The sequence below is a fragment of the Lissotriton vulgaris genome, chromosome 3_1 (genome assembly GCF_964263255.1).
Source record: "Lissotriton vulgaris chromosome 3_1, aLisVul1.2, whole genome shotgun sequence".
Classification (NCBI taxonomy): domain Eukaryota; kingdom Metazoa; phylum Chordata; class Amphibia; order Caudata; family Salamandridae; genus Lissotriton; species Lissotriton vulgaris.
This window is the reverse complement of record NC_141689.1, coordinates 344,019,444-344,091,532: the sequence shown is the minus strand read 5'-3', so window position 1 is coordinate 344,091,532 and position 72,089 is coordinate 344,019,444.

Sequence of the window (72,089 nt, the reverse complement as noted above, 5' to 3'; positions counted from 1 at the left end):
TTATGGTTGTGTAGCTCACCGTAGTTGCAGAATTCCACTGTCATTTAGGTTTTGCATTGTATTCACCACTCACCTTCAATTGAAGTAGAGGTAATTTGTATAGTGTTTTTAACATATTCATTCAAACTGCATTTTCACAGCTATGGACAATGACAATGCATGCTTCTTAGTCTTGCTTATGTGCTAGCTTCATTTTATTCTATTGATATCACCACTTTTGAACATCTCATCGATCAGAATGAGGATTAGAGGGACAAGTGCTGAAATGTGTTTCATCCTTTCTTTAGCAAGATTCCAGGGGCAGATTCACAAGTCCCTTGCAACACTTTTACGCTGCTGTTGCATCACTTTTGTGAAGTAGTGGCATCGTAAACAATGCACCACGTTGCAACACATTTACAATGTGACGCATCTAAGGAAATGCGTCACGCTTTAAAACCCTGCTTCACATTATACCTGCGTCAGGTATAATGTATGTAGGGAGCGCGTTCCGACGAAAGAAAGTTTTTCAAAACTGACGCAGTGAAATCGACAAGATTTCACTGCGTCACTTCTACGACACCACTGCGTCAAAACCTTACTCCTGCTTGAAGCAGGCATATGGACTGACGCAGTACATTAGGAATAGGTATTCCTGAGCTTTGCTGGAGTTGCGTCGCACTTGCGACACGACTCCAGCAATGCGTTACCTTTACGATAATAGGTGCGTGACGCATTAGTCAATCCGTGCGCCATGGTGCGCCGCATTGCAAATGCGACCCATCCATGGTGGCGCGAGGGATTTTTTGTTTGACGCAATAGAACTGACGCATCTCTATTAATATGCAGAGATGCGTCAGTTCTTGTACATCTGCCTCTAAGTTCCTCAAAATGATCATGTATGTTGGGGCTGATATATGGAGTTTCTGAAGCATCATTTGTATCTCCATATCTGTTCAGTCGGTAGACATGGAGCCACTTGTTATATTAATGTTCCAGAAAGTGAACCATCATACATCAGTGCACTGATGCTACCGAGCTGTACCGGAGTATTTCCGACCCAGTGGACAAACCACTGAAAGACTTCCTCAACAAACTTTCAACCTGGGTAATATCTTCTCCGTATCCTGTCTCGATCGACTCAAGTTCCAAATGCACACTCATGACATTGAGAGAAACTGTCTGATCCTCGCCAACTGCCTCAAAGGAATTTATGAATTGGTGAAGTAGAGCCACCTCTGCGTGAATGGATCAAAAACATAAATATTCACAGCGGGAAACCCCGTGGGTGAAAGCCTCCCCTTCTGCTGCCCAGATGACCGTGTCCCGACAGAGCAATGACAAGCCTAGGATCAGGATCTAATTGGATCTTTGCTTTGTCTTCCACCACAGCAGAGATCAAGAGAGAAGCGTCCCCATCAGGTTGCTGAGAAGGATCCAACAGCTGCTTCATCTTCCTCTCTGCACTGAACTGACCAGCGCCTACAGCTGATCACAGCGCGTTAAGATGAGCCAGACAGGAGGATAATATCCGATGCAGACGTCTATTAATGAACGAGGCAGGAGCAGCCCGCCCTTTCTCGGTATTCCATAGAAAGAACAAGCGTAGAGCGTCCTGTCTCGACTGCACATTCTCTTCCCAAACCCTTCTGGAGTCTAGTTTCATCAAGAATGTCGCGTGCACAACAGCCGGGTTCGAGATCCGGAAGCAAACACAATGTTTTCTACAAAGGCTTCGCCGCTGACTACCGCGAGGCTTGCACCGTATTAAAAGCCCACAATAACACGGTAACACCAATACTATTAGAGAATAGGACATCCTGTGATATATAATACAATTTGTGTATGCTTCAGTGGATTCGGTTATTTATCATAAAAATGTGTATAGGAAAATAATCTCTGAGCGATATGCTTCACATATTTTAACTGGGCAATAACAGTGCCTAAAACATTGCTCCTGTTCTTGTGCAAGAGCGAACATTACGGCATTTGGTGCCTGGTGAGTCGAAAAGCCAAATACATCAACAATAACACAAAATGGTGGAGTGAGGAAGCAATGAGTTGTCCAAATAACGCACGGGGGCACAATTTGTTGCTTACTAAATAAAATAAGCCCCTCCATAGAACTTGTTAGAGGACGCGTGAACACGTCAGCTGGTGCCCCGTACAGTATACTCATCCACAGGAACATTGCTAATTAAGGAAAATACCATCCTTCGGCAAAACAATACATAATTATGTGCACGTTTCCTGAAGAAAGATAAATACAAAAAGTTCACCGCTCAGTTCTCTGCCCGAGACATGAAAACACAGAATCCTACTCCTTCAAAGCTTACCAGATTTGTTTTTGTTTTGATAAATTCAAAACCTTCCCCTAAAATGACATTGTGCTGGAAAGCTTTTAATATGATACTTTCAAAATGAATTGATAAAGCGCCTTGCATTTTACATGTTTTCTCCAAAATGCGTTTTGGGTAGAAAGGCCTGAATCCAGACTCTGAGTGGGCTTCACTCAAAGCGCAGCGAAGAGAGAGTGGGCAACCTACTCAGGTCTTCCACTTCTGTCCCCACTGGAAGCACCACAAATGGGGGGATGTCCCGTCCACCATCTGGGTATCTCTACCTTGTCTAACATCTACCAGCTCCATTATCAGGATCACCTTCACAGCACCACCCTCCTAGACTATCATCAATCCTGTCATATTTATCATAAGGTTTCCAGCTAAGTTTTACATCCCAGACCTAGTCCCTAGCATGAAAATGTATCCACACAATATTTCACACTGGTGAAAACTAACAACTCATCAGAGATACTGAATTAAACATTTTCAGAAATGATCCTATTATTTTCCACACAGCGCTAAACATTAGGGGCCAGATGTAAGAACATTGGAAATTGTGACTCACAAATTGCGTCAAATTGTGAGTCGCAATTTCCAATGTACAACAGTTTCCGAGAAACTGTTAGTAATTTCCAGTGGGGTCGCATAATTTTATGAGGCACTCGCAATTTGTGACCCCATTGGGAATGGCTGGTCCTCCCAGGGATGGTGGCCTGCTGTGCTCAGCAGACCTCCATGTCTGGGACTGCTTTAAAATAGAGCAGGTTTTTTTTCAATGCAGCCCGTTTTCCTTAAATGAAAAAGGGATGCATTTAAAAAAGGAAAAATGAAACGCTTTGGTTTCATTTAAGGGCAGGTAGTTGTCCTTGAGACCACTGTCTGCCCTTTAAAAATATTGTTAGAGTCAGTCACAAAGGGGAAAGGGTCCCCTGAGGACCCTTTCCCGTTTGTGGGTGGTAAACTGTGACTGGTTAGTGACCGGAGTTTGGAATTTGGGATCGCTCTTCCTAATAACGAGTCACAAATCCTAATTAGCGAGTCGCATTAAATTGTGACTCGCTAAATAGGGTTTGTACATGGACCTTTAGGTTTCTGCATGCGCAAACTGTTCGCAAACCTGTTTGCGCATGCAGAAACGGGTCGTACATCTGGCCCTAAATATGGTGGGTGGTTGCTGCTGGCAGTGCCTCCTTTGCCCAAGCGGCTTGGTGGTCAACCCACCAAACCATTAATGAAATGCACCCCAACCTAGTCTTTGTCAGCATATTTTAATTTAAAACTTTGTTCTACGAAACAACTTCAGTCATAAGATTTTGAGCATGCCTAGACATTAGAGTAATTCTTCTCCAGAACCCTCCTCAGTTGATCTCCTTCTCTCCTTTAGATAATGGATTGTTACATGAGGTGGATTGTCTTGATACACACCTACAATTACTCATACTTGTCACTGTTTGAAGATAGCATGGAAAACATCCTTGGAAAATGATGCTGAAGCTGGCAGACTCCCTATACTCCAAACCATTTCTTCATGAGGGTTGAGACAACATATATCCTTCAAACACTCAATTGCTAAATTAAGTAAGGATCATAATGTGGTAGGCTGATACACTGGCTTTGCCTAAATCCCAGGTGATGCATTTAAAAAGTAATTTCAAGAACATGTAAATATTTTTTTTATTTGATGATATCAACATCTCTGAACGTTCTTGGAACACAATTACTCTACACCAGTTTATGTATTTGTATGTTCTCAGTTCTATGACTGCGAACACAAGGAGCACTGAGCCTTATCAGACACTCACCCCCAGTCACAGATATGGGTTGAATCCATCATCGTCCTTTAGCTCACTTTATCACCCTATTGAGGATGTGAAAAGAGGATGGACGTCTTTCAGACGTCTTCAGATGAGGTAATGTCAGTGTAGAGTAATACCAAACCAAGGGGAAGATTTACAAGCCCCTTGCGCCTCTTTTACGCTGCCGTTGCGTCCCTTTTGTGATGCAGCAGCGGCGCAAATCCTGCGCCATGGTGCGGGGTACTTACAACATGACGCATCTGGGAGATGCGCCACGTTGTAAAGCCCTATGCCACATGTAGGCGTTCCTGCGCAGAGGGGGGGGCGTTACGGCGCAGGAACGCCTCCTAAAAGTGGCTGAGTGAAATCTACAAGATTTCACTCAGTCACTTTTAGGCCCATGCTGCGTCAAAACCCTGCGCCTGCCTGAAGTAGGCGTAAGGATTGACGCAGCATTAACTAGATAGGGCCCCCAGAGCAATGCTGGAGCTGCATCCCGCTTGCGATGCAACTCCAGCAATGCGCCACTTTTACGGCACAGATGCGTGACGCATCTGTGCCGTTTTTGACCCATGGTGCGCCGTATTGTAAATGCGTTTTTCACACAAAATGCCGCCCCACTCTTTTTGTTAGCTCTTAGTTATAAGCAACACATCAATCTTAGTTTGATATGTTAGGTATATTTATTTTTACCTTTTCTTTCAAATCTTTTTTTGAAAAAATCTTAAATTCTATGTCAGAGAATGAGCACAACAAATATAACATATATGGACATCAACTTAAACACAACATTTACCAAGAAAAGAAAACATCATTACATCAAAGTGCATTCACTATACAGAACATGGCATATATATCTATTTCAGACTGTTCCAAAAGGCAAGTCACAATTTTCTCGCCTCATTAACCATCAGTGATTCGAAATATGAGGAACAGTAGTAGACAAAGTCACAGTTAAAAGGAGATATCACGACACATTATTCTACGAGTCAGTGGTTATTGGTATTTCTAAGTTTTTATCTCCTTTCTGCCGACGCGTTTCGAACTCCATACAGCAGTTATGGGTTCTCCTCAGGGCCTTGTCACTTCTATCTGCATGTGTGTAAGGAAAAAAGAACACTGTTTCAGTGTCGATTCCCATAGCCTCATTTTATCAATCCGCTTTTATTAGCCTACGTTTAAGGTCCATGTTACCTTAACTGTAGCCGTGGTTATCCTATGTCTGGTTCTGGGTCTTTTGAGCTGCAGCCTAAGGGACATTAAGAAACCCATTTAGAGCCGGACTCAATACTCGCCCTACGGTCACTTTTAGCAAAAACACTGCAAGACATACCTTAAACTGTTTTTTGGGTCTGTGTAAGGGCGTCTCCCTATGGCACGGTGATGTTTTTAACCTAGGGGGAAGGCAAAGTTTGGTTTACTACTAGTGGGCTCATGTAATATCTCAACCGTGTTTGATAGCTTATTGTCACCTCCATACCTTGTTCGGTACACCGCGGGCTTCAGGAGCGGCTCACTCCATGATCAACTTGTTTTGTGTCTGCGAGTAACCTTGTTAGACACGGTCCTCCGGACTCTCGTTATGTGCACCGCATATTGTTCTCCGGTTCATGCACTGTTTAAAAGATAAACCGGAGTACATTTTAGTTCCCCATTACGTGTCTCAGTCTCTACGTGCACAATTCAAACCCTCTCAAGGCTCACCTTATTTTGTCCAGCTTGCTATCGCTAATCCTTCGTTCACTGTGGAGGGCGGCAGCCAGGTTGCCTGGTTACTTAAGACGGTCACATGACCGTTGGAATTCTGGGATTTGTAGTTTTGGAGTCGCGTGAATACGCGACTACCCGTGGACTAGCCCTACACGTTTCGGGGACATCGATGTTCCGCATGGCCTCACCAATGCTGTGCCCTTCAATCAAGGGGGATTACCAAACCCCCGTGGAGCCCCACACAATTCTTCCATTACAATCTAGACACCTCAGAAAGAGTGTTCAATCCATTTTGCGTACTGTTAAATTTCAGAATTAGGTATGCCTCTTTCCTAAGGAGTGTGTCTTCAATGTCAATCGGACCTTTGCTACCTGATGGCACTATTGTGCATAGCACAGTCCATTTGAAGTCCATTTCACTGTGGTTTGAATCCAAAAAGTGTTCAACCATTGGAGCGCTCACGACCTTCTTTTTAATTCTTGACCTATGTTGGGTGATCCGGCTGTTGACCTGTTGTGTCGTTTTACCTATATACATCTTTTGACAGGCACAGACTACTGCATAGACCACGTTTCGTGTCTTGCAGTTCGAGAAACTGTTGTTTTTACATTTTACTCCCCTGTGTTCAAACTCTGACCCTTCAATTGTGGACTCGCACGATATGCAGTTTCCACACTTGCGGTGCCCTTCGATTGGTTTCAGGCCCCATCTTGATAGTAAATCACTTTTTGGCTTGGGGGTTAGTACATCCGCTCTGATTACACATTGGCCAATGCTCTTGTTTTTCTTATAAGCGAACAACGGTCGCGGGAATGAGCATTCAAGTTCCTCTAACAAGTGGCAGTTTTTGAGGACCATTTGCCGTACTCTGTGTGTATCTGGTCCAAAAGTTGTCACACATACCAACCTGTCCATGTCTTGTTTCACCTTTCTCTCAAGTAAGCAGTCACGAGGGGTGTAGTTTGCCCTCTTCTTAGAATTACTTAACAGTTTTTTAGGGTACCCTCGATTCTTCATCTCTTCGCAAAACCTGGTTGCATGTTTCTCATATTCAGTCACCTCAGAGCAGTTTCTTCGGATCCTAAGCAATTTCCCATAAGGCAGCTTATCCTTCAAGCTTCTGTGGTGTGCACTTTAATGGTGAATGATCGTATTTTTATCCGTCTTCTTTCGAAAAAGGGACGACTTCAAATACCCATCCGTGCAGTTTATTTCAAGGTCTAGAAATGTCATCTTCTCATTACTGGACTCCAATGAGAACTTGATGTCACGGTGCCTTCTATTGATCCACAAATGGAAGTCCACCAACTCCGCGTGGCTCCCCTGCCACAGGAGCCACACGTTGTCGATGTATCTCAACCATTGTTTAATGTGTTTGCTGAAGGGATTGTTGGAATAGATGAATCTGTTCTCATACTCCGCCATGTAAAGTATGGCCATCTCCGGCGCATACGGACAGCCCATGGCCGTGCCTTTGATCTGCATGTAAAATCGGTCATTAAACCTGAAGTAGTTTTTCTTTAGCGTTATTTCGGCTAGTTGCAGGATAAACGAGGTCGGGACTTGATGCGGCCTATCCCTCTTCTCAAGGTATAGTTCTAGCACTTCTAGTGCCTCATCTTGAGGAATTTGGGTTTACAAGGACGTGACGTCCATTGTCACCATCAATTCCGTCATTGGGTCAAATTGCATTCCCTCAATTTTTAGCAGAAAGTCAGTGGTGTCCTTCAGATATGATTTTACACCACCAACAAAGGGCTTCAGAAAGAAGTCTATATATTTCGAAAGTGACTCCAAACAAGACTCACACCCGGAGACGATTGGTCGTCCTGGGGGCTCCTCCGGGTTCTTGTGGATCTTGGGTAGAAAATATAAAATGGGCGTTCTTGGAAATTTCTTTATCAAGAATTCACTTTCTTTCTGCCCCACAAATCCATCCTCCACACCACTCTTTATTATTTCAAAAATTTGTCCCTGAATGGCCCGGACTGGGTCCTCGGGAAGTTCTCTGTACCACTCAGCATTGTTCACCTGTGTTGCCCCTTCTTTGAGGTATTTGTCTTTAGACCAGATGACCACTGCTCCGCCTTTATCCGCGGGTTTGATGACGACCGACGGGTCATCTTTCAAATTTTTAATGGCTATACGTTGGCCTTTAGTAATGTTTTGTTTGACATATTTCTTGCTCTTCTCTAGTTTATTAATTGATGATAGCATGATCTGTTCAAACGCCACAACCTGCTTGGGGATATTTTGGTAGGGAATGAAGGTGGATTTATTCCTCAGGCCTGTTACTTCCGCGTCAAGAACAGGTGGTTTGTTTGCAAAAAAGGCTCGTAGGCGAATTTTTCTACAAAAGGCAATGGTATCCAATTTGAGTCTAGTAAAATCAGTTTGCTGGCTGTGAACAAATTTCAAACCTAGGTTGAGGACAGATTCCTCGTCCCTGGTTAGTACTTTCGTGGAAAGATTCATTATTGTCGATGATGTGGGTTCTATGATTTGTAAAAATTTCTGCGAGTGCGCATTTCCCACTGGGGTTTGAACCGGGTTTTGGCCTGTTGGCCTTTCTCTAAAAAAGGCCCCTTCTTGTTTGGATTATTCCCTCTTTCCTCTGGACCTGATGAGTTTGAGGAGGAGGATGTGTCAGAGAAGGTTTTAAATCGGTTTCTTGATCGTCCCTGAAAATTGTATAGGACTCCACGTGACTCTGTCTGAGTGTAATAATCCTCCTTGAGGAATGAGTAGGCCCTTTCTAGTGTGAAAGCTTTTGAGTCCCTCTCGTATTGTGCAGATTTAGAATTAATGGTAATGTCTCTAAACGTTTGGATGTCTTTTTCAATTTTTTCAAGCAGTGTCTTTGCATCAGTAATCGCTGGGCTTTCCTGAAGACTCTTTGTGAGAACCTCAATTTCTTCTAGTTCCTTTACACAAAGTCTCTGGGCTGTTTCAATGGTATGGACCATCAGATCCCGGCTACATTTGGTGTTTATACAACTAAAACCTTTTTTGTATTCGCTATCCTCCGTGAATATGACAGGGACGTTTTTAACCTGAAGACCCCATGGGATGGTCCCACCCCTGAGGTGTTTCAGGAGAAAGTGTCCGTGGAGCACTGTCCGAATATGTTTTTTCTTAAGTCTAATGAGTTTATCGGATTCGTTCTGTTGTTGTGCGGAGGTGCTCAGAGTGATATTGTCAAAAGCGGTTGAGGCTATTAGGTTCTGAATGTGTGATTCTGAGAAGGACAATGTGTCTTTCTCCGACATTACCTCGGAAGGACCAGAGGGTCCCCCCGCGTTTCTTATGATAAGTAGTTAGGGCACAGCTTACAATGCCCGTGTTCTACTCTCGCGAGTGTGCACCCGCCCTCAACTTTTTATTGTGAAGGAGTTAGGCCCTTGAAATGTGGGAAAATCTATTTCAGACTGTTCCAAAAGGCAAGTCACAATTTTCTGGCTTGGGGGTTAGTACATCCGCTCTGATTACACATTGGCCAATGCTCTTGTTTTTCTTATAAGCGAACAACGGTCGCGGGAATGAGCATTCAAGTTCCTCTAACAAGTGCCAGTTTTTGAGGACCATTTGCCGTACGTTAAACGTAGGGTAATAAAAGCGGATTGATAAAATGAGGCTATGGGAATCGACACTGAAACAGTGTTCTTTTTTCCTTACACACATGCAGATAGAAGTGACAAGGCCCTGAGGAGAACCCATAACTGCTGTATGGAGTTCGAAACGCGTCGGCAGAAAGGAGATAAAAACTTAGAAATACCAATAACCACTGACTCGTAGAATTAATGTGTTGTGATATCTCCTTTTAACTGTGACTTTGTCTACTACTGTTCCTCATATTTCGAATCACTGATGGTTAATGAGGCGAGAAAATTGTGACTTGCCTTTTGGAACAGTCTGAAATAGATATATATGCCATGTTGTGTATAGTGAATGCACTTTGATGTGATGATGTTTTCTTTTCTTGGTAAATGTTGTGTTTAAGTTGATGTCCATATATGTTATATTTGTTGTGTTCATTCTCTGACATAGAATTTAAGATTTTTTCAAAAAAAGATTTGAAAGAAAAGGTAAAAATAAATATACCTAACATATCAAACTAAGATTGATGTGTTGCTTATAACTAAGAGCTAACAAAAAGAGTGGGGCGGCATTTTCTGTGAAAAACGTATATATAAGGTCCAGCCTTTCCCACATTTCAAGGGCCTAACTCCTTCACAATAAAAAGTATTGTAAATGCGGCGCTTCCATGATGGCGTAGCTGCGGCGCACAATAACTGGCACATCCCTGCTGATTTGCAAGGATGCGCCAGTTATTGTAAATTTGCTCCTAAGTATCTTAGAATAGATGCAAGTCATGTATCATCAGGAAATATATTCAACAATAACATGCAAAGCCTGTCAAAACAGGAAATTAGCAAACCACTAACAGCAACGCAAACACTTCCTACTAGTGACAGGGGGCTCCTCCCACTCGAGAGAGGCTGACCAGATTTGATATTAATATTAGTGTGTTAACTCATGTTTTACACAAAAAAAAAATAACCTTTCAGAGAATCAAACTTAGGTATTATGACCTGATCTCCAAGTGGTGTCGAAATCTCATACCAATCACAAACGGATTAGCAAAACCCCTGAAAATCAAGTTCACAAACATAACAGAAAACTAACTGGTTTGCAAATTTTCAAAATAGATTCTGAGAATAATGATTACAAAAAAGACATTCAGAAATCAAGAAATGTAAGTACTAAACATTTGAAAATTATGAATAGTCGCTAAAACAGAAAACTACTATCATGTGGAAGCAGGCTGTCAGAAGGTGCAAACTATAAAAGGGGGCTCGGAATGGGGGAAGTGAAAAGGGAGGTCCAAGTTAAGTGGGCAGGTAATCCTAGAAATCAGTTAGGAACATCAGCCTTATCTAGGCAGACACACATGAAGCTCCTAGTCCATACCCACATGTTCATGTATTGTGCTCACTGCACCTACTAGCATAAGGAAACTTTAAAAGCATTGTATCATTGTATCTGTGGCAGGTGGGCTCTCGCACAGTTCTTTGCTCAGGGTTTTTCTGAATTTTCCTAATACCTCAGATGAACTAGAGCACACCAAGTTGCAATTTTAAGGGCATGCATAATTCCCAGAAGTCATTATCTGCATGTGTGTGACAGGTATATTTATTTGCCCACCCTGAGGGAGTATACTCATGACGCTTCCATGTTTCGCTATTGTTGGGCATCACAATCACCTTGATAGAAAAGAATGCTGCTTATTAACTAAGTCCACTAAAACAATAGAAGTAGCATACACTGCAAATCAAATACATCCGTTATTCCAACTCCTCCACCATGCCATACTCTTTCGACTCTCTTCCGGATAACAGTTCCAGGTAGCGCTGCTCATACATATTTCATGACTCTTTGCCTCAATCCACAGACAGAGAGAGAATGAAGATATCTGCAAACCATGATTACTAAAAGACACATTACTGTGCCGAAATAAAAGTGTGGGTGCACAGCAGCATTCCCCAGATACATATTCAAGAAAGTAGCCTATTGTACCATGTTGCACAAGATTTCATACAGGAAACCTCTGACAACTGAGCCAACTCTCACAATGAAGACCTTCTCCTACCTCAGCAACAACCTCTTAGACAGGATGCAGCAAGGGCTGCTGAAGGCTAAGCATGCGGGTGGATATGACTAACAACTACCCAGGGCTCGAGTCAGGGGTACACACGGGTAGACGGCGTCCCCCCACTCTTTTCACAGGGTGGGCGCCGCCACTCTTTTCACAGGGTGGGCGCCGCCTAGAAGCTGGCCCCACAGAAATAAGCAGAACGTGTTCCGGTGTAATTTTCAGACCCTGGGACACGTTGAGCACGTGACGTCATGGGGTCATTTGCATATTGTCAGTCCCCCCACTTCTTTTTCTAGGACTTGTGTCCTGCAACTACGCCTACAGCATGTTGATTTACATGACAAATAAAACATGTATATGGTTTAAATCTCTAAGATTTTCTCTAAAAAATATCTGAGAGGGGGCCAAGATGGGGGTGCAAAAGAATGGAAAATGCACAACTCTGACCCACGGCAATCCTATCACCACAACAGCACAACAATGAATGGCTCCAAAGTCTGAGAGTAACGGACAAGATCGTGCCCAAGGCCCGCACCTGCACGCACTCTGAACACAGAGACAGGCCAGCGACACCTGTTGAGGTGGATGCTGCCAGGGAGGGGCTGAGTGCACAGCAACTAAGAAAGAGCCCCTGCAGAGAATGGGATGCCGGACCCAGGAAACAGAAAAGGGAAAGTCAGTGTTCGAAGACTCAAGCCGCGGACGGAGCCCGCTCAACCCAGTGCAGCCCAGAAGCCCGGTGGAAAGACAGGGTGGTAGTACTCCACATCAGCACAGTCCCTATGACATTTGAAAGAGACTGTACTGCACCCCAGAACCCCCAATATACCCCGAACGCAGATGGAGTGAAAGACCGCAAGATTGCCCGGAGCACTCCCGACCCGGGAGGTAATGAATATTGATCTGGCTGTGAATGGAACAGAGTGCTGCGACTGCACCCCACATGAAATGTCCTCGGTGGGCAGCTACATCATGTAGCTGGGACTTGCACAGCAGCAGCTCACCCCTGCTGCTCGGATGACAATATCATCCAAGGTAGAGCCCCAGACAACCATTGTGAGTACTGGGGTGCAAAATTTAGCCTGTAAAGGTCTGAGACAGAAGAAGAGAAAAGAACCCCTAAATATCTTTTCGGTTTATTATTAATACAAAGTCTTAGATCAGGATGGAGTTCAGGATCGGAACCACCACAAACCAGGATTTCAGTTTTCTTTTTATTGATACGATATCCGCCAAAAGCTTCAAACTCTTCAAATATTTGCAGAGCATAAGTTTGGCATTGCAATTCAGGTTTATTTAACAAAATTATATCGTCTGCGTATAATTTAATTTTAGGCATCGAGGTAATAGGGGGTAGAATATAAGCAGATTTCCTAATTGCAGTTGCTAAGGGTTCAATAAAAAATGCAAATAAAACGGGAGAGAGCGGGCATCCTTGTCTGGTACCGCGTTTAACCGGCGCCAGGCCCACAGACTCTGCATTAATATTAATATTGGCTTGCGCCTTTGAGTAAAGGTTCTGAATCAAATTTATAATAGCTACTGGAATCCCAAAGTGATCTAAAATGATAAAAAGTGTTTCCCAAACCACCAAATCAAAAGCTTTTTCAGCGTCAAACAGTAAAACTAACGCAGGTACCCGTCGTGTTTCAAAATAATCTAAAGCCTCAATTAAAAAGTGAGTGTTAGATAATAATTGTCGGCCGGCAATAAAGCCGTTTTGATCTGTATGAATCAAATCTGAAGAAAAGGAATTGAAACGAATAGATAATAATTTAGTGATGATTTTATAATCCATGTTCAATAACGTAATAGGTCTACATGAATTTGGATCATTAGGCGGCTTGCCCTTTTTTAGAAAGCTAACTACGGTTCCTTCCCGGAATGAATCAGGGACTGAGCCACCATCCAACCTAAAGTTTACTAACTGTACAAAGAGTTCAGCAAAGGAGCTGAAAAAAATCTTGTAAATGGATTAACCATAGTAAATTGTTCTAAAGGAGAAAGAACAGCCAGGGAAATTTTAGCCAGATAATTTAATAACTTTTGCCGATCTATAGTGGATTGAGTATTATAGATCTTCCTATAGTGTGCAACCATTATCTCTCCGATTTCTACAGGAACAGATGTATCTATTAGAGTACCCGGAGACTTTAAGGAATGAATGAGATTAGAAGCGGCTTGCTCTCTGGCCTGCCACGCCAGGAATTTGCCGGTAAAATTACTCTCCTCGTATATCTTTTGCGAACTCTTAAAAAATATCTCTTCACTAAGGGTATAGAAATGTTGACAAAGTTCTCTTTTTGCCTTGTTTAATTGTTCCTGAATAATACTAGCTGAGTTTTGTTGCCTAAGAACAGTCACGGCCTGAATTTTTTGCTGCGGAGATTTATTCTTATTTTTGGCTGCTAAAGAGTCTGCAGCGTCTCTCCCAATCACTAACCCCCGAATATAGGCCTTAAGAGAATCCCACACACAGTTAAGAGGAGCAGTTCCCATATTACGAATGATGAACTCCGAGATCACATTTTTAATACCTACCACCCATGTATCGTCACTCAAGTATTTTTTGTTAAACATCCAGTGTTTTGAAGGTCTAACCTTATCAACTAATGTCAGTTCCAAAATTATCATTGCGTGGTCCGAGAAACCATTATGGAGCATCGTTTGCCTAAGGAACTTTATTTGACGTGAGATGAGAAAAAAATCGATCCGAGAAGAGGATTTATACCTGCCAGACAAGCAGGTGAATTCTTTTTTAGAAGGATTCTGAGTACGCCAGGGGTCAACGAGATCAAATAAAGACATATTATTATTAATTGATCTCAAGGATTTAGGTTTGAATTGTTTCTTCAAGTGACTAGAGGAGTCCAATTTTGCATTCATGGTTATGTTGAAATCCCCACCTATAATGATCTCACCTTTAACCATTAAAAGAGATTGAAACAATTCCTCGTAGATGTCTGGTCTATCCTCTACTGGGGCATAAAAACTAACCAAAGTCACAGGGCTTACTCTATTTGGAATAACACATGTAGCCCAACACCAACGACCTAATCCCCCTTGTTCTGTGTGGACAATCTGGACTTTTAACTTCTTACTAAAAAAGAGCGCCACGCCCCTCTTTGACTCCGAAAATGAGGAGAATCCTTGATAAGACGACCAGGCTTTGAGCATGGAAAACTCCTCCATTTTTTGACATTTGGATATGGGTCTCTTGTAGCAGAATCACGTCTGGTTGTTCAGATTTGGCCCATAATTCTATTGCGCGCATTTTTTTCCTTTTATTTAATCCATTTACATTGAAGGAGATAATTTTCAGACCCATACTAAAAAAGCATATAGAGCTGCAAACGAAACATTACAGGGCCCTTAGGGGTCCGCCTTCTAAACAATATTCTAAACTTTTTTATAAACAACATATACTTTCCAATGCATCAGTTCAAAATTCCTAGCGTTCATAGTATTGCGCATATCATTGACTAAAAACATCCAAGACTTCGTTTTTTGTGCACCAAACCCCCACCCCACCTGTGGCACTACTCCCACCTCACTACCCCACGCTAGCCACAGCTCCATACCCACTACCCTAGGGTGTTATGTTGCACACCCCCTAGCCCATCTGTGAACCTATATCCCCACTCCATCCCACCTCCCCTCCCAGGGCAAAGAAGAATTTCAAAAAATAAAAATTATAAGCAATAATGGCATTAGCTCTTGTGGCACTTTTCGGTCGGCGATATTCCCTTTAGCAACTCCTGTGCCTCTTCAACATCGGAGAGCATGTAGAATTTTCCTTTGACTAAAACTTTTAGCTTTGATTGTTGTGCTATATGCGCTTGTGCCCCCTTAGCCTTAAAAAGTTGTAGTAGTTTCACAAACTCTTTTCGCCTCCGGGCAGCTGCAGCGGACATGTCCGAAAATATCCTGCATTTATTAGTTCCATCGAGTAAGAACTGTCTTTGTTGAATAGCTTTGGACAAGATTGTTTCCTTAACTCTAACATCAGAAAAATTTAGGAGAATAGTGCGGGGGAGCGTAGAACTAGGAAACGGCTGCGCAGGGACCCTGTGAGCACGAGTAATCGTTAAATCGTCTTTAAACTCAGGTACCACCCTCTGTTGCAGGAAGGTAGTGACCCAGTTTATCATATTGGATCCCTCCACCCCCTCTGGAACCCCCACTATTCTAAGGTTAGACCTTCGATTATAATTCTCTAACTCGTCCAATTTCATCTCCAGTGCTTTGGAAGTTTTAAAAGCAATTTGAACATTTTTTGTGACCCCAGTCATGTTGTCTTCCAAAGAGGATATTCTGCTCTCTGCCTCTTGAAGACGAGTAGGAAAAGAAGACACAGAATCCTCGATCTTATCCAATCGCTGATGTATAGCACTCAGTTCCTCCCTTTGAAACCTTTTCATTTCACGTATTTCATCAAGAATCAGATTGAGCATATCCTTGACTGTCATCTGGTGCTCACCCAAAGTCTCAGTGTCCATACTCAGAGCTGGGCTAAGAAGGTCTGAAGGACCCGGAGGGCAGGTGTTACTCAAACCATCCAAAGAAGGTACAGTATTGCCCGGAACGTCTTGATGGCAGCGCAGGGGAAGACTTTTTACCTCATGTATAGAGGGAGAGCCCAGATCAGCCTCTAATATTATATTGGTAGTCTTATTAATAGTCTTATTTGTAGCCAAGCCCGTAACGGCGTCAGCAACAGTAGACATTTCCAGAGACTGGCTTGATATCTCTGATACTCGAGGCCCAATGGTCGAAGACTTGGATGGAACCTCTAGCGGAGCTGATTTAGACACTGAGGTCAATGCAAGTCTTTTCTCAAACAAGGGGAATTGCCTTGGAGTCTTTGAGACTAATAATTGCTCTGCTGGGGCAACTGCCAAACTATAGAGCTTCCTTTCTACACCCCCATCTGCAGACTCGACTGATATCGTATGGTCGTTTGGACTGGTTAAATTAGACAAGTTTATAGGTAAATCTTCCTCATCATCGCCAGAGCTCACAAGGGAGGACCCCTCCTTATCGTTCTCTTGATCGACAGCTTTTGCTGCAGCTTCTTTCGCTTGTCTTCGTGCTTTGGCTTTATTCCTAGCGTTAGTGAGTTTACCCATCTTATGAGCTTTCCCCTTCTTCCTCCTCCCTAAATATACAGTGGGAGAGTGGAGAATTGTACTGTAGTCCAAATAGCTCCCTCTGGAATTATCAGCTACCAGTGTAAGTCTGAAGGCACCTGACTAAAAAACAAAGCCAGGGATTTCTGGGTACTGTAGTTCAAAAGTACACTTCGAAGCCTCACTTACCGCCTTTGTAATTTTGCAGCTTGAAGCTCTAAAATTCATCACAGAAAACGTTATTTCGTTTAGTGTAGGGTGATTTACTCTCGAAGTTTTGCTGACTCCTAACACTCGAAAATCAGTGTTACAGGCTAAATGTTGTGCCCCTTCTTCATAGAGTACGTCCAATGTTGGAAAGATGGAACCCTCTACCATTATCTCTTTTAGGACGGGTAGCACTAATTAAAATGTCAGTTCTTCCTTTATTTAATTTTCTGCTCGCAACCATTTCCTGCTTTTTACCCGGATCGTTTTTCGCTAAAACAGAATCTTTGTTCTCATCTTTTATTTGGGCCAAAAAGACCCCACGAATAGCTTTAAATACATTATATGAGGATAAGGAGCAAGGAGGGCTTGCTCTTCGAAATCTGAAAGATTATTACAATGCGTACTTAGCCCAATTCCTAGCGAGATTTAAAGACAGTAACCAGAAACTCTTTATCAACTTTTTTTTAAATTTAATTAGCCGAGAGACCCAGATTCCCTCTCCTCTTCAAATATTTAAATCACCCAAACTGGTTCGTTACAAGGTCTTAAACTGGTTTTTTAAGAAGCGTTCTGCAATGCTTAAAAGATATTCCCTCCCTTTTCTTAATCTAACTTCCTCTTTATATAGCGCATTTTCTTTTTTAGGGACGGATATAAGTTTGGAAATAGTAGAAAATTGGCATAGGACAGGGTTTACAATGTTAAAAAACTTTATGAAAGACGGAGCCTGGATTACCCTTTCAGATATGGCTCCTCTGGTCCAAGGCAACTTTTTAATGTCGGGCTCATATAAACTGATTACCAGTGTATTGCGTCAACTGGATCCTACACTTCTTTCTCCTCCTGTCCAGCTATTTAGTGAACTGTTTATTTCTATACATGAGAAGAAACCAGGGGAGTGGAAACGCTCTTTAACACAGAATAAGGCCCCGGATCTTTATCTTAAAGCAGTTCATAAATGGCAAGGGCAGGAAAATTTAGCATTAACTTCTACTGTGTGGCAGAAAATTAATAGACTGAACTTCTCTGTACTAAGAGGCGCTAATTGGCGCAGAATGCTGTTTTTTTGTAAGTGGCTCCTGTATTATACACCGGCGATTGTATCTAAAATGTATTCCAATAGCTCATCTAACTGCTTCCGGTGTTTGAATTATAATCCTGCCAATTGGTCTCATGTTATTGCTTTCTGTCCCAAAATAGCCTCCTTTTGGGAGGATATCTTTGCATTTCTTCAAAATCAACAGAAAATTATGATTTCACAGAATGTTAAATTGATTTTGTTTGGCTTTGATTTAGAGCTGATGTTAACTGGGCAACTAGTCAAACTATTGTATATAGGTAGCTATGGCTGTGGCTAGATCATTATTACTTCAGAACTGGCGTTCACACTATTGCCCTACGGTACAAGAATGGCGCCATAAAATGGAGAGAGTTAGAAAATATGAACAAAGTTATGCTCAAAGAATTGGGGTGGTTCGGAAATTTGAGAAAATCTGGGAATCGTATTTTGTTTAACGAATATTGGGAATGTTATGGAATGTATTTTTATTTATATTCTCTATCGAATTTGTCTGGTTCCGAACTAATTCGGCATATGTTAGTATATTTCTGTGTTGTGGTGCATCCAAGACATCAATAAAAGAAAAGTAAAAAAAAAAAAAGTGAGTACTGGAGCGCCCCAAGGACAACAAGCCCCAAGAGGTAACAAGTGTGACGGTGCTGGGAACATCGATAAAGGCCAAAGACACAGCATTTACCAGCGTTTGGCCCCTACTCACAACTAAGAGAGGTAAAGATTAGATGCAGACTCAGCAGGCCCCGGCAATAAAATATGGAAACAGTCCTTAGCCACTAGGATGCACTACACGCACCAGCAATAGGGAAATAATGAACTAAAACACTCAATGCCGTAGGAAGCAGTATCCCAGATTAATAAGATTATAGAAAGGGTTCTGCAAAATACGGAAGGATATGGGCCTTATTAATGGTTAATCTGGGCTCTGAATGACCACATAAGAGTTATGACCTCAATAAAAAGAACTAACCCTCTTGTTGATTCTAATCTCTGGCGGCACCACAAGTATACTTTGACTACAAGCCTAGACCCTCCATTGAGTAAACGCAATATGGCAGCGGCAAGAAGCTGCTAAGATTCCTCTATGAAAGAAATGCTATCACACACAGGAATGGCCAAACAAGACAAGACAGTGCAACTGGAGCACATGGTAACTCTCCTCTTAGAGGCTCAGCATTGCAGGATGAAGCTAATTTACAAGAGGTGCATTTATGAAGGAGCTCAAAGGCTCAAGGAATGACCTACAAACATTGGAAATGAGGTAGAAATTGATGTGTGTTCCTGCTCGCTTTTTGGTTCCTGTGGCTGCTCCCCTTGTCAGCTCTGACTCGTCCCTGATGGGAAGAGGGTCCCAGGGGTCACGCTGTCTTACTGCAGCTGCTGCCATCAGCTTTCTCCCAAAGCCTTTACTCTCTGGGGCGCACTCCAAGCCTCAGAGTGCAACGCTGCTTCCTACACCTGCTCCACACCTGCCGCGAGTGAGGGGGAGGTGGGGCCAACGCGCTCATAGCGCAGCCTCTCCCCCATGACGTGGGACGCGTGCGGGACGTAGCCCAGATGAAGCACAGACCAAGGGCGGGCCCGTCTGTGCCCGTCAGGGACCGGCAGAGACTGGACTGGGCCACCCCTCTGATATTTGGACATTGGTAGCCTATGTGGTAAGCTCAAATATTAGTACCAAAGCGTACTTATAGAATGGGTCTCATGAACTTTTGAGAAGGTTCGCCCCTATTTTAAAGTTGTGTTGAGGGTTGCAGATAAAAATGAGCAAACGCAAGGGCCCTGCCGCTTCGCTGGATGCTTTTATCATCAGGGCAGAGTCTTTGCTAAATCATGAGATACAAATTGCGGAGAGGCGCTTATCTCTTGATCCCGCCAACCTCCCCACACATACGCAATTGTGTTCTCCAAAATTGAAAGATACCCCACAACCATCATCGTTAAGACCCCCAACACCGGTCCTAAATGAGACATCCCCATCTAATATTTCTATTGCTTCTTCATCCGTGGGGCAAGATGAAACAAACAATATATCTAGTCTGGGAATGGCACCCAGACTACGGAAACAAAGACTGACAACGGGGAATAAGGGGGATGATCAACGGGCAAAAAATAAAGTTAATCCTGTCACACGGAAAACCAAGGCTAGGAAAGTAGGGGGGGGCAGTTCAAGGTGCAAGAATAAACTGTAACACAGATGCACAAATGGTAACCAAAAAAACGGTATGTACACAGACCGAGGGCAATTACGAACCAAGCAACTTAGAAATACCGAAAAATATTAGGGACATGAAACAAACTTTAAAAATGTCCCTTGATTCAGCGTAGGAGGCCATGCTAACCCAGATTGAGGAGAGTATAAACAACAAATTTAAGTCCTTGGAAGGGAAAATAGAGCAGTTGAACACTGCCATAGGGCATTTGCAGGACAGTAGTAATTCTATCTGTCCTACTGATCAAGAGGGAGGGCCTCAACTAACACAACATTTTCTACTCACACAATCACTACCACAAGCGGAGGGTCAGGCTCCAACCGACAACGGCAATGCATGCTTTAGGTGTAATGTGTCCAGGGACATCCCTACGCCAAAATTTAATTCCAGAGATAACAACAGGGTGGATAAAAATTAGGGCGGGTCACGGGTCATTGTTGGGAATCGAGGGAGCCGAGTTGGTAACCAACATGCTCAAATAGCCCCTGATAGACCTGGTACCCACTCTGGAAGGGAAGTGACACACAGCCCAAAAGGCACAGATCTAATACCGAATAGTGAAGTTTTACAATTACCCCGCCTCATGACCCTATGTGATACTTTTATCCGGAGTTCCTGTTTTATGGAACGACCAGAAAGAGACATGGAATAACCTAAGGAACAAAACAGTTGATTGGTTAACAAAATTTAAACAATTTAATCCCTTAAAAACTGAAGATAGCCTTATGGTTCATAGGGTAGAGTGGGTGGGAGAATCCAGAAAGAATATGAATGGTGACTGTGTTGTGATAAATGTTAGACTCCTCCAGATGGCTCAGGATATACTACATACTAAAGAGGAGACCTCACTTAGGAATACATGTGTTTGTGCCCTTCCACTGGGTTACTATAGACCGTCTCCCAGAAATAATGCCAATGATATAGATATGCCGGTTTCACTCTCAAATAGATCTACGGGACTATCATCCCTAGACGATCTAGATTGACAACCAAGGTTTTTCCAACATAGAGTGAACGTTTTGGCAACCCCCTAGATGGATGACTGTATGGCTCAGCCATTGGTCTCAGAAGTAAATAGAGTAGAAGCCTCTCAGAGTGTTCTATTGACGGCATGGACTAAAAAACCTTCACACAGGAGGGAGTAGGGACCACCCAGAGCTCACAAGCCTCTTGCATCGAGGTGCACTTAGACACGCCAGTAGAAAGTTACATGTCTAGCTTGCCCAATGGAAACACGGGGAAAGGGTCGTCGTCGACTATAGAGTTGAGTAGGCACTTGGAAGTACGCCTCATCTCCTGGAATATAGCGGGATTAAAAAGGAATTTAATTGACATGGCATGGAACGAATATATATACAGGAGTGACATTTTACTTTTACAGGAGACTTGGTCACTGTAATCACCCCACAGAGTGGGCTTCAAGACGTTTAGTATGGACGCCAGCCCGCCAGTAAAAGGTAGGCCTTCTGGGGGCTTGGTTATATGGATAAGGATCACCTTGGAAATTTACATTGTCCCACTAAATATACCATCTCAGGATATGGTGGGCCTAAAATTGGTTTCGCGGGATGGTAACGCCTTATATGTAATTAACATCTACAACAGGCAAAGTCCCTCTAATAAAGAATCATTAGTAATGGAACAGCTTGACTCTTTCTTAGATACACTAGGGCATAATCCGAGGGTAATAGTTGGTGATGACTTCAATTGCAATTTTGAACCTGTCCTGGCGTTTGGTAATCTCCTTGAGGATGAAGATATGGCAAACAATATTCCTGCCATAGAAAGGGATAAGGAAGTAAGGTGTACTGTTGCAGTGGCCCAAATCTTGAAACTCATAATGGGCCACAGTCTGAAAGCATGCAATGGTTGTCTGCCTTCGATAGACCAAATGCATACAGATTTTGTAGAGGCAGCTCCCGGAGCAAAATGGATTATATATTGGCGACAATAGAGATTTGGCCACACGTTCTTGACTTAAAAATTGATCCCAGAATGGAGAGCGATCACTGTCCTCTATGGCTAATATTAATATCAAAGTTTTTTTTCAAGGGAGACATTGGTATTAGTGGGGACGATATTATAATAAGTAACAACCGTCGAGCTGTAAAGAGGCCATACATATTAGAGAATCTCTAATCTATGACAAGCATTTATACAATGTTTGCAGACACTATTACACCTTTCTTAAACCAACCAGTAGATACAATTCCAATGTTAGATCTACACACCATCATGGTGGATGCTCTAGCTCCAGTTCTAAGCAAAATACCCAAAGAAGGAAATGCAGGAGCCAACTATGGAAATGACCTTGGAAATCCCTGGTATAATAAAGATTGTCGGGTAGCTAAGAAAGAGCTTATCCAGGCAATTAAAAGTAACAGTCCAGCTGTAATAAGGGAAAAAAGGTATAATCATAAGCGAGCCCTGGAAAAAGCAAAGAGATCATGGGATGAGGATTTCTGGTCAGACCTAATTAGTGCGGCCAAATCTAAGGATCAGGCTGGCTTTTGGAGCTTGATAGCGAAAGGGAATTAAACAGGAAGGACCCTAAAAGAGCTATTCCTTGATGAAAATACCTGGGTTGCACATTTTTCCCGCCTTTATTCAGAAACTATTGGTGTGAAATTTGTGATAACTAAAGACATGGAGATTACTGCAAAGGCTGCTAATCTGCACTTTAGTCTAAAAGAAACAATACAGGCCATCAAGGCAGTTAAATCAGGGAAAGCTCCTGGGCCTGACAAAATTCCTGGAGACCTATTAAAACATGATATCGGAGTCTGGGGACCATATATAAATAATCTTTGTAACACAATAGCCGGATTTGCACCAATACCAGAAACATGGAAAGGGGTAGAAATTGTTACAATTTTTAAAAAAGGCAATCGGTATGATCCAGCAAATTATCGCCCCATTAGTTTGATTGATATCATACAAAAAAGTTTTGGTAGGCATTTTATAAGCAGACTAACGGAGTGGATTGAAAAGGTCAAAATACTTTCAAGATATCAAGCTGGGTTTAGGGAAAAACCAGCACAATTGACTACGTTTTTAGATTTACTTATATATGCTGGAAATATATAAACTTAAGGAAGGGCAGCTTGTACATTGCCTTTGTGGATCTAAAGGCAGCATTCGATCTGGTACCCCAGAACTTGTTGTGGAATTCATTGAAATCCTTAGGGGTGCATGTCGAATTGCTTGTACAAATAATAAGGCTCCATGATGAAAACCTTGCCAAAGTAAGATGGGGGCTGAGGGGAGAACTTACTAAGGCAATACCAGTGAGAAGGGGTGTACGCCAGGGGTGCGTACTGGCACCAACCCTCTCTCACTTTATGTAAATGATATCCCCCAATACCTGGAAGGCTGTAATACTGACTCACTTAAGTTGGGAGGCGAAGTGGTACCTGCATTATAATTTGCTGATGATAACAATTGAAACTTGCAAACCCCTAGGGGATTGCAATGTTTAATGGATTCTTTATATACGTACTGCACTAAGAAAGGCCTCAACATTAATTCCAGCAAAACTAAATACATGTCAATAAACCCTCATAGATCCTTTAAAAGGAATTTAGTGCTAAATAACCACAAATTAGAATATGTGCAAAGTTTTAATTATCTAGGCATCTAATTAGATACAAAACTGACCTGGAAGCCACAACTGGAAAAAATAGGATAATTTTGCTTCAAAATTCAACTCCCATTCTGAAGAAACATAGGGCGAGTATTTCAAAAGCAGTATCCCCGCTCTAGAGGTTTTTAAATATACAGCCCAATCAACTGCTCTATATGGAGCAGAAAGATTGCGGCCATACTGCAGAAAGAATTTTGAATTGGGAGAAAATAACTTCTTTCGGAAACTATTGAGTCTCCCAAATAGGACACCATTGATTCCAGTTGTTATGGATCTTAACATCAAACGAACAGACCACCATGCTTTACTAAGTCCCCTCTTATTTTGGGTGAGGATTTGGTCAATGCCAGAGTTACCACACCATAAAGAAGGTCTGGAGGAGATCATGAAAACTGACAAAAGTAAGGATATCCCGTGGCTGAAACATGTGGCACTGTGGATGAAGAAGATAGGCCTATCCCACTTCTGGGATGAATCATCTCAGTTGACCGGGGCGGGCAGGAAATTGTTAAAATTAACCTTTTGGGCCTACATTAATAATAATGTGTTACATAGTTCTAGTATGGGATCTTTAACAACAAGATTCCTTCTTTTCAAAGATGCAGCACACTTTGAACCATTTCTAGATGAGGTACGACCCCAACTAGCAAAATCCCTGTTTTTGATATTTAAATACAGAGTGCTACAGGCACATGTTAATAAATCTAGAAGGTGTAACATCCACGGCGATAGGAGCAGTGAATGGTGTACATTATGTTCAAAAGAGACCAAGGAAGATGATATACATATATTATTTTTCTGTCCCTCATATGATATCCCCAGAAAAAGATGGATTAAACCAGTCTGTATAAATTTGAATGTTAGGCACTGTAGAGAGGCAGAACGTAATCTGAAGACAGATATGGCACAGTTGGTTGTCTTCAGTGTTAGCAGATTGTGTAAAGTTCCACTCTTAGGGATGTTACCAATCAAACTCTGATAAATGCTGTACAAAATGCATTTATGGTTTGTTGATTTATGGTTTTTAAATAATGTGGTATTTTAAAAGCCTAGCCTGTATATGATTCTTAAATGTTTTATCGTATTTATTTAATTGTTCAATTTTTTTTTTAATGACATAGCCAGAACGGATCGTGCAGACGCACCCAAATGCCCTACCATGTTGTATCAAAAGTAACTGATTAGCAAGCTTATATTTAATGGAGAAGTTTTAATATGCATCTTTTATGGTTGAAATTGACCGAAATAAACGTTTTGAACTGAACTAATGGGATAAACCTTAAACAAGATCTATGTGAGACAGAGAATCCTTGTTGGAAAACACAGGCAACTCGTGTGAAGAGGAAGTGGAGGTCCTACAACACTCTCCATAAAAGACCAGGAGGTAATCTCTTTAAAATACCAGGTGACAAATGTTCAGGCTCTATTGGAAGATTTTGAAAACCTTTTGTGATGACAGAATATCCAGATAAAACAGGTCCCAGGAAACACAGAGGTTGGAAACATTGTGACATTTGCCAAAAGACCATTCAGCATCTCCTACCAGTTCTTAAGGAGGAAAAAGATAATTTTGGACTGAACCCACTGCCTAGGATCAGGCAGAGGAAAGAGGGGTCAATCACGGGTCACACCGGGTCTAACCCCAACAAAGTCCCAAACCAAGAAGATGGAAAAGGGCACAACACATCAAAGATCCCAAAGCCAACCAAGGAAGTTTCTGAGGCTGATAGAAAGGCCCAATTACTGCAACTAGGTAGCAATGACAAGAATCAAGAAAGTTCGCAAACATTGCAAGTGGAAACAGAGTTCAACTAAAGATGCACTGAAATGAAGCTGCGGAGATGTGGATACCATGACCAGCTTAATAGAGAAGTAGAGGTATAGGGTTGGAATGGAGGTTTTGCAGGATGTAAGTAACTGCTAATGAGTTATACATTGATTCCACTTAATCGTAGAACAGAGACAGGCCTACCGAAGATCAGACTGGGGTTCGGGTCCATTTCTCAAGTTCTTCATGTCTGAAAGTTCATTGCAATCCAAGGACACAGGGGACGATGGGAGGTAAATGTTACTACACACTTGACACAAGCATACAAAGTTCAAATAGTAGATACCTTACAAATGGAAAGGTGAAGATGACACAATATACGTTAATAAATGCGATCTACTTTTTGCAGATATACCTGGGTATCTACTGTTACTATGTTGTAGGAAAGCACTGTATCAAAATGTAAAGTTTCATGATGGTGCTGGTCAAGCCCTGTACTGTGATGTGATGTTTTAATAAATACAACAATAAAAAATAGTAGGCTAAAGCATCAGACTTTTAACTAGCCCCAGGAATTAATAAACTCAAGATACTGAGCCTCAATGTCAGAGGCCTTAACACACCAATTAAAAGAGGAGCGACCCTTTCACTGCTAAGGAACTTAGGATGAAAATATGTCTCCTACAGGAGACTCACTTACTTAGAAAAGACTTCCATACGATGCGCTCTCGGTGGTTCCTCTGATACGAACAAGTAAGTTAGTGTGGTAGCCTTATTTTTGAGTCCTTATAAGGGGAAATTCTGAAAAATAATAGCAGAAATACTGGGCAGACTACTAGCTATTAAAATCACACTGGGTGAATACAGTTTTACTGTCGCCTCTATGCATGCACCTAATACCGGTCGTTACAGACAAAATCAAACTCATACTACAAACTCTAGACATAAACTTGCTTAATGAGGTAGATCTGCAGATGTAGATTACTGATGTAGGCAATTATAGCGAAAGATCAGCATACGGTGTCGGTCAAATAGGGGCCTTCTCACCACCTCGGATGGAATAGAAAAAGGACATAAAAGTAATAGACACATGGCAACACCTACACCCAAACACCAGAAGCTAATCTTATTACTCTGCAGCACATCACACAAATGATGGATGAGTTTGGTTCCAATCACTGCTTCCTCCTCACTCTGCCCACCGCAACCCTGAGAGAACGTTTATCCACTTGAGACTTGTTTTCCTCTACATCAAAGCTTTTGTTGCACCACACACTAAAACTGCACCTGCACTGGAAGTTGTAATTACTATCTGCAACTCATCAAGTGCTGTGGACACTTGTGCAAGAACTAAATCCACTAAATCCACATGCCCACTGTGATAGGCCATGTTCACTTGCAGATTCACAGTGCGCCTTCACAGCAATTCACTAGCAGTGGCCAGCCTGTTGACAGACCTCCACAGACACTGTATCTTGTCTGCTAGGTGTTGTTGTCTGTGCCTTTGTGTGATTGATTCATCAGACTGGGCTTCACTCAGTTGAATCACTGCCTATGCCATGGTCTCTAAACTACATGATATGATCTGGAAATGTTGGGTCATACATACAAAAGAGAATTAACTTTTCTGCGCGCCTTACAGTTACAGTTGCTGGTTATTCACTTTCAGCCCCCAGTCTCTTTTTTCTGCCCAATAGTTGGCATTTCCTTGATGGCAGCTCTGTACCTCCTAGTCATCAGTCATTGCTGTGTGAGCTGTGTCCTGGCAGCTGCCTGCGCTTGATGAAGACGTAGCTGTGGCACTGCAGCTTGCGAGACAGATCAATTATGCTGCATAACTTATGTCACTGGAGCTCTAGACTGTGGTGCTGGGGTTGGAGTTGGCACAAGGTTCCTAGGCAACTGCCAGAAAGCTTTCAAACGGTTCCACTAGTAACTTTTTAGAATTCCCAAACGTTGTACATCTACACATCGGCATAGGAGTATATGTATCAGTGCCCCCTTTCTCTCAAAACCTTATCTTGATCTACAGCGAAGAACTCATAAGGAATCATGAGGTGTAATTTTAAGTGTACCGCTAAACCCTTAAGAGAACTATCTTTAGTGGACTGAACTAATTAACTATGCCTAACTTTGAATACAGCTAGGCATGGCATATGCTTGATGGATCGTCAGGTTTGCACTCCAATCTGCGTTGGATTGGTAACTAAAAATAAAATAAAATGAGCAAACCAACAATTTTACATGCAGGTGGGGGGAGCAGAAGAAACTGTGTCGGAAACAATGCCGGGTGTGGAAGCAAAACCGGAGATGGCAGGGGAACATGGAAGCAACATGAAGGAGTGCAGGAGGGAGGGGAGGAAGCGGTACATTGGTTGGAGAAGCAACCCAGTGGGCATAGGTGGAGGAAGCAGCAATTGGCAAGGGAGAAGGAGGGTGCGGGAAGCAACACAAAAAGTGTGGGTGGGGGATGAATTGGTGAGAAGCACTCGAGTGAGTGTGACTGTCAGCACATCCCTGGGGATATGGCAGTTATTGTACATCTACCCATTAGTGTTTTAATATAGTGAATGGATTACTACACACTGATCAATGAGTCACTACAAAACTATAACATGAGTGACAGAGTGTTTGCTGGAACTGTAAGGATAGAGACTGGGGACTTGAACATATAAAAGGCAAGCTTGCAGGTGCATAGAAGACTGCAAGCATAGTCTATAAGAGTTTAAAACAGTCCATGGCCTAAGGCCTACTTTGCTCCATGACTACTTAGATACTGACTGGATGATTACAGTTGTCCAAGGAGAGTGTCGAGCTGAATGTATAACTGCTTCACTTTTAAAACAGTGTATAGATAAACACATACTGCTGTATGGCTCACTACAATACTAAAATAGCAGTAGCAGAATGTTTGGAGGAAGTGTAAAGATACAGCTGGGCAATTGAAACTTTAAAAGCCAAGTTTGCAGGTGCATAGAAAAGGGCATTTATTATTTATTAATCTTCCCAACGCCCGAAGCGCCAGCACACCTTTTCGGAGGGTAGGGTTACAATTTACAAACGCTAGCATTTTTTAAATTAAGAAGTATAATAATAACACATATTAACCCTTTTTTTTCCTCTCATGATAACAATATTTTTTTTCATGTCTTCTATTTAGATGTATTTAATCATGAAAATGCAAAGAACACATTTTACCGCGTAACACTTTTTAAACTCTCCAACGTATGTAGATAATAATACCTTATACATGTTACGATCGAAATCGAAACCTTTAAAGATTCACAGTTTGTAACTTTTCCGAACACGTGCAGAAGAAAAACAGGTAAAATGTGAGCATGTGTAAACTGCAAAACGTGCCATCTAAATAGGCGGACCCACAGCTTCCTTACGTAGACTACTAAACAACCAAAAACTATATAAACCACACCTACTGTGCAATTAGTTTTGTTTTCGTGAGTTATTTCTGAGTCGCAAATCTATGTTGCAGGTTCCGTTTTCTAGCATCGGATTCTCTTTTTGCGTCAACAAACATATTCCAGAGTTGTAAGTTGTTTCAATATGGCACAGGCATAGTACTTAGATACAATTTGTGGCTATTTATGAATATTTAAACATTTATATGTAGAAAAAAAATTTATTGCATGTTTTTCGCTTTTTCTCTATAACGTCAGCAGCTTGTTTTTAGAAATAGATAGATTATAACAAACATTGCTCCTTTTCTGGCTCCTTTCACCTTATATATAGTGACTTTTTATATTATAATATTGACACTGTACTTAGCTTGAGAGGTGTTGGTGACCCGTCGACGCAAACCCTAAACATTTACTATCAATGTCACCATCTTTCACTTGCTATTGTGTTTTCCCCTAGAGATCACATACAGTTAATATGTATATTATAACATTAACAGTCTTGGTGATCTTAGTGGAGTTCACAATCCGTAGTCAAATAGAGTAATGATAATTAAGCAACGATACCGGCTTGCGGTTTTCAGTCTATTTTCTCCTTGTGATCATGTGCTGTGAGAATATATACATATTATTATTCTCACCGTCATGATCTCAGAGGAGTTCATGACCCGTCACCACAAAGATCAAACTTTTTCACCTCCCAGAGAAAAGAAGTTCAGTAAATAATTACCGCTCGAAAGAATTTCATTATGGATGTTCTGTTAAATACATAACTTTCCTTTCCTTTTCTTTTTACTGTAACAATGGTATCAATTGTTATATTATAATAAATTGTCCTATTGCTACAGAAGAGGAATGGGAGATTTTTCAGCGCCATCTATAATATAACTTTCAAATATTAATCAGATATTTTTTTTCAAGAAACACATTTTACGAAGCAGCAGAACAAAAAAATATAGCTATCATGCATACTTTGTTACTTTAAATATTCAATAAACCCTAAATTTCTGAATGTTATTTTCTAATTTCTATTCTTATTTGTGGTTCCTATTCACCTTCTCCCTAAAGAATGTATAGGACCTGTACTTTATATTATAAGAGTACCATCCTATATATTCTTTAGTGAGTATGTGATTTATTAGCGGAACAGTCTGCAACCTCTAAGCACTACGACAGCACGTTCCTGAATTGTACAGAATACAAATTTGAAAAATAATAATGCATGTACTTCTATGTAATATGAAATCATTTGTATTTAACTGTTTTCTACTTGTTCTCTTGATCTGAGATAATGTAGTGCGGGAGTGTTTGTTGTAGCACTTCTATTCTACTTTATCTAAAAGTAACTGATGCCCTCTTACATCATCGAGAATGTGGGGCAACACTTTTACAAACTGTAGCACAAAAAAGAAGTATATAGCCACGCTTAACTGATATTTTATAAAATTAAATTTTTAATTGTCATCCCTTTCATATATACAGCGACAGTTTCTGGAGAAAGTTTATTTGTATTTGCTTAATAAAAGCTGTTTCAAACCTAGACTGATTTTTTTGCTGCGCAACCACACCTCCCCATCAGGAAAGTAAACACCACATTATAAGTATATAGTACTCCTAAGAAGTATGTCACCTACAAACTTGATAAAAAAAACACAGCGCAAGACACTGTAATTTTTCTGCTGTGATTTATACACCACACGGCAATTATATAAATGGCCCTTGAAACATATAAAAAAATAGTTTCCCTCATAATCCCTCTCCATCACCTTATGGGCACTGTACAGAGTTTTTTTTTTTTTTTTTGGAAAACCTTTATTTACTGAATCAAAGTACACCGCTATTTAGCCATACATCCCGGAGGCTAGGCAGCATGGTAAAGCAGTTCGGGAATGTGTAAAAAACAGAAAAGGGAACAATCAGGTTTAATTTTATAATATTAAAGATGAACTCAGTGAACAAGAGGAATCTAAGAAAGACAAGAAGAGAAAGAAAGTAGAAGAAAGAAGAAAGAAGAAAGAGGAAGAAGAAGATAAAGGTGGCAAGGCAAAGGAGCATAGAATAAACGGTAAGGCTCATATCCAGGGGGAGTTGCGAGAGCAGCGGCATCACAAAATAACCAGGACAGGAAAGCAAACATGTGAATGGGGAGCAAATTTCAGGAGGAATTCACGTGACATTTGGGTAAAAGGGGGAAACTACGGAGAGAGATGGACCTCCGGTTGAATTGTCTCTGGGGGTACACAGATGTCACCCCTGTATGAATTCCAGGCCCCCCAGACCAGACCCCACATTTTTGGCTTGCCCCGGGCCACATAAACAGTTTTCTCCCGGAGCATGCACCAGTCCATGTTAGTTTCCCAAACGCTAACCGTGGGGGGAGTCGGGGCACCCCATCTCTGGGCGATGTCCCTCTTAGCTACCATGTTACCCAGGGTGGCCCAGCGGGTCTGCGCAGTATTATAGTCATTCGGACCCCACACATTCAATAGGCAACGTTGAGCCTCAGCAGACAAAGTCACACCAGTCACATCTCTCATAACTGCATGTACTCGCTCCCAGTAGGAGGCGACAGCTGGGCACTCCCAGATTATGTGCATGAACGTGGCCGTCGCACCACATCCCCTCCTGCAGAGGCCATCTTGGGAGAGCCCCATACGAATCAACCTGGGGCCAGTAACGTACACCCTGTGGAGCACCTTCAGCTGGACCAACCGCAACCTGGCCGAAATGGCCACCTCCTTAGGGGAGGAGACCGCTGACTGCCAGTCCTCGTCATCCAACTCAATTCCATCAGTCACCCAGAGGTCTCGCACTTTCACCAACAAATCCACCCGTACATTGAGAAGTTTCTTATAGGCCACAGAGATGGCGCTATCCGGCATATGGCCGTCCAGCACTCTGTCCTCAAGAGGGGATGACTCGGGAACTTTTTCGCCCACAGGCACTGTACAGAGTTAATAGTGTTCCTAACCTGCCCTCTACTACTTTAGTTCCCCATACTCCTTTGGAAAGTGCATCACAATATCACTGACAACAGTGAACCGTTCCCACCCAATAAGGGGCAAACTTGTGCTCGGAACACTTTAGCCAATAAAATGTCCATGTTGTTCCACAGACGAGCAAGGAATGACTGCCAACCCTCCTACTTTTAATACTTCACAGCTAATGAACACTAAGCTTCGTAAAGTCCCACTTGGTGTACGTTACACTAATACTCCCCGAACAGGAAGGAATCCCTAACAAAACTTTTCCATTGACTTCTTGTACGACTAACGGTTCCTATGAAAAAAAATATATATAAATCTCCAGCACAGTAACTATTTCAACTAGCAACATATTTTGGTGAATTTCTAACCTCTGAACTCACGCAAGTGATCCATGAACTGTTACTATGGTAACAGGCAGAAAGGTACTGGCTGTACAAAAAAACTTTATATTTACCCTGGATCCTCTACAAGACAGAATGGAAAGCAAAATATCACAATTACAACCCCCTTGCACAGTTTTTTCTTAATAAAAAGAGGCCCGGGGGGAGGCAGTCCTCGGAACTCCGGGGGGGCCATGAGCCCCCCGCATACATATAGTTAAAGCACCGGGGGGGTAGCGATTCCTGCGCAGTGGGGACCCTCTGGGCCCCCCATTATGGAAAAAAAATTGCCCCCCGGGAGCTAATTAACAATAAAGCGGGCTTCACGTTTTTTTCTTTTTCGCCCAAAACGGGTACCCCGCGATCTAAAAATAAATAAATAAATAAATAAAATTCCGCGTGACGTTATGTACGGCTCCCCGTACGCGTACGGCACGAAATTTTCTAATTGTTCAAAAACATATGTTTATGTATTTAATGTACATATTAAGGGAAGACATTATCTGGGATAATCATGAAAATTGTTTTTTAAAACTTTAAATAAGAGTATATTACTTTTAAAAACAATTACGGAAATCGCGGCCGTACGTCATAAGAGCAAAGATGGTTTGAAGAGGTATACATTTTATAAAACAATATAGTACTGCATGCTAAAGGAGAAAAGTCAGCACAATTATTGACCCCTGTCCCAACATTTAAAAGCCCCTGGGGGAGGTGGTAAATTAATCGAGACTGAATACGTTAGTACAGCCAACTGTGCTTACGCTACCAGGAAAACACAACAACAGGACAAGGCCCAGATTTCCATTGTAGTGGTTTCTTAGTTCCAGGTCTAGTTGTCAGATCGGCACACACACTCCCTCATGGCTCGTATACAACCACACCACACCCATCCAGCGCTTTTGTCACTACACACGTGAACCTATCTATAAAAAAGACGAAAAGCACATGTTGTACGCCATTTTAGAGTTGTTTCCAAAGTACCGAACAAGGGGCCCACTACTACATGCGTGGCCTCTTTGGTCACTGAGTTAGTGGTGCCTGAAGCACTGAGCGGGTGAAGAACCTGCGATGATAATGATGGAAGCACGAGTACGTCGTTAACCATAAAGATATCAAGACTCAGCACCATATACAAGACTTCTTTGTTGGAGATCGGGACTACATCATGCAGAAGGTGTCTTTTCCACGAAAAGGTGAGCAGTGAGGCTTGAGTACGCATCGGAGGGAGTCAGGGTTGTAGCAGACTAGATACAAAAATGCGACTTAGTATTTTAGACGAACGCACTCCTATATAGTGTATTAATTTACATGTATACATTTTTTCCCAATAGCAGGAACATTTTTATAATCGCTGAAATGTCCGGAATATTACCAATACAAACAGTTCGTAGAAATGTGAGAAGGAACGTGTATAAAAGCACGATGTTCTCTAACGCCAAATTAATATAGTAACAATTACCAATCATAACATCTTTCTTTTATTATCTGTTAGATGAAAAGCTTCAGGATGGATTATGTCCGGCACGTGGTGAAAAACACTGGTGACAAAAAGGTGAGCTGTGAGTATTGTTTTCAATCACTCTCTTATTTCCTCCCCCGTTTCATAAAAAAATTACACACAATGTTAACTTCCTTTTTATCTTACAGGTTGTGTTTTACAAATTGACGACACCCCCCAAAAGAAACTTACAAAGCTCTACGTTCGTGTATTCTGCGATGATGCGTGGCCATTGTAACAAGGACTGAGAAGCCTGCTTCGACAAGTAGTGCTCCATGTTTGAATGACGGCAATGGCACAAGGTGAGCAAAGAAGCTTGTTTCGGAAAGAACAACAAGTTATCTGTGAAAGGAGAAAATATGTAGTATGCAGCAGGCGCGCAAAACACACATTGGGCTAACGTGGCTTCAGCTAGGATGAGATAGCTTCCTGGGCCCACACACGGTCGCATCGAGTACTTCACAGGTCTTTTAAAGACATTTTGCTTGTTAATGAGGCTTTGATGTCCCCCCCACTTACAGCCCCTGCAGCTCCACTCTTCTTTTTGCTTGAAGTTAAACCCCCCCAAATTTTTCTTTCTAGCCCCCCCTGATATTTTTGACTGTGGTTGCGCCTCTGGCTTCAGGCACACCCCCCGTCATGTGTGTCTCTCCCACGTTTTAATGTCCTTTTTTCTCTCCTTCTCTTTCTTACTCTCTCACATCGTTTCTCTTTCTTTTTTAAAGTTTTGGACACTGCTATCTCCAGTCTGCTGTATAAACCTTACCAGAGTTGAAGTGGTGAACCCTCTTGGTTACAGTGAAGGCTTCTATGGCTGGGATGCCCGCCACCCCCTCCCAACACCAATCCCCAAGGATGGGAGAAGTCGGACACAGTTTGAATTTTTGGAAGGCGGGAGGGAGTCACCCTCCCGGCCGTATTTATTAAAATATGAAACAAAATTTAAAACATTAAATAAAAGTTTCATCATTATGTACAATTTTACATTTATTACATTTCGATGAAGACATGTTCTTTGGCTAACCTTAACAGATCTCTAATACAAAGGTTTCCTAGCCGAGTCTAACATCCTGAAAATGCATACATTCTAAATTAAAATTGTACATCCTAGCATTAATGGCCAACGGCAAGGTCTTAACCGGTGTCAGATCCCTACTACCAAAACTCTCGCCCTCACGGTGTGAGTGGCACATGCGCAGAGGACTCTACCCTCATTGCCAACTGTAACTTCCCTTGTCGTGGTGGGGGACCCCTTTCCACTCGACGCCATCTTAAAGGTCATCCGAGTTCCCGTGTGAGGTATCTGTAGGAAGGACAGCGTGGACTCCCCCCCCATCCCCACACTCTCTATCCGCCGTCGCGGATATCCGGCCCCCGGGAAATTAGTAGGAGGGGCATCTAGCCGCCTCCCCCCTGGGAGGGGCCTATGGCCGTCTCCCCCTAGGTGACCCATCCTTAGTGGGTGCCGCCTCCCCGTGGAAGGGGCCAATGGCCGCCTCCCCCCAGGCGCTCCCATCGATTCTGGGTGGCGCCCCCCTCTAGGGACCTTGAAATTACTGCTCACCGATCATGACCTTACCGCCCGACCAAATAAATACGACAGTTGTTTACCTACTAAGGAAGGAAAAAATTCTGACATAGCCTTGATGTGTCATCAACTGCTCTCTCCTACAAAGAAAAACATTATCCTACAGGAAGAAGTCACATCCTTATCTTAAGCATTCCTTTACTTTTTCTACAAAGGAAAAAAGGCCTATCTCAGCAAAACGTTATTTAAACCAAACATTGCCATAAGGGGCTGGTGGGTGGGTCAAAATTGCCGCTTGTTCCGTCGAGGGCTCACGAGCAACGAGTGGGTGCAGCCTTCAGAGCACAGGAACAAGAGGACGCTTCTTCGGATTCCCGCTCTATTTATTCTTCTGTGGGAGGTCGTGTACCCTCCTCCGGTACGCCTACTGGGCGTGGTCTTCTGTGTAGGTGTCTAGGACAACCCCTCCTGGGCGGGAAATGGCGCGCCCCGGCTACGCCGCTTCGGGCATACCAGCCGAGCCACGCCCCCCCGCCCAAAATGGTTTCCCGGGGGGATCGGGGCACCCAACCATACGTTCGGGGGGACCGAGTGGTCGCCCCTTTCCATATGGCCGGGATGCCCGCCACCCCCTACCAACACCAATCCCCAAGGATGGTAGAAGTCGGACACAGGTTTGAACTTTTGGAAGGCGGGAGGGAGTCACCCTCCCGGCCGTATTTATTAAAATATGAAACAAAATTTAAAACATTAAATAAAAGTTTCATCATTATGTACAATTTTACATTTATTACATTTCGATGAAGACATGTTCTTTGGCTAACCTTAACAGATCTCTAATACAAAGGTTTCCTAGCCGAGTCTAACATCCTGAAAATGCATACATTCTAAATTAAAATTGTACATCCTAGCATTAAGGGCCAACGGCAAGGTCTTAACCGGTGTCAGATCCCTACTACCAAAACTCTCGCCCTCACGGTGTGAGTGGCGCATGCGCAGAGGACTCTACCCTCATTGCCAACTGTAACTTCCCTTGTCGTGGTGGGGGCCCCCTTTCCACTCGACGCCATCTTAAAGGTCATCCGAGTTCCCGTGTGAGGTATCTGTAGGAAGGACTGCGTGGACTCCCCTCCATCCCCACACTCTCTATCCGCCGTCGCGGATATCCGGCCCCCGGGAAATTAGTAGGAGGGGCATCTAGCCGCCTCCCCCCTGGGAGGGGCCTATGGCCGTCTCCCCCTAGGCGACCCATCCTTAGTGGGTGCCGCCTCCCCGTGGAAGGGGCCAATGGCCGCCTCCCCCCGGGCGCTCCCATCGATTCTGGGTGGCGCCCCCCTCTAGGGACCTTGAAATTACTGCTCACCGATCATGACCTTACCGCCACAGGCCGGATAGTTGACCGACTATCCGGCCCCCCCTACTCCTCCTAAAGGTCATGCTTCCTCAAACCCCTTAGCCGTGCTATGAAGTCTCCTATGAGTAAGTCATTCCCCTCCCTGGACAGATGAACCCCATCATTCAGATACATGTGATCACCCCGAATACACCCGTGAGGAATGCTATGCAACTGCGAAGAGCGAAACAATTTACCAATTTTATTGTTAACACTTTTCACTGAATGGTTCAGTGCTGAAACCGAAAGGCCCCCCCGCCATACCTTCCTGGGAATCATGTGGGACCAGGCAATCGTGCACCCCGGGATTTTTTTAGCCAACCAGCTAACAGCCAACAAAATTTGTTCAAACAACACTCGTCTACCCAGTGTCACCAAGTCATTGCCCCCCAGGTGTACTATGACTACAGATGGCGGTGACCTTTGCCGCCCTAAGAGACCCTCAAAAAATGATTCGAATTGGTCAAAACAGAGCCTGCCCTTCCCATGGAAGGCCACTCTGTACCCGTATTCCCCAGCTGCGTGAGTCGCGTCACCTGCTTTGAATACGTCCCCGGCGCGCCTCACATATGAGTGGCCCACGACCCATACCACTCTCTCTCCAGATGGTGATCCTTGACCGCTGGTCTCCTGGTGCTGGGTCGACTGCAAATTCCGCCCCGCGTGACAGGCTCGCGAAACTGTAATTCAAACAAAAGACAAGAAGCGTGAGTGCATGTCAATTGATCTTTACAACATGTGCAATCGCACATACCTTTTGAAGCAATTCGAGGACCATCGTCCCAACTGTTTCACTTCTTCCGCACTCCGACCCCTGGCTGTAGCCTCAGTAGCAGCCCCTATCCTAAAGGAGTGGGTCCCAAAATCGCACGGGTCCATGCCCGCAGCAGCGATTGTCAGTGCTAGCACCCTCTGGAACTGAAACCTCGTCAGTGGGGTGCCATCCTTGTGCCTCAGCAAACTCCCCCCCATGTAGCCGCCCTTAGTGCCAAGTATTCCTCTATACACTTTATCGGGCACGTGGGGGACCCTCGCGCGCAGCTGCACGACAACACTATTTCCCATTGCCCCCTGGTCAGTCTTGGACCTGGCTATCGAGACCACCATCGAATCACCCCTAATTTGGACGTGATCCCTGCACAAGCCTCCCTCAACATCTTTCTTATTCCTTGCGACCAGTTCGCTCACCCGCATAGCCCCATGGAACGCTAATGCGAAAGCTGCCCGGAACAGAACTGCTTCGAAATGGGAGGAGCACGTCTCGTCCAGTTTCGCTACGAGTAGAGACAACCTGTCTAAGCCAATCGGGCGCCTCGCATCTTGCTTGCGACCCTCGAGGCGCTGCCAGCCGCGAAGGGCTTTCTTAACCAAAAAGGAACCCGTCGGGTCTTTTATGCCATGCACCTGCGCCATGAATGAAATGGCCGCCCTATGCCTACTGGCCGTTGCCGCTGATCGGCCTTCTCTGTGCAGCGCTACCAGGAACCCCAGGAAGGATTCCTCCTGACCCCAGCTCTGACTCCCTGTCGGACCCAAAAATGTGCAGTAGGAACGAAACGCTCCTTCGTATGCCTTCCTTGTCCTGGGGGCTAAGCTTGCTGCCACGAGGTCTTGTAATCCGGGGCACCGATTAGCCATAGCGCTTCGGGGAATGGTGCCGCCACTAGATCCGCTGTAGGTAGATAACCCCTGAACGCCTGCATATGTGAACGAGAGAGTGCATCAGCTGCATGATTCAGTACGCCTGGCACATGTTTCGCCCTGAACTGTACATTCAATCTCATGCAAAGCAGTACAACTTCTTTCAACAATCTCAAGATCCATTTGCAGCGTGCTGCCTGTTGGTTAATGCACTCGACAACAGTCATATTATTATTATTATTATTATTATTATTATTATTATTATTATTATTATTATTATTATTATTATTTATTTTGTAGAGCGCGTAGTCACCCTGAAGTATCCCAGCGCTAGGAACCCTATCTCTTCAGTTCAGCGGGCCGGGGGCAAAGCAAAAGGGTGGGGGGGCAGAAGATCAGTGTTATGGGTAAGCATGAATCATTATCAGACCAAAACACCACTGAGCGGTCCCTGAAGTTGTCTGGCCATGCCATCAGAGCAACCCAAATGGGGAATAACTCCAAGAACCCAATGTTACCTGTGAGACCGCTGGAGTGCCACCACGTCGGCCATGTTTGAGCCGACCATCGGTTACCAAAGATGGCGCCAAATCCCACGCTCCCAGCTGAGTCAGTCCACAGACCTAGTTCATCTGAAGACGCTGGTGGGTTGTTCCACACAACTCGACCGTTGAAGTCCGCCAGAAATGCCAACCAAATGCGCATATCCTGGCAAACCTCTGCCGACAGTCTCGTACGGTGGTGTCCCTCCTTGAGACCAACCATAGCTTGTGCAATAGAGCGTGAGAAGGGGCGGGCCATTGGTATCACCCTCAAGGCAAAGTTAAGCTGACCCACTGTTTGCTGTAACTGGTGCAGGGTCACTTTCTCCTTGCCCAGGCATTGCGTCAAGGAAGCCCTAAACTTGGCCACCTTTTCCATCGGTAAACGGAAACATCCCTCCACAGAATCGAGCTCAATTCCCAGAAACTCCAGTGAAGTAGATGGTCCAACCGTCTTACCTGGTGCCAATGGGACTCCAAACTCCCGCATGAGGATGCAGAAGTCTTGCAGCGCCTGCGCACATTTTGTATCGCCGGCTGCTCCCAAGAACAGGAAATCATCCAGATAGTGCATAACATGCCTATGCCCGGTGGCCTCGGTGAATGCCCACTCTAAAAAACAGCTGAATATTTCAAAATAGGCACAAGAAATGGAGCAACCCATAGGCATGCATTTATCCATGTAATAACTCCCTTGAAATGCAAAACCTAGCGAGCGCTGATCCTGTGGGTGTACCGGGAGCAACCGGAATGCCGATTCGATATCTGATTTCGCCATCAGCGCCCCGGGGCCCAGGCGATTTAACATGGCCACGGCATCATCAAACGATGCGTACCGCACTGAACAAACTTCTGGGTCAATGGCTTCGTTCACCGAGGAACCCCTTGGAGCAGACAGGTTATGAATAAGTCTAAACTCCCCAGGGTCTTTCTTCGGGACAACCCCTAATGGGGAACAGATGAACTCATGATGATGATGAACAGGTGATGAAAAGGCCCTGCCACCCGCCCTAAGCTGACTTCTTTTGCAATTTTCTTCTCTGCCACACTTGGGTTGTGCTGTACCGATAACTGGTTTTTACAAAAGGAGTCCCCCCTGAAAATCCCCCGCCGGGATGTGGAAGTCATGTAAGAATCCCTTCCTCAACACCCCAGCGGATACATGATCAGGGTATTTGTTCAACCAAGGAGTCAGAGCCATGATATCAACGGGTGTAGGCAATCGGTCACAACGTCCTACCTCACTCCTGCTTAGACCCTCCTTTACCTCCCGTCCCGCTGTTTTTAGATCTACAGGTACTCTCCGGGTGTGAGGAATTCCCACAGCCCGCACACGCATGCTTGAGCCTACATGTCCCCTGCGGTCTGTTACAGTTGCCTCGATTGAAGCCCCAACAAACCCCACGCTTGCCGCCATTCCCGCCGGACTTGGGCTGGTATTCCCCACCGGTGCCCGCTCAAAAAGGCACAGCGGGCTTTTGGCGGACGAACCCTGACCCGCTCCCGCCTGGCGAGGACGTACCTGCCGCCCCTGGCAAGAGCTGTTTGTGCCATGACACCGAGTCCAGGCAATCCCAAGTCAAAGTAGCATTGAATTCTTTCGCTTTCCGGAATTTCATATCATAACCTTTCCATTCATCCCCTTCATACATTGAATAAAAATCCATAATACGATTTTGATAGCAAGTTAACTCAGTCATTAGCTCGGGTTTTCATTCCCCCATGACTGCAATAAATATAGAAAAGGCCTTAACCCAGTTCGTTACTGTCTCATCCACCCTGAATTCCGCCATCTTGGCGCGCCAGACGCTCGGGTGCCATAAATCCTTCTATATTCCATCTCACGATGGTCAGTCAATAATGAAAACATGTTAACATATTTGTCTCCCCATATTAATTCTTTCGTGGCCATAGGGATGTGCTGTGCCACCCTCTCCCGCCTCAAGGGTAATGAACCCTCCCCCGCCATTGGCAATGCGAGCTTACCAGGTTCGGCCGTTGTTTCCGCCGTCTTCTCGCGACCAACTGCAGGTTCTACCGGTGCCACCTGTGGGGAAACAAGAGGAACATTCGCCGTTGCGGCCTCTGTCGACTGCCGCAATTGCTCGATTATTAGTCTGGCCTCCTCGGCCGGGTCTCCCGGGGCCACTGCTCCCCCCGCTTTTTTCTTGAGCCATGGCAACACCGCTGCCAACTGGATGGCCAATTCGGGAGGCATCTCCTCATCATTAGCGGGAGTAATCACAACCGGGATCGGCTGACCTATATCTGGGTTTGGTACCGGGTTGTCTGCCGGCGTGACGGGGGCGACTGGGGGTACCTCTGGAACAGGGACCTCCCCCGAAACCGCCCTCTTCTTGACCCGTTTCCCTCTACCTTCAGGGACGACTCCCGGCAAGGCCGGGCCTATTACCTTCTTAGGGTGACCCGAGTTGCTCAGTGCCGCCAGCTGTTTTTTGACCTCCGCCAAACCTCGATCGATCGATTGGACCTTTCTGAGTTTTCGGTCCATGCAAGCCATCCGGTTTGACAATAGGCGTAATACCTTATCCGTCTCGGAACCCTTTCCTGCTTTCTTGCCAGCCATGGTTTCGAGTATTCCGCTCCTAGTCGATCAACGAGGTCCTGGATCCTTCGTACTCCAAATAACTGAAAGAGAAACAAAAAGATTACAAGTTCTCAAAATTGCCGCTTGTTCCGTCGAGGGCTCACGAGCAACGAGTGGGTGCAGCCTTCAGAGCACAGGAACAAGACGACGCTTCTTCGGATTCCCACTCTATTTATTCTTCTGTGGGAGGGCGTGTACCCTCCTCCAGTACGCCTACTGGGCGTGGTCTTCTGTGTAGGTGTCTAGGACAACCCCTCCTGGGCGGGAAATGGCGCGCCCCGGCTACGCCGCTTCGGGCATACCAGCCGAGCCACGCCCCCGCCCAAAATGGTTTCCCGGGGCGATCGGGGCACCCAACCATATGTTCGGGGGGACCGAGTGGTCGCCCCTTTCCATTCGACACGTAGAGCACCCTCTTTCAATCATGCCAATTGCACTAGGTGAGCAAAGAATTTTGTTTCCGAAACAACAACAAATTATTTGTGAAATGAGAGAGTGGGTAGTGTGTAGCAGCTTGACTGTGTAGAAATGTATAATTACCTCCGAGCAGTGATAACAGATAGGTTACAACAGTCTGAGAAATAGATCTACAAGCTCATTGTGCCACTTTTGTGTCACTTTTAACATGGGAAAAGTGGCGCAAGGAGCTTGTAAATCTGCGTCTGACTTTTCAAGAAAAAATCTCAACTCCAGACTCTGCGAGTCAATGGGGTGCAACAGTCTAGGTACGCAATATTAAGAACTCACATTAAAATTCGCTTTTGTCAGGAGTTTCGCAACTCAGTTTAAGGTGATTAATCAAATGTCCTTTTCTTTGCTTCACCAAACATCCTTCAGAACCAATCACGGCATATTTACCATTATTGATGTTTTCTGTAATATTCCGTTTAAAAATATAGTTTTGAAGCACTTCATCGAGACAAATGTTCTCAAGATGATGACTTCTATTTAGATAATATGTATCCAACATATTTGTTTTCACAATATCTGTACTTTCTGGCTCTTTTTCAGCTAAATATTCAATTTTTGTACAGATTTAAGTACTCAATTGTGTGTTGCAGCAAGACCTAGACTCACCCAAATGATTCTTCTAGATTTGGAGTATAGACTTGCAGATGATACGCGATCCAAACATTCATACGCTCCAATTTCTCGATGAGATAACATCTTCAAACTGTAACTATATAATTTCTTACTTAGACTCTTCTCGTGGGAAATCTCTTCCCACATTTCTTTCAATTCCGTCTTTTCTGATTTTGTTATGGAGAATGTTACATATCAAGCAAGTTGAGGGTCACTACTAAAATGGAGGAGGACGGAGTATGTAATTAACGTTTGGTGCCTCGGCAATACGTTTCAAATAAATATAGATAGAATATGATTATTAATATATTGCAAAAGTATAGCAGCGGATGAGGCACACAACCTGGCAGAAGAAAGCGGCAAATTTAATACCTGAAATGAGGAGAGGTTTGCTTGGCGAACTTGAAGAAAAACAAAGAAGCGTGGGCTTGGAAACGAGGCTGCGCATGCGTAGAGAGTACACCTGGTGCAGAAAAAAAACCTGAAAGATTTGCATGCTATCATAGAAATATAGGTCTTTTTTGACCAGTAAAGTTAGTACTAAAAGAAACAGTTTTTTATGAGTCCCAAAGCCCCCGCGGTCCCAGCCAGCTCCCTGCGTCCTTCGGGAGCCAGCATTGCTTTTCATCACCCCGGGCACTGCAGAAGGCGGAATTGTAGGCACCACTGGACACTGCAGAAGCCGTCCCTGAAAGGTGGTGGTCCCCAGGGCCTTCAAAGGCTCCAAGAAGGGGGCCCCCTCCCAAAATTCAAAATGCCAGAGGGGTGGTAGTCCCCGGGGCTGGGTGGTCCGTCCCCCCTATTTTCTATATTAGAGCCCTGGGGAGGTGGCGGTCCCCGGGGCGTGTGTGGGGGGATTGAAACACCCCCCAAACAGTTTTTTTTAAATAAAAAGAGGCCCCAGGGACTGGCAAATAAAAATTTGCCCCCGATATTTGACCCCCCGAGGGCTAATTAACAATAAAGCGGTCTTTTTTCCCAAAACGAGTACCACGCAATTTTTAAAGAAAATAAATAATGATCCATGTGGGACTCCCTGAGCAGGCCTAGAGGGTCAGCATGTTTCTACCTTGCCCCCTTTCCTTATTTTTAAACTTTGTTTTACTGTTTTCTTGTGACTCGGTTCTACCGTGGCACAATATGGCTGCCAACACTTCCTAGTTTGGAGTGTTGACAGACAGTTGACATCCAATCAACATGCAGCTCGTGCTCGTAATTGTACGGATTTCCGTACGCGTACAGTACTTCGTCTCTAGATATCACTATGATTTTACTTTTGATTTTTCTCAGGATCTACTGCACGGATTTACACCATTTAACATAAAGCACAATCTGCAAACCAAACTCTACCTTTCTGCCACATTTGGTGTAATTCCGTTCAGCAGTTCGGGCTGTAGCCCTGGCTAAAGGTCCCTATGGAAAATTGCATGGGGAAAACACGTTTTGGGACCCCCTTTTATCTCAGCCCCCACTTGACAAATCACCCCCAAACTTTCAGGGAAGGAGCAGAACGGAGCAGGCCATTTTCTTGGAGAAATTTGCGAAGATTCGTCCACTTGCGCCAAAGTTATTCCATATAGAATGTTGTATATTCTTCAACAAATGTTCCTAGTAAGAACATAATCGGCACTCCAAGGTAGGAATTTGGTTTTACTTTTATTTAAAGATCACAGAAATTAATTAATTCCTCTATGCTTTTCCGTCTGCTATCTGCAGGTTTTTTACCTCAATCAAAATAGAAGAAGGAAAACAAACATAGGAAAGTGCATACCAAATAACAGTATTGCTCAGTGCCATCTTTAAACATGCAAATAGGGCAATCACCAAGTAAGACAATGAAAAGAATTAAATTCATAGGCTAAACCCCTTTACACTTACATGCCTTGTATACAGTATGAAGTGGCTAAAATAAAATACGACATCTTCATGTCATTTGGCAAGTGCCACAAAACAATTATAAAAATACTCAAATAAAAGGCTTCGAGATGCATTTGATTTGTCCGAATCCACTTCGGAACCCGCCTTTCTGACCAACTCAGACACTTCTACAAACGACCAATTACGATGGCTGGAAACCATTGGGACTTTCCGACTCGGTTCCAAAAGGCCTTCGTAGTAACCGAGTCTATTGGAGCCAAATCTTAGCTGTCTAGGGACCACGTTTCCAGCTGAGTAATTAGGATGTCAGATTCGGACAGCCTTTTCAAATCAGTTGTTCAAAGATGGATCGGCTGTTGGAATCTGAATATTGATGAATATCCTCCTGAGAAGCCTGGACTTCAGCAGTATATAGATTACGGAAGTAATTCGTGAATTCCGATAAGATTTCTTCATTTTTATGAATAATAACATTAGTAGCAGACAAGATAGATTCAAATATGATGCGATCTTTTTTAATTTCAAGGTAATTAGCAAGAAGCTTCCCAGCCCTATTCTGTCTGCAGTTATACTTAGCGCTGGATTTAAGGAGATGTGGGGTAGCAATTTCTGTTGTAATCATGTTAAAGGCAAACTTGGCTTAAAGTAGTTTATCCAAGCATGTTTTAGATTTAGAAGTGCAGTATGTATGTTCTAATTGTTTAATACGGTTCATAGTTTTAAATACATTTTTAGAGCCAGCACAAGACGCGGAACACGCTTCCAACGCGGCCTGGGACGAGTGTCCGTACCATCTGAGGGAACAAAATTGAGATTATTTTCAGGTTCATACCACGTACACCTAATCTAGAGGTGACCCTTTTGAACCATAGTGGGTAAGACTATTATGTTGAGATGACCCATTTACGTCACAAATAGTGACAGTATTTTTACACTCTGTCTGTTTGTTTATATGTCCTGACGAATGCTCCTAGACCCACGGGCCAAGGGAGCAGAAACATGTTGACGTTTTTTGTTTAAAGAGATATGCTAAGGATCCCTAATTATCCTCAGAGCATACCCACTAAATCTTTTAATTTAGTTGTCCAACGATATGAATAAATAGGAGTTAGTCGCTTGGAGACTATTTTACCTCTACCTTCCAGTGGGGTGACACAACTTATCTCTGGATACTGCCACAATACACCAGAGATTGCCTCGGGTGAGGCTGGCAAGATACTAGTTGTCAAACCCTATGACTGTTGCAATAACGTCTGTGTGGGGCGGAAAACAAGATATACCGCTTCTCGAACAACACGACGTTTATGAGGGTTTTTCAATATATATCTCTTGGTAAAGTGGTCACAAGTGTCCTATCCACTCTTGATTAAATTTGCCTAGTCCTGGGGAACTGATAGGACAGTTATTCCTCATCCCTCCTCTTGATAAAACTCAGGTAATGGATGATACCAAGTTGATGTATGAGACACTGCCTATAAAGACACTATAAGAGAAATAGTTGAAATAATTGGATATTTGAAGGTATCCATCGACTCTCCTCAGCAGCTTTCAATACTCAAGTCCACCCACCATCCTAATGACCCCCCAAGATCTTTGGAAGAAATGATTGGAAAAAAGATGTGGGGTCAGAGCCTTCCACTCTTGCAACTAGACTGTAAATGCTTAGATATTTTCTTCTGTGTCTTTGGCATGTCTTTTGAAATATGACACTTCAAATTGCAATACTTTTACAGTCTGCGCAATATCTTCAAGAACCTCAACCTTCTGCTCCATCTGAGTAATTCTGTTGTCTATGTGAGTCCATTTATCATCCAGAAGTTGAAGTTGTTTATTGGTATCCTCCATGTAAGGTTTAGGCACCCTGAAGATTGCAGTAGGGAAGGAGGATCCATTTTTATTAGCAGAGACATTATATGTTGAAGGAAGCTTAAAGGGCATTTTGGTGGTAGGCGGGGATATAGCACCAACCAAATTAGAAGAAGACAAGGATAAATCCTGGCTGATACTTACAGTGTCCTCCATCTTATTGAGAACTGAGTATGAGTTAAAAGTGTCAACTCTGGTAATGGTCTCAGCAACTGGTGGTGTAGGTGCGTGGAGCTTTTGGTTCCTGGTTTTCCACAAAAGGGAATGCCTTAGCATAAAATTAGCAAAGTGGATACAACAGTAATGACTGAAGAATGGCAAAATATCAAATCAATAGCCTTTGCACGATGGCACAGTCAATTCGGACAAGCAAATAAGACTAACAATGTTATTGAAAATATATTGAAAGAAAGAAACACAATGATATTAATTAATCTAAAAAAAATCTGACAGTCCCCTGGACAAGAATGGGTAATAAAATGCTTTGTGATTAAACGAGCCAATGAATCCCAGCTCTGCAACTCCCACCCCTTGCCCATGGGAGCATATTTACTCCCCCCGTAATAGTTCAGTGTACTGGTGAAATAGTACGTCGTAGTGAAAAGTCGTATGGAATCTCCATTTACACTTGCCAATCATGCATTTTGATTCTTTGTTGAACTCATTCACCTGAATAGCTTTGTGAACTGGGTGTGCTATTCATAAAAATCTGCAATGACTGCATGGAATGGTTTGCTATGAGTGCACAAGACTAACCCCAATAAATAACAACCATCACCTTTGGTCCTGGAGCAGCGTGCTGCCCGGTGTGAAGTGCTTTGATGCCTTGTCAGAGGTAGTAAGTGCTATATAAATGCAATTAGAATACAATACAATATGTAATTGTATTTAATTGGAATATCCTGGCAAGGATTTGACTCTTTTGGACTGATGTTGGACATGAGGATCTAAATAACAAGCACTGAGATTGTTTAGCTCTGTACACAGCCAGAACAAGGTCTCGGCTCCTGGTACACCTCACATGTGCTTTATTTAAAAATATATGTCTCCTCCTGACTTAAGGGTTTAAAACACTGAAGAGGCTGGGTGTTTAGACCCGCCATCACATAATGTAGAAGTGCATTGGGATTGGGGCGACTAGATGCCTGGTTCGTACTCCAGGGTTTACTTCCTATGTTGCTGCTGTAATGCCTTTATTGATCCACCATGGTATGTAGAGTTATAAGCTGTATCTTTTGATCTTTATTGATAGATTGAGCCCTGCTAGAACAACTTGGGTATACAGTTATCAAGAGTAACTCTAAAATGTTCTTCTAAATATAAACCACTGTATTGTTCAGTGCTAAGGAGGGCCTCGGAAAAATGCTTTTGTCCAGATACTAACACGATATTGTTAGTCTGAAGGTATTACGACAGTTAAAGAGTCTAATGCATACAGGAAGGAAGTTTACAAAATCTCGGAATCAAGTGAGCAAACGAAGGAAATGAAGCGCGACCTCCTGTTATTGTGCATTCTTCAAACGTTCACTAAAAGAAGTCATGAAGATATATCAGAGGAAATAAACCAACTGGTATTATAGTCATTAAGCTTTGTTAAAGATGCAGTGTTTTGAAATTGGAGAAAAGAGAGCACCGTTATGAAATTTGAAAAATGTGTGGATGTTACCATCTCGTAAGCACACTCACCGAATTTCTCATGCAAATAGCAAGGAAACATCCTTGCAATGTGCCTTCAGAGGCAGCAGCTATTCCAGCTTCGATATCCACAACAATGTTTTCTTGAAAATCCGGCTGTGTGTGAGGACAGCTCATCTTCCTGCCTCATCCACACCGGAGCTCACTCAAAGGCAGCCATCACGGTTCTGCGCCCAGCCACACCCCCAAATTCCAGCAGGTATGAGAAAGGATGAGATATTTAAGACACCTAGTGATTACTGGGTGCATAAAATAACACCCAACTCGTAATTCCAACCCTGCTTAAACCGGAGTTTGCCCAGGTGCTGGAAAACACTGATCCACTCATAATCAGGGCCATTGTAATAACAATCCACCCATAAAAGTCAACTGCCTTTAGCATATGCTTTTTATGATAAAATATTAGTGCCTACTGCCTTTATCATTTTGTTTCATAACATATTAGACCTAGCATCCTATATATATTTTTTCCAGTGAGCTAATCAAGTTTACACCCTTGATCATTGGCTTGTTACCATAACTAGCGTAGGCCTCCTATACTGAGAATAACCTACGCAATACAAACACTCTTTTTCAGGAGTACACAAAACCTGCCCAATTCAAATACAGATGGAAGGTCAATAAGTGGGCATAGCCAAAGGCCCCTCTCTCACTGGTGCTTCCTAAAGCTCTTATCTGCTGATCACTTCAGGTCTTGGAACAAGTGCGCTGTGAAGCTAGATCAAAAAAGGCTAAATAAATATGTATACAGCATTTATGGTTTAATTATTGCAAAGATCACAAAGATAGTTTACTGATTTTCATATTTTGAAAAAATAACAATAGTTTTTTTTCTATCCAATCAAAGAGCTTCAATAGATTGCACACTTAATGCACTCATAGGGACACACCACATTTTAAAATCTAATGAATGAAACCATAAATGGTGGAAACAGTCACATAATAATTGAATATCATCCCAGGAACCTTATCAGTTGAGCAATACAACTCAATTCTAAAATGTTAAAATAATGTGACCACCGGAGGAAGTAATATATCCCCAATGTTCTTGAATATGTTTATGTATGTACGGTAAAGTAAACACATCTTGGAACATGATGATTAAAATTCACATACAAATTATTGGTGGAGATTTATTGCCAATATTTTTGGAATCTGGAATGGAACAATGGAACACTGAATGCCTTTCAGGTTTATTTAAAATCATATAATTTTTCCCATTAAACTTGCTAGAAGGATAGGCTCTCCAGGTGTAATTTTTTGAAACAATGATTTAGCCAAAAGAGACAGGTTTGGAAACTGATTGTTTTGTGAAGAAATCAGATTGAAATGGTTAATTGATTTTTACGAGTGTTCACCCTAATCACATGATTGGTAATTTACCATACAGTCAGTTACAGAGGGTATGGAGAACATTTTCCTTTTTTTTTAAATTATATTTTTATTGAGATGGTTCCGGGTATCACACAAATTCATAATTTAACAGGATAAAATCAGGTTTAAAAAGTACAAAAGACATTTTATAAATACAGTCATAGGAATCATAAAGCCAAAATTGTTACAAACAATAGTACATAAGGGGATACTTTCAGTGTCATAACTGGATATTTAAGTTCTTATTCATCTAGTTTCTCTCCAGTTTTTCAGCGGAGCCCATATCTTCTTACCAAATTCCCTCATCCTCTTTCCTTTAAAGTCATACAAACATTCCTCAGTATTGTGAGTTCCCAGTAGTTTAGTTAGCCACATCTGGAAAGTGGGAGCAACAGAATCTTTCCAACCAGCCGATATTAAAATCCTAAAAACAGCCATAGTTATAAAAATAAATGCTTCAGCCTCATACTCTAGCTTTAGGCTTTCGTCGCTGCCGATCAAAACAGTAGTAGGGGATAGAGTGATCTGTTGCTCGAGCAGCCCCCTTAAAAATCTTTCAATTTCTTTATGTACAGGAATTAGATTCTGGCAGTTATAAAACATGTGAGGTAAATCTGCAGGGCCTTGATCACATCTAGGGCACCTATCATTTTCTCTCTTACCCCACTTAAACAGCTTAGCAGGGTATAATATAAGTTAAAAATAGTCTTAAAATGCTGTGCCTTTAAATTTGAAGCTCTTAATATCTTTTTATTCATTGCTAGGGCAAAATCAATATCTATATCTGGATCCCCAGTTCTTTCCGCCCAATCTGATTCAATTTGTCCAATGTCATCCCCCAAGCCCTGCAAAAGGTAACTATAACCGATTTTAATCCTTTTGCCGCCATTCATAACATACTTCAAAATTGGGTTAAGCTCCTGAATTGCAATCCTGGGTCTGATAGACTTAACTGTTTGTTCCAATTGTCTGTATAACAGCCATTGGGTAGCAGGTATACCAAATTTTTGCTGAAGCATGTCGAATCCGAGTAGTTCATCCTCATACATAACATCACCCAGACATTTAATCCCCGCTTCCTTCCATAACCTACTATTACTGTTCAGTCCAAGATGAGCAAAAGGATTTGACCGCCATATATCTACCATACTATTAATTTTCGGAATCTTCAGATACCTCATTATTGATTTCCATGTGCCCCAGGCACTCAACATCACTCTGCTTTTACCCCTTTTAAAATATGTACAGTTTATTTCTCGAGTAAGTAGGCCCACTGCTTTTCTACCAACTAGTAATTCATAGATTGTAGGGTTTTTAACTATATCGTTCGTTACATCAATATCATCAAATTTAAACAGTACATTCATTTGCAATATTAGACAAGCCCATTGATACAACCTTAAATTTGGTGCAGTCAAGCCCCCTCCCTCCAATGGTGCTGATAGTCGAGCCAGAGATCTACGAATTTTCCCATATTGCCAGACGAATTGTGAAAAAACAGCTTCCATTTTCTTCAGAAGACCCTCTTATACTAGCAATGGTATGGCACGAAAGAGGTACAGTAATTTCGGAAACATGGACATCTTCAAAACGTTCACTCTACCAATCAGAGATAAATGTAAGACGTCTATTCTTCTTAGCTCTTTATCAATAGCTGTGATCAAGGGTACATAATTTTCTTGTATGATTTTCTCCACATTCGCATTGATCCTCACCCCAAGATAGACTGCTGATTCCACATACCTCCGATCGGCTTTATAAATATTATTAGTGCTGATTATTATGGATTTTTCTTCGTTCAGCTTATAACCAGAGCGGAGCCCAAATGTTTTAGCTAGTTGACTCAATTCTACCATAGCCGTCTGCCGGTTGGTAGTAACTATTACCAAATCATCCGCATAAGCCAATAATTTGGTAGTATGTCCATTTAATATAACAGGGGTGATTTGGTCTGAATCTAAAATTTCCCTTATTAATGGATCAATGTAAAGTGAGAAGAGTATAGGAGAGCAGGGACACCCCTGACGAGTGCCTCTCCTAATTACCACTTCCTCTGACTGTAGTCCCATAGTTGTAATTCTAGCTACTGGATCTAAGTACATAGCTTTTATTGCTTTCCTACACTTCTCTCCAAAGCCTCTACTGTCCAATACCTCCCACAAGAACTCCCAGACCACACAGTCGAAGGCTTTTTCAGCATCTAGGAGAATCATGGCCATTTCTCCCCCCATGGCAGCCGTCGCATCGAACAACGAGATCGCACGCGAGTTGTGGTCTGTCGTGCCTCTCCCTCGAACAAACCCGTGCTGCCATGGGGAGACAAGTTGACCAATATATCCCCCAGCCTCTTTGCCCACACCTTAGAATACAGTTTGGTATCCGCATTTATCAATGATATTGGCCGATAAGAGCCTGGATTTACCTCTGGTTTGCCTTTTTTATGAAAAACCACAATGTTCGTCTGTTTCCATAAGTCTGGGATCTTCCCTGAGCATATTATTCAGTTAAAAAGGTCTAAAAGTACAGGCAGAATTTCCTCCCCAAGAATTTTATAAACCTCTATAGGTATCCCATCTGGACCTGCAGCTTTGCCTGCTGCAAGATCTTGTAATGCTATCCTAATCTCCTCTAAGGATATGTCTTTTTCCAGCTGCTCTCTATCCTTATCATCTAACGTCGGACATTCTGTTCCAGAATCTTGTCTAGATGGTACCCACCTATCCTCCTGATCATATAATTTTTGGTAAAATCTTTGGAAAACACCCATTATCTCTCTTGGATCCGAATATTCTATACCATTCTCTTCAATCTTCTGGATATTGTTTTTATTGGAATCTTGCCTTATGCGCAACGCTAGTGCTCTACCGGCTTGTTCACCTGTCTCATAACGTTTCGCTCGAGACGTCTGGTATTCCCTAGTCTCCTTTTGCGTGACTACTTTTAAAATATCTCCCTTGATCAACGCCATAGTTTTAGCTGTTTCACTCCCATCCTTGCCTGATCCTATTTCCTCTGTATGCTGATTCTCTGAAATTACTAACTCTGACATGAGCTTTTCGACCTTACTTCTATCCTCCTTCCTTAGTCTTGCGGAGCAGCTGATCGTCTCCCCCCTTAAAGATGCCTTAAAGGCTTCCCATACCCCGTTCCCGGATGAGCTATATCTATTTATATCGAAGAACTCCTTCGCCCATTGCTTTATATGTTTAACAAACCTATCATCTTTCAAAAGTTTCCTTTCGAATGTCCATTTAGTTGTTCTTCTGGGTATATTATCTACTTTATATGTCAATATAAGGGGATTATGATCCGAGACTAATCTTGGAAGCTGAGCAATTCTGACTTTACATAATTCTCTCGTTGAAACAAAGAAATAATCCAACTTAGAGTATTTTTGAGCTGGAAATGAGAAATAAGTATAGCCCGGGTCCCCGGGTACTTTTTGCGACCAAACTTCTGAGAGACCATGAGACCGTAGAAGTGAGCTTAGTTCTCTGTATACCTTCTGTTTGCGTCCTATATATTTACCTCCTTGGCTCCAATTAACCGAGATATTCATATCTCCACACAACACCAAAGGGGTACCCCAATTAGCTAGTTCCCCCTCCAGCTCATCCAATACTGCTGGTTCATCTTCATTTGCTCCATAAATCACACAAATTGTGATGCCTAAGTCCAATTCAACCAAAACCCATCTGCCGGACCCGTCCGTTTTAGTGCGTCTCACCCCCCCAGATTACATTTCCCCATAATGGCCACCCCTCTTATTGTGGATGTTTGTGATGAGCAGCCTAAAAGGCTATATCCAGGGATATTCAGTAGCTTCCTTTTAGCCCAGGGCAGATGGGTTTCTTGTATACACAATACGTCTATATTATTAAACTTAACAAAGTGACTCAATCTCTGTCGTTTCTTCCAATCATTTAGGCCCCCTACGTTGATAGTACATATCCTAATGTGTGACATTAATGACAGAGTTTTTACTTCCAACCTGACTAATATCCATGAATTTACTATATACCAACATCAGACCCTTTTCCATCTCAAATTTCTTTTCCTTTTTGCTCCCCTCCTCCACCCCACCACCCTCCCTCTCCCCCCAGCACCTCCCACTCCTCCCCACTTCCCCTGCCCCCCCCCTACAACCCCTCCCTCCCACCCTCCTCTCCACCCCACCCACCTCTTTTCAGAGGCGCTCAGACCAGCCGGTCTGTGCATGTGATGGTTCGCAGTGATAACTGAAGAGATTTATACTAAGACCATCATAGCACCTGTGACTCTATTGTCCCCTCCACCCTACACACCATCCCACTCCACACCCTACCCGTTCTTACTGTTTTACAATTTGCATCCTTTTTAAGTGCTTCTACAATAACATTTCCTGCTCACATCTGTGGAGTAGCCTAAGGACCTTGTGTATCCAAATACTCCTTTGCTTTTATTTCAGAGGAGAAGTACAAGGTTCTCCCCCCATTAATTATTTTCAGCTGTGCCGGATTGATTAGGTATGCCTGCATACCCTTGTCCTGGAATAGTTTTATCATCTGTCTTAGTCTCCAGCGTCTCTCCACAGTGACATGACAAAAATCCGGCCGAACAAAGAAGGAGAAGCCATCAACATTGTTTTTTGAGTCCGATCTTGCCTTCTCTGAAATTGCCTGCCTCAGGTTATAATTTCCAAGAAATATTAAAATCGCTCTGGGCTTGTCTCCCTCTTGGGCGTTTTTATGGACTTTGAAGGGAATACGATGTGCCCTCTGAATCTCCTTCGCCCAATCCCATCCCTTCAGTTCAGTGAAGGCATGTTCAAACAACTTTATTACAAAGGCCCTCGTGTCCGTATCTTCTGAACCCTCCGGTATCCCTAGTATGCGAAGGTTATTTTGCCGTGACCTATTCTCCAACGCCTCAAGTTTCCACTGTACATCAATCATCTGTTCCCCTTGTAGATCTACTTTGCTAGAAGCAGCTGCCGTCTCTGCTTCAGTCGAGACCACTCTTTCTTCTAGATTGGTGACACGTTCTCCCAAATTCGTACACACTTTTGTCAATTTTCTTACCACTCCTTGTATTTTCCTGACCGCAGCTTGTGATTTGCGGCTTTCCTGTCGAGCCTCCTCCCTATGTGCAATTATTTCCTGGTGTATCACTTCCAGAAGAGACATTTGCGCTGCCTCCCCTCCAGGGCTCTCCGATAGGGAATTAGTCACCGACTGATCTCGTCTCTGTCCATACATTCTTGATCCTATATTGGATTTTACAGCAGTTGTTGGAGGGATGTCTTCTTCCTTCTCAGGTTCACTATCGGTGGCTGAACCGCTATCCTCTCGATCCAAGCTGCCCTCATCTTCGTCTGACCATTCCCCCCCCTCTGAGACTGAGAAGAAAGCCTCACTGGGAACTTCTTTCTTATCATCTGTACTTTCAATAGGCTCTTCTTCAGGCACCTCTTCCAACGCTAGGAGGGTAATATCGGATTCTGGGTTCGGGATAGCGTTAGTAATTATTTCGGTTTCTTCCACTACCTCAACTTTTTCCTTCGTGCGCTCCTCTTCATTTGCAGAATCAATGATCTGAGCAGGTAAATCTACTCTCTGTGCAGCCATCTTTTTGCCTTTTGGGCTACCACCCTCCGATTAACACGACCTCCGGAGACTCGTTAGTAGGTTCTTTCTCTTTACTTATTTTAAGGAAAATATTCGAGATTGGGGTAGTGCCATGATTAATCTTAGCTGCTCCTTGTTGCAGTACTGTTTTCTTAGTGGGGGATGTTAGATTTTTCCTCTTAGTTCCATCTACCTCCCTTTCAGACACTAACTCTGCCTGTTCAGCAGCAGCAGCTTTTCTTCTCGCAGCTGCTTTGGCACTGGCGCTCATTTTTGGTGCCATGATCTCTTTCCTCCTCTCCTTGTCCCCAAACTGCTCCTTACCGCATGCCTTGTAGTCCCAATCGCTTTCCACAGTCTTTATTGCCGCTTCCAGAGTGCTCCGTAATTTTCTGCCTTCTAACTGCAACTGCGCGCTTGTCTGCGTGGATCTCGAAAGTCTCTGCCTCTGCCTCTGCCGGTTCCTGAGAAGCAAGCGCCGGCCGCTTTGTGAGCTCCGCTTCCACTCCGCAAACTCCATGAGCTCCGTAAGCAGACCTGCCCCTGTTGCGCCTCCCGACGTAATCCTCCTTGCAGCCTGCGTTAGCTCCCGTAGAAGCCGCTTGAGCGGCTGGTGACAGGTGAGGAACATACGGCGATTCTTCCTCTCTAGCGATTACGGTGCTCTGGTTACAGTTCGCGGGTTTTGCGTGGATGTGGGTTCTTAGTCCTGATTACCGCACAATGTTTAAAACCGGGATCTCTCCAGTTTCACTGCTGCCCGGCCGTCCTAAGCGGCCGCCATCTTGCCTCCCTGCTCTGGTATGGAGAACATTTTCCAGTGAAACAAACTTTCTTAAAATATATGGGGAGATGGCTGAGCATTTTTGCGATCTTGGCTACCAAGAGGAAAATTTTAAGAAAACAAACCAGAAAGTACAAAGAATTTAAAGAAACAAATCATTACAAAGAACTATGAAATTGCAAAATTGAGAGATTAAAGATAATTCTTACATATAGTTGACAAAGTTGAAAAATTACTAACAATATTTTAAAAACATTGTCACGCTCAGAGAAGACGTCATATTGAAAATATTAGGATAGGAATTTATAATGTTGGTAGACATCAACAAAACCAAATTCACATGAACTGTTGGTCACAAACTAAAATAATCAGAGCTCCAGTACAAACTACCTTGACGCAGTTACAGTTTGGCACGTTTCCTTGTTCCTTGTCTGAGTTGCTCGACCTAACAATACATTAAAAGTAGCATACAAATTTAATTTAAAAAGAAAAAGTCATTATTCATGTTTAACCAAGGATGTAATACATTTATTGAAATGTCCATTTGGGAAATGTTACATTGAAGACACATCACACTTGCTAAGAATAAAGAAAAGTGAACTTAAAGTCAAACATTCAAAATAAGAATATAAAACTATTATAGCAAGGCATTTCATGGGAGCAGAACACACTGTGTCATAATTAAACAAACAAGTATATGGGGTGACTAGAAATCCCTGTGGGGTGGAATACAGACTGCTTCAGCAGGAATGCTGAGAGATTGATAATTTATACACAGTTTACTCCAGTGAGATGAATGTGCAACAAAACTTTGAATGCTTCTTATGAAAAGTTGATAAAGAAAAAATAATTGAGAAAGCCCAGATGTATATACTTATATTGATGATTAAAAAATATTGCTTGGTAGAAAAACTTTAGGCTCAACATGGTCAATGTTTTTTAATGTGATGATTAAATAAATACAATGTAAAACTACAATCAAAATCTGATGTAAATATAGGGGTTGTGGCCTCTCTTTGTTTCTATAATGAAAAACAGAAAAACAATAGATAAAGGAAATACTTTAAGAAGTAATGTAATATGAAAGGCCTATATGTTTTGGTGTAAGCATGAGAGAGATAAGACTATTTGTAGTAATGTAGGAAAAAGGCTTCGTAATTGAAAAAAACCAGGAATATGGATCATCTGGTAGAGAGAAGGGAAAATATGTGTTGAGGAGCCATCTATGTAATATGGGTAGTTGTTATCTGAAAACAATGTAAAAAAGCAAGTACTCGCTTTATGTTTCTTTGTGAAATCAGGGATCGGATTTTTTTATTCTTATCTATATGAGGGTCTTGCTGTAAATTTGAAGTAGTAGAAATTAGGTAGAGGATGTTTTGCTTTGATTAGAAGAATACATTTTGTTTTATAAACTTAGTAAATGTTTGTTTTATTTCATTTACTAGATATGAAATATTCTTCCTGATTAAGGGAAATAGATGTCTTAACTACATTGAGGATATCTAATATGAAAATATATTGAAAATCAGGATATTAATGTGTTTCATAAAAGTTTGGATGAATAAGAATTTTTGGAAGACTAAAATAAAGAGCTGAAAATCCATATTTTGGTTTGCCTCATGATCTGGTTCAGTGAATCAAGAATAACAATTTATATTTGTTGTCAGACGGTTGTGATAAGAGCACCCATAAAAACAGTATATGCTATTAGCAGATGTGCAGTATGAAAGATGGTTGACAGTATAAGTTTGCCATTTACAATATGTGCTTTCATGAATTAACCCTGTATTAAGAGAACACTTTATATAAGATAGTGTTGAACCTTCAAAAATAGTTACTCCTTGTTTTCTGCCTCCTGGGACACTCTCCCTTTTACCTTATTATCTTTAAGTTCAGAAACAATTGATTCCCACAGGTCCAAATACCACGCCACACAAAGGGCATGATTTAGAGTATGGCAGTGGATTTTCAATTTAGAAAAGTAGTATCTTACTCAAGACAGTGAAGCTGCAGCTTGTGCAATAAACAAAAGATTCATTCTCAGTTAAAAAAGCAGAGCCCAGTTCATACATACATCAATGTGTGAAAGAATCTGCATACACAATAATGAAAGATTCAGGCGCAACGCTCAAAAGACATTTGCAAGTGTAGGGTTGGCCTACATACCATCAAATTTCTCTGTGGTTCTGCAATGGCTTTGTGGGTCATGTTGCAGAGAGGAGGTCAAGAAATCTCTAGAATTTCATAAAAACCATGGAATTCCTTCCAGCAGAATCATGAAAAAATGTCAATTCAGTTACGAAAATTACTCTTTACGAGTAATATTTCACTTACCAATATTTTTTGTTTTTGCTTTTACACATTAGTTGTTATCTCTTTTTCAACATATATTATTTTTATACCAGATTTTATTTCCATTTAGTCAGCACATTACATACTTTTCAGTCTATACATTGCTTACAGTATTCTTGGTGGTCAACACCTAAATATAACATCACCTAACCATTGTTTTCTTTCAGTGGATATCACAAAGTCACAAAGAATTCAAATGCGCACTCAGAAGGAGAGAAGATCACCCTCAAGTTTATTCCTGGTTACCGCTTCGCGTTTCGAGACCAGGCGGTCTCTTGATCACCCGATACTCTTCATTTGCCACAATGTGCATAAATAAAGTTTACAAGTAAACAAGTGTGGAGTGTAAACATAAAAGAGGTGCTGCATTTCATGCTGATATAACTGAAACCACAAACGCCATCTTGGATGGATCTTTGATGAAATTTTTACCGGCGCTGGGGTAGCGATTCAGGAAGGACCCTCTTTGTTTGGATTATATATACATATATATATATATATATATATATATATATATATATATATATATATATATACTAGCAGCCCGTCCCGATGTTGTCCAGGAGTAATTAGGCTTTAGGGCCCCCGCCCGCCCCGACGTTGTCCGTGGGTCTCCCGGAGCCTTCCTCCATATATTGCAGTATTATGCCTCTATGTTTACTTTGTACGCTTTTGTAACCTTCACACGTAACTTTTTCCTCCTGTAATGCACCGTTTGGCTCACTTTTTTAATGCTCCGTTTGCTTCCTCTTGATACCTGCACATGTCACTTTTTCCTCCTATACCTCTACGTTTACTTTCTACGCTTTTGTAACCTGCACACGTAACTTTTTCCTCCTGTAATGCAACATTTGGCTCACTTTTTTAATGCTCCGTTTGCTTCCTCTTGCTATCTGCACACGTCACTTTTTCTTCCTATACCTCTATGTTTACTTTCTACACTTTTGTAACCTGCACACGTAACTTTTTCCTCCTGTAATGCACCATTTGGCTCACTTTTGTAATGCTCCGTTTGCTTCCTCTTGCTCACGATGTACGCTTTTGTAACCTACACACTTAACTTTTTCCTCCTGTAATGCACCGTTTGGCTCACTTTTGTAATGCTCCATTTGCTTCCTCTTGCTCACGATTTTCATTTTTGCTTCATTTTTCCGTCATTCACCGCTCCTAAATAAATAAACAACCTACCTCATCCGCTGCTCACTGCTCCTCCCTGCCTGTCCGCCGCTCCTCACCGCCTGTCTGCCGCTCCTCACCGCTCCTCCCCGCTCCATGTTCGCAGGTCCTCCTCGCACTCTGGACGCCGCTCCTCCCCGCGCTCCTCACGTCGGGCACGCACGTCGCGGCCGGCGCTTCTTCCAAGGGACTACTTTTTTTTTGGTAAATTTTTTAAATAACGTATATTTATTACGTTTATATAGCCTATGTCCATCTGCACACCCTGATGATTACAACGATGTATCGGGTGTATCGGGTGTGTGGATTGGCGCTGTGGTTCCTGAGTTTACCTGCCTCAAAGGTTCAAAGTTCTTCCTTTATAATAGTAGTATAGATATATATATATATATATATATATATATATATAAATATATATTCAACAAACAAGTGCCCTGAGGCGAGAACAAGCCTACTGCACGGTGGCGTTGCCAAGAATTAATTTAATACAGCCATCTCAGTCCAGAGTCATTATTTCCTTCTCCTTGTGCGTTTCAAAACCTGACGATTTCTTCATCAAAGGAAATTCACTTTGATGGAGAGTACTGCCCAGAGCATTTATGCGCACGTGTCATACCAATTATCCCCAGGTGGGCTTTCAATGCACGGCATACTGGTGCTTGTAGTTGTGATAACGGGCGTCTTTATTACCTCAGTGGGTTCCATTCAAAAGTGAAATTTAAAAGTAATTAAAATGCCCAAGTGGGCCTCCGAGCTGTTGTTTTCATATTTCATTCTGCTGCGCCTTTCTTTCCGACATGAAAAGTTTCCGTCGTCAGGCCCCACAAAACACTTGTGGTGGCAAGTTCTCTGCGGCCAGGCATGCCGCATTTCAATTTCAACAAACAAGTGCCCTGAGGCGAGAACAAGCCTACTGCAGGGTGGCGTTGCCAAGAATTCATTTAATACAGCCAGCTCAGTCCAGAGTCATTACTCCTTTCTCCTTACGCGTTTCAAAACCTGACGGTTTCTTCATCAGAGGAAATTCACTTTGATGGAGGGTACTGCCCAGAGCATTTATGCGCACGTGTCATACCAATTATCCCCAGGTGGGCTTTCAATGCACGGCATGCTGGTGCTTGTAGTTGTGATAACGGGCGTCTTTATTACCTAAGTGGGTTCCATTCAATGAGGCAGCATTTCCCTGACTATTTGTGACTTTCCTCTGATGAAGAAGCTGCCAAGCTTTGAAACGCGTAAGAAATGCTAACTGTTACTTTGGACTGTGATTGCTGTGTGAATAAATTTGTGGTGAAAACCACCCTGCAAGCTGGCTTGTTCTCGCCTCGGGGGATTTTGTTTTTGGATGTGAATGCGGCAGCCTGGCCGCAGGGAACTTGCCACCATTGGTTTTGTGGGGCTTGTCGACAGGAATTTCTTGTTGAAGTGAAGGCGCAGCAGGGCAGAAAGATGTTATCAGCAGCAGTCACGGCCTGGAGGCCCACATGGGTGTTTTAATGAACTTTATTGGTGTCACAGAGGCAATGGAACCCATGGAGGTAACACATGCCTTTTATCATACTACAAGCACCAGCATGCCTTTCACGGAGCCCACCTGGGAGTAATAATTAGCGCATGCGTATAAGTGCTTGAGGCAGCATTTCCCTGACTATTTGTGACTTTCCTCTGATGAAGAAGCTGCCAAGCTCTGACATGCGCAAGGAATGCAAACTGTTACTTTGGACTGTGATTGCTGTGTGAATAAATTTGTGGTGAAAACCACCCTGCAAGCTGGCTTGTTCTCGCCTCAGGGCATTTTGTTTTTGGACATATATATATATATATATATGAACGAGACTGGGACACGCCGGCAGCCGAGTCAAGGTAGGGCTGCGTGTGATTGTCGCAGTGAGGAGTGCGCAAGGGATCGCTCTCAGGAACTTTCCATTTGAGAGTTGTGATCCAACCCAATTCAGTGAGGACCAACTAGCCTAATTCACCATGTCGGCTGCCGTGATAAGGAGTAGGGAGCAGGCGGCCGAATCGGTATTTGTCACCCCGGCTGGGGGGGCAACAGCATCGACATCTGCAACTGCCAACACGGGTAATATTAACCCAAATGCACGAGATCTCTTCCGTAAAATTGAAAAGTTATCTAAAAAAGAAATGTCCAAATGGTGGGAAAATAAATCCCTCTCGATGTATTTGGAGGTCGGACGAGTTCCACGCGGCCTCCGGATAACACTCGCACCCAGTTACGAAATGCCTGATCCCCGCATGTTAGAAGAGTGGGCTACAACGAACTTGGAGTCTTCGGCAAAATTAATGGCTATTTTAATCAAATATGCGGAAAGCGACAGGATCAAAATCCAGGCTGAAATAGAGAATGTTGAAGCTGAATTGATAACTCTGGGAGAAGATGAGACAATAATTAAAAAAATGAGAGAGGAGATGGAAATACGACTGAATAAAGAGGAAGAAATCATAAAAAAACGCAAAGCTTTCAAATTCGAGAGGGATAGGCTTGATTATTTAAACGGACACATTTTTACATTTGCACGGAGGTTCGAAAAAACTAAGAACCAGCAAAAAACCGCCGATTATACTACATCTACTATGAGGGGAGCTGCAAGCTCGGCTTCCTCAGTTAGCCTGAGCTCGACAGAAGGCAGCGATATGGATCAAAGGAGCACTCCATTGGGGTTTACAGCGCTCACGCCGGCTCAGGAAGTAAGCCGCCTGTGCGAGGCTCGACGAGACACACTAAGGCCGAGAGTCAAATTTTCACAAGCAAACAACACTCAAACCGGAAACGCCTTGAGCGGCGCCGCTGCCACAAAATCAACTGGCGCCAACAAAACAAAACCAAAGAAATGGAACAAGAAACGGGGACAACAATAGGGGCCCCCTCTGTGATTAATTTGACGAATACCCCTCTGACTGCCAATGAAACGAAAACACTAAGCCTAGGCCTCTCGTTTTGTCCGCCGAGAAACTTTGATTACGCGGGCACACGTATGGATACTTACCGCTTTGTAAGAAAGCTGAAATTGACAAAACATTTTCGCCTACAGCCCCGCCGAAAAGATGTGGAATCCATCACAGCAAGTCCCTCTCTCCTAACACCCTCCTTTGATGAAATCTGGGCATTACAAAATGAAGGACAGACCTTGGCTGACAATGAGATGTTTGGAACAACCAAGATGACACCCTTCAAACCCAAATCTACATTTAATCCTGTCTCTCTTCATGACAACTTGGACATCTACCAAGAACTAATTGTGGAAGATCTCAAGAAACTATATACCAAAACCAACAAAAAGAGTCAAGTCATTGCACGCCAAAACCAACGCTACAACATTCTGATTAAAAAACTCAAATCAGATGAGAAACTAGTAGTGAAGCAGGCGGATAAGGGTGGGAACATTGTCCTGTGGAGACGTGAACAATACATTGCCGAAGCAGAAAAACAACCGGGAGATAAAGCCTGCTATCGCAAATCTAACATTGTGACAATCAAACTGGCTTGGAAAAATTTGAATGAGAAACTTATGGCCTGGCGAAGCAGTGGACTATTAACAATGGATGAATTCAAATTCCTTAAAACAGACTTTCCAGTAATCCCTACATTTTATCTGCTACCAAAAGTTCATAAGGACCCACTTAATCCTCCTGGGAGACCCATTATCTCTGCGATTGGTAGTGCGACAGAGAATGTATCACGCTATATAGATTTCTTTTTACAAGACTGGGTGAAGGGTTTGGACTCATATATCAGAGATACAACTGATTTTATTTGTAAATTGTCCCAACTGGAATGGAAAAGTGAGTACCTGTTGATGACTTTAGACATCTGCTCCCTGTATACCTCGATTAGGCATTCAGATGGGTTAAAAGCGGCACAATTCTATCTTGACAAGCGCCCTCCACAACATATAAACCACACCAGAATGCTCATGGGAATGCTGCTCATCTGCCTAGAGCAGAATTTCTTCACATTTGATGGCCAGGCTTACCAGCAGCTAAGGGGTGTTGCCATGGGATCCTGCTTCTCCCCCAGCTTTGCGTGTCTCCACATGGGGCTGTGGGAGGAGCAGGTTCTCATGGGGCAGCACAGAACCACTGCTGAGCAACACATTGTACTATATCTGAGATACATCGACGATCTCTTCCTGATATGGAGGGGTTCGCAGGATAGTGCCAGGGCCTTCATTGACAATTTAAATGTGAATGATTTGAATTTACAATTTACTTCAACCATAAGTGATGTATCTGTGAACTTTCTAGATGTTGAAGTATACGTTGAGCACGGGCATATCCAGACAAAACTACACAGAAAATTAACAGCAGGCAATACCGTGCTGCACGCTTCTAGTAACCACCCCTGCCACCTCATTCGTAGCATCCCCTATGGGGAAATGCTACGCCTCAAGCGGATCTGTAGCACAGAAAAAGAGTGCACCCTTGCGCAAAATCTTAGCAAGAAACGGTTCCTAGAGAGGGGATATGGTAACAAAATTATTGATGAAGCAATTAAGAAGACTGCTAAATTCACTAGACAGCAGACACTAGAGCATCAACCAGTTTCAACCACAGAGAAGGGGGAAACACAATGCAGGGCAATCATTACCTATAGTCAACAGCACGCTGAAATCCGCAAAATATTTACTAAAAACTGGAACTTGGTACAGGGGGATCCTGTTATAGGCGGGTTGATACAAGGGAGACCTGAAATAACCTTCAGAAAATCACCCTCACTAGGTAGTGTCCTGGTAAGCAACACTCTTGAGGTCCCAAAAAAGTGGTGGGAAAGAATTACAGGCTTCAAAAAATGTCAAACATGCAAAGCCTGTAAACATGCAATCAATAAAACCCACTATCAGAGCCCCTTTCATGACAAGCCAACAGCCATCAAACAGAAATTAGGATGCAAAACTGAATTCGTAGTCTACATCTTGTTATGTCCATGTGGTCTGCAGTATGTCGGCAGCACTCGGCTGCCGGCACATAAACGCATCCTGCAACACCTAAGAGCCATCACGGGGAAGGACCAATCCTATCCTGTTGCTAGACATTTCGAGAGCTCACATAACAGCAATCCAGACCTATTACAGTATTACCTGGTAGACTCAGTCCTGCCTCTTAAAATAGGAGGGGATCGAGATGGCAAGTTGCGCCTTTTGGAAACACGCTATATATTAGAGCTTAATAGCAAACAACCAGGAGGGCTCAACAGTAGTGAAGATCTTTATACTTGTCTGTGACACAACATATAAGGACCGCTACTAGTTGTGATGATTAGATGCATATTCAGTATATACCGATTGGGCAGCCTGATATCTTAAATTTCTTCAATTATGATTTTAATTGTTTATAACATTTAATATTTTTTGCTTAAATACAACCCTGTAGGAGTTTTCATACATTGTGCAATATTTATACATCAATCTATAGATGATTGTTAAACATTGTTCACCCACTTTGGGTATGATGGTGAATCACAGTACAGTATATACCTTCCATTTTTTTGAATCCCTGATCCATGTGCAATATCTACAAATAATGAATTCCATATTGATTTTTAGACAAACAATGTAATTGTTTTAAAATGAAATGGTTTTTATAATGGCTTTCCTTTTCTAACGTTTTAAGGAAATTAACAATATTTATACTGTGTACATATATTATTTTTGTACTATGACATGTGTATATTTTTATATATATATATTTATGTTTTTTAAGAAAACGATTTTTTCTAAGCATAAGTTATATTGTATTCAACTGTTTGCGTATTTTGCACATCTATATATTTTTCACACTGTTATTTAGTGTGGGAAAACAGGGGGCCACGGAGCCCGATGTTACTGGACTTCCATGTGGAGCAACAAGCATGGATAAGAACAGAGGCACTTTCTGGGGCTCACTGAGGGCTTTATCGAAGCAACTATGTGAAAGGGGCATGAAATAATAAGGACTGCAACTCCCAGGCCACTGCCTCTGAGGAAGAGTTGATCTCGAAACGCGTCAGGCAGCGGTCTGCTGCTTTTTAAAGGACTGGAAAATGCGTGCTGTTTGTACCTAATAAAGGCTTGATGGGGAACAAGCGGTTTGGAGCTCGAGTGCCGCTCAATTCTTGGACTCCCCAGTGAGCATGATGTAAAGGCGGCGGTTCAGCCGTCGAGCAGCACCACCCCACAAACAGGGGGCCACGGAGCCCGATGTTACTGGACTTCCATGTGGAGCAACAAGCATGGATAAGAACAGACGCACTTTCTGGGGCTCACTGAGGGCTTTATCGAAGCAACTATGTGAAAGGGGCATAAAATAATAAGGACTGCAACTCCCAGGCTGCAAAGTGTGACTCATCCAGGGCGAATCAATTAAATATCAGGAAGCTGCAGTCTTACGTGCCTCTTCAGACCGCCACTGCCTCTGAGGAAGAGTTGATCTCGAAACGCGTCAGGCAGCGGTCTGCTGCTTTTTAAAGGACTGGAAAATGCGTGCTGTTTGTACCTAATAAAGGCTTGATGGGGAACAAGCGGTTTGGAGCTCGAGTGCCGCTCAATTCTTGGACACCCCAGTGAGCATGATGTAAAGGCGGCGGTTCAGCCGTCGAGCAGCACCACCCCACAAACAGGGGGCCACGGAGCCCGATGTTACTGGACTTCCATGTGGAGCAACAAGCATGGATAAGAACAGACGCACTTTCTGGGGCTCACTGAGGGCTTTATCGAAGCAACTATGTGAAAGGGGCATGAAATAATAAGGACTGCAACTCCCAGGCTGCAAAGTGTGACTCATCCAGGGCGAATCAATTAAATATCAGGAAGCTGCAGTCTTACGTGCCTCTTCAGACCGCCACTGCCTCTGAGGAAGAGTTGATCTCGAAACGCGTCAGGCAGCGGTCTGCTGCTTTTTAAAGGACTGGAAAATGCGTGCTGTTTGTACCTAATAAAGGCTTGATGGGGAACAAGCGGTTTGGAGCTCGAGTGCCGCTCAATTCTTGGACACCCCAGTGAGCATGATATATATATATATATATATATATATATCACACAGCTCCAAAACACCAACCAATTGCACACGCGAGTGGGTGCACACGAAAACGGGGGTGTACCCGTGTTAAATATGCGCTCCAAGTATCCCAGGAATATCACTCCAAAAGGAAAGTAGCACACGCAGGGGAGGTTTCCACAGATATTTAATGGAAAAACCAACAGCAACGACGCGTTTCGCCTTGGGGCTTCGTCAAGTTGTGCAGAGAGCCGAGGCGTGCGTCGTATTTAAAAGAACACCATGCAAACTCATAGAAATCAAGGTAGGACTACGCAGTGTTATTATGGTCGCCATATTGGAATGGTAAGAAACACAATGCTATACTGGCAATTCAAATGCGTTTCAACATAAATAAAATAAGGAAATAAATACCTTTCTGGAAATCAACAATTGCTAATGCAATGACCATCGATTACATAAATCGAAATGCCTAGTCACAACCTTTTAAAACAAATCTAGCCCTGAATGGTCATGGGGTTAAACTCCACGAACCTTAACACGCTAAATAGCAGTTATGCTAAGGGTTGTTGGCGCGGCAAAATGCCAGCAGATCACATGCGCCATGCCCCTCAATAGTAGAGTAGATGACTGAACTATATATATAATATGATATAATATTAATGTGGAGTTACACCTCACTGTTATCACGCCCTGAATGGGCATACATGTAAATGTATATATATATATATATATATATATATATATATATATATATATATATATATATATATATATATATATATTCTCCCAACGCTAAGTCCCTAATCCTCGGGACTAGTCTTCAAAAAAGAGCACTCAAAGTCGCTCCAGCATGGTTAGCCATATTTTATTACAGCATTTGCAGATTGCAAGGTTACAAACACGTTTCGGCGTTGCCGCCTTCGTCAGTGTAAACCAGCGTATTTTTTTTAAAGTGATTTAAATTAAGTTCATTGTGACTTCCTGTCACGTGCATTAAAAATAGACATAGAAAACGGAACAATTCATGTAATTCAGTCATTAAGCATGGCGGCCATCTTAGTGGTAAATGATATAAGCAATTCATCACAAGATATAAGTTCAAAACATTTATCCATACTTTCGAACATTTGTATGCTTCATTTTGATAATTGTAATAATCAGTTCATATGTGGTTTCTTTGATATGCACACGTAATATTATAAGACATATTGTTGGTCGCCTATCATTATTTACTAGTGCCGTTAATTCACACAGCTACCCACGTTCACGTTCATGGGAACCGTGTCGAATGTTTCACGGATATATGACCCAGGAGTCATATTTAATTATAAGCTGATTACAGTTCTTTCGATCAAGCCCTGAATGGGCTAATTTCCTTTAGGCTATTATTAGGCAGATACGTTAGTCTTGGGGATGGATTCTTCTCCTCGTGCTCTATTTTCTTGTTTCCCCAAAAGTCAGAAAAAACAACGTTTCAGCTATGTGTCCACATTTCCTCTTCGTTGTTCATACCTCCTGGGGTCTTAGTCTGTAGCTGGATGATGAACCTAGATTCTAAGGTTCGTAGTTTCTTCACCCAGTCTCCTCCTCTCTCAGTTCTAACTAGTTGATCCAGTGCGAAGAAGGTGAGTAAGTTGCTGTTGCTTTTATGCATCACCTCAAAATGCCGAGCCACAGGGTAGATCTGATCTTTCAAGGTGATGGCCTTCATGTGCTCAAGGACCCTTAGTTTGGTCTGTTGATTGTGCTCCCTATGTATTTTTTCCCACAGGGGCACATCAGGCAATACACAGTGTATTCCCAATTACAGTTAAGTATTTTGGAGATCTTGGTTTTGTTCTTTTTTCCTGGTATTTGGTATTCCTTGACCTTATGTGAATTTTTGCAGGCCTTACATTTCATACAAGGAAAAAAGCCTAGCACCGTCGGTTTCTTCCTACTTCTGCACTCATAGTGACTGTCGACAAGATGGTCTTTAAATGAGTTCCCTTTTCTATAGGAGATGAGGGGATAGTTTGGTAGTGTTTTACCTATCACACTATCTGTCTTCAAGATTTTGCCAGTTTCTTCTCATGATATTGAAGACTTCTGGTGACTTCTCTGAGTAGCCTGTGATCATTCTAATTTCTGACTCGCCTAATTTTGGTTTGTCAATCAGTAGGTAATTTCTCCCCACTGCATTGCTTTTTGTTTCTGCTTGATCCAGGACTCCTTTACAATATCCCGTCTGTCTAAATCTCTTCCTAGATTCTCCTCTCGCTTTCTCAAACTCTTCATCTGTTGAGCAGTTGCACTTCATGCGCAAGAACTCTCCTAGTGGGATGTTGTTAATCACACTTCGCGGGTGATAGCTTCCTGAATGTAGGATCGTGCTTTCCGCTGTGGGTTTGCGATAGACTGCAGTTTGGATAATGTCATCTTCAACATAGACTCGAAGGTCTAAGTAGAAGACTTCCTTCTTGCTTATATTGCTGGTGAAGCTGAGGTTTAAGTTATTATTGTTTAAATCACTAATGTATTCTTCAGCCTCACTCTGTGAACCCCGCCATACCACGAACAAGTCGTCGATATGGCGGGTCCACAGCATGATGTGACTCATCCATCGCTCATTCCTCCCCGCCCAGGCCACGTGCTTCTCCCACCAGCCCACGAATAGGTTTGCATAGCTGGGGCGAAGGAATTTGAGTGCCCTTTTGTCTAAAAAACTCTTCATTGCCAATAGTCCATCTTCATGCCTGATCGAGGTATATAGACTTGCGATGTCTAGTGTGATCAAGATCATGTACTCTTCCCATTTCACACCCTGTATGATTCTTAAAAAATCTTTTGTGTCCTTCAGGTACGAGCTGAGGTCCTTTACAAATGGAGAAATAAAACTGTCAATGTAAGTAGAGGTATTCTCTAGTAGACTGTCCGTCGCAGACACGGTTGGTCTTCCTGGTGGCCACACTTTACACTTATGCACCTTAGGTAGGTGGTAAAACGTGGCTATTTGTGGGAATTCACATTTCAGGTTCTTCCAATCTCTAAAATCCAAAATTCCATCATCCTTCCATTTGGTAATCAGTTTGTTGAAAGCCACAACACTATCCACATGTTTTTCTCTTTTGATTTGGATATAATGTTCTTTATTCCTCAGTTGAGAAAGTGCCTCATCCTCATATTGACTGCGTTTGAGGATGACGATATTCCCGCCTTTGTGGCTGGGTTTGATTATAATATTATCATCTTCTTTAAGATTCTTGATTATTTCCCATTCATCTGTCTTCAAGTTCTTTCTCCTCCAGTTGAATTCCTCTTCCTGTAGTTTCTTCAACTCTTCTATTACAATCTCCTGGAAGGTGTCAATTCCATCATGTGGTGTTCTTGGGTTTGTTTTGGATTTGATTGTTATGGTGCTTTTGCAGCATTGTTGGGTAATTCCGCTTTCTTCCAGCATCTGTGTAGGTTGTATCTCCCAATCCTGTATACTGCTTGTTCCGATTAGGGTCTGTGCTGTTGCGATAGCACCTAGATCATTTCCTGTTAATGTCTCAAGAGGATCATTCTCCTCAGTTTCCAATGTATCAATATTTTTAGGATGCATAGTGTGAATTTTTTGTAACTTGATTTTTCTAATGAATCTAAACAGATCTATTCGTGTCTGCGTATAGTCAAAGGCAGGAGTGGGACAGAAAGTCAGTCCAAGTTGTAAGATTTTCTCTTCTTAAAAAAAAATATATATATATATATATATATATATATATATATATATATATATATATATATATATATATTCACTGAAAAAACCATAGGTTTCACACCAGTTATAGTTAGGAATTAGCATTTAAAAAACCTATTAATTTCACTGAAAAAACCAAAGGTTTCACACCAGTTATAGTTAGCTGGAAGCTTTACTCGCATAAAACCATTGAAATTCCCACGTTATAGTTAGATGGACTCACTATAACTTGCGCGTGCAATGCACTGCTGATGATGTCACATATTACATCACTCATGACATGGTTAGTGACATCACTCATGAATATTATATTTATGTATTTATATATTCTCAATAAGTACCAGTGCGTATGTATATTTTACAAAGGTGTATGTTAAAAATGTGGGTTTTACTGCATTTTGTACAAACACCCGACAAGGTACATTTGTAATGCGCTTTTACGTAAGCTGTCATACACAGTGAGTCTGTTTTCCATGATAATCATCACGTGACACAGAGAGGTGAAGGTGGGCGGTTACCAAACAAACATATAAAAAAATGCAATGGCGAAATGCAAAACCGCATGTGAACAAGGGCTCCTGTGGCTCGAAACGAGTCGTGCTTGGGTAGTTGTAAGGAATTAAAACATCTTGCCAGAAGTTCTGCAGGGTCTGAGTCTCCTTCTTCTTCGCCGCCATGCGGAGGCTGGAAGTAGCGGAAGTTGGAATTTGCCGATATATATATATATATATATATATATATATATATATATATATATATATATATATATATATATATATATATATATATATATATATATACATATATATATATATATATATATATATATACTCCAACCGGAAAGTTCGTGCAGCGCCTTCGCACGAAACCCAGTGCGCAGACACAGGTGAATGAATCCACAGCCAGACTTACTTGGATATTCCTTTTTCTTTATTGCATTTTAAAGTGCAGAGGTGCAACACACTGCCAAAACAGACGCGTTTCGGGCGTGAACGCCCTTGCTCACTGTCAGCGGGTAAGCGGTTAGGTGTCAGTTTAAATAATACATTGCTTAATTGTTACATCGCGCCAAAACTCCACCAAAGGTCATTTGATATAGACAGAGGACTGCATTAGTCGCTAGGTGAATGCACACCTTACATTATTTGTCGGCCATATTGGAATGGTGATAATGTGTATCCAACGCTGTTATTGCTGTCTAGTTCATAATATAAAGACAATTTTTAAATATCAAAAAGACATTGTTGAACTGGGTACATAACTATAAGGAAATTCCAATTCAAAAGTGCAAATGCATGAAAATTTCTACAGTGCAAATATTTAGCTGTGCAAATACGCAAGAATTTTTTTTATACCTGTGCAAATACGCATGTAAACTGATACTCTAATTTCATATATCTACACAAACTTAAAATGAATTTCCCCAAATATATCGTAGTTACCCATGTTCATAATTCCCTTTTTCTTAAAAGTAGATCTATGGTGGATAACACATTATAATACAATTTACACAATACGATTTCAAGCAATGCGGTCCTCTAATTTAGTATGTAAATACCAATTTTAAGAGTGAGTCATTGGCATAATTTACAACGGACAATCCAGAAACAATGTATTAACAATCCGCTCAAATAATAAGTTCAATAAACTAAAGGTGAAGGAGTGTTAAGATGTCTGGCTCAAATCAAGGAAAGACATCGAGGGGTATGGGAAACAAAAAATAAATCAATCAGAATCATGTTAAAATATGCAAACGCATAGTGTACCAGATCAATTAGTATATCACATGTTACCAATACGTGATCCAGGATGGTGTGATTAATAATCCACACGGTGAAGCCATGAATCCCTGCCACAGATCATAGGCTTCCCTATTATGTGACAATGTGGTGGTGTATCTTGTATTTAAGAATAACAGTGGATTGGAGGTAAAAAAGGTATATATAGATATATATATATATATATATATATATATATATATATATATATTCACTGAAAAAACCATGGGTTATAGAACATATATAGTTAGGGATTAGCATT